This window comes from Euphorbia lathyris, chromosome 8 (genome assembly GCF_963576675.1).
Source record: "Euphorbia lathyris chromosome 8, ddEupLath1.1, whole genome shotgun sequence".
Taxonomy (NCBI): Eukaryota; Viridiplantae; Streptophyta; class Magnoliopsida; order Malpighiales; family Euphorbiaceae; genus Euphorbia; species Euphorbia lathyris.
The window spans coordinates 11,998,906-12,070,994 of NC_088917.1; the positions used below are offsets into that span (position 1 = coordinate 11,998,906).

At 35.5% G+C, this 72,089-nt stretch overlaps 3 protein-coding genes across 3 annotated transcripts; 1 reads left to right on the top strand and 2 right to left on the bottom strand.

The window, feature by feature from the left end:
• Window positions 1-14,335: 14,335 nt before the first annotated feature.
• On the top strand, window positions 14,336-22,643 carry LOC136202643 (two-component response regulator ARR12-like). Its single transcript, XM_065993392.1, has 6 exons — window positions 14,336-14,660; window positions 16,658-16,810; window positions 17,952-18,320; window positions 19,489-19,565; window positions 20,095-21,123; window positions 22,327-22,643. Exons 1-6 carry the CDS (start codon window positions 14,531-14,533, stop codon window positions 22,378-22,380), a joined length of 1,812 nt encoding a protein of 603 aa, XP_065849464.1. The 5' UTR covers window positions 14,336-14,530; the 3' UTR covers window positions 22,381-22,643.
• A 2,782-nt stretch (window positions 22,644-25,425) lies between these two features.
• On the bottom strand, window positions 25,426-47,805 carry LOC136202120 (CHD3-type chromatin-remodeling factor PICKLE-like). Its single transcript, XM_065992604.1, has 31 exons — window positions 47,620-47,805; window positions 46,312-46,458; window positions 41,255-41,392; window positions 40,999-41,153; window positions 40,570-40,731; window positions 39,715-39,953; window positions 39,525-39,620; window positions 39,279-39,415; window positions 38,991-39,203; window positions 38,807-38,914; window positions 37,906-37,956; window positions 37,707-37,806; window positions 36,584-36,726; window positions 36,401-36,504; window positions 35,783-35,921; window positions 35,509-35,678; window positions 34,970-35,036; window positions 34,765-34,887; window positions 34,128-34,237; window positions 33,961-34,042; window positions 32,102-32,299; window positions 31,682-31,832; window positions 31,494-31,599; window positions 31,276-31,350; window positions 30,305-30,366; window positions 30,134-30,210; window positions 29,031-29,161; window positions 27,462-27,837; window positions 26,750-26,918; window positions 26,312-26,385; window positions 25,426-26,207 (listed from the first exon to the last, which is right to left on the bottom strand). Exons 2-31 carry the CDS (start codon window positions 46,453-46,455, stop codon window positions 25,752-25,754), a joined length of 4,356 nt encoding a protein of 1,451 aa, XP_065848676.1. The 5' UTR covers window positions 46,456-46,458; window positions 47,620-47,805; the 3' UTR covers window positions 25,426-25,751.
• Window positions 47,806-63,448: 15,643 nt separating this feature from the next.
• Window positions 63,449-66,662, bottom strand: LOC136202615 (cytochrome b561, DM13 and DOMON domain-containing protein At5g54830). The gene has a single exon (XM_065993344.1). The coding sequence runs from the start codon at window positions 66,388-66,390 to the stop codon at window positions 63,640-63,642; it is 2,751 nt and encodes a 916-aa protein (XP_065849416.1). The 5' UTR covers window positions 66,391-66,662; the 3' UTR covers window positions 63,449-63,639.
• Between the last annotated feature and the right edge of the window lie 5,427 nt (window positions 66,663-72,089).

The following is a 72,089-nucleotide window of genomic DNA, read 5'->3' on the forward strand; positions in this document are numbered from 1 at the left end:
TAATTTTTTATTTTGAAACCGTCAACAATCGTTTTGAGGCGTTGAGTGACCACCGATATTAAAAAGTGTAAAATTCAGTAGCCATACCAATAAAATTGAAATTCATTATCCATAATATTAAAATGAGTAAAGTTCAGTAGTCATAAGTGTAATTTACCCAAACAAAACGAAGTTCAGTAACCTTTTCGAAACTAACTCAAAACTTAAGTGACCATCGATGCAATTAACCCATTGTTTCCTTTATTCTTCAATTTCAACCATAAAAGACAATACTTTGTCACTACTCATAACAAATTTGTGGAATAATTTCCAACCAAACAAACAAGAAAAAGAAAAAATAGGACCACACTCCTACCTGAAATGTAACCTAGAATTTCCACATGTGGGGAAAATCAGGACATTATCTTCTAATAGGAAAAAAGATAAATATAAAGTAAAAAAGTTTTTTCTTTTTTTTCAATAGAACAATAATTACATCTTTTACCCCTTTGTGCCACTCACTCTTGAATATTAGTAATTTAATAATGGGATATTTTTATATTTTAGGTCCTAAAAAGAAATTTGCTTTTTAGGCCTCAAAAGGGTAACCCTGGGAAGAAAGAAAATAAAATTAATTAATTAATTAATAGAAAAATTATAAAGTTGACCACGCATGTTAATTAAGCTATTGACAGTTGGGTTTTAATATTTTAAAGAAAAAAGACAGTTGGGTTTTAGAGATTAATTCATGTGGATTAAGATTACATTATAATTAATTATTATTATTAGAAGCTAAGCATGGTCATCTAATTGCTTTTAATGCCGGTTTAGTGGTATATATGGTAGTTATTTTGGAAAGAAAATCAGCTAGCTACGGCTGTAAATAAGCAGAACCACTCCTGAGCAGTTCGATATCGATTCGATTTAGAAATGATCCGAGCTTAGCACGGTGAAACTCGGTTCGAAAGCTCGTGAGCAGACTCAGTTATAGATGCATGAATAAGCTCATAAATAATGTTCATGAACACGCTTGTGAGCAAGTTTGGTTCGACTATTTTTATAATAATAATATTTTTATAAAGAGAGAAATGTAAAAAAAAACGTAATTTTGTGTAAAATTTAGTTTTGTAGATTTCTGATAAGGGCATCGCTTTAGAGAAGGGGGGATCACTGAAACAGGCCCACACGGTGTGTCAGACAGCAACACATCGTGTGGATACGAGAGCAGCCACGAAAGAACAGGAGAAAGACAATCATACGACGACCAGAAAAGGAAGGTTCAGCTTTTTTCCCCTTAATTCACACAATGTGTCACTATTCCAACACGTCATGTCAATTATCAGAATTTCATCCCACACGACGTGCGAGCTGATTAACCAACTAGCTCTTCTGTTTCTATTTTTATCCTAATTACGACTCTACCACCACTTATATACAATTTCTGTCATTAATCTATTTACTAATTTTCCGTTTAATAGTTTAGGCTATGTTAATTGTGCGTTAGAGACTTTTATATCTTTTCTAACCTAGGATTTGGAAGGTATGTAAACCTTTCTTTTTGTAATAAAGGTATCTTTTATCAACTGAAATCAAAATTACTCCTTTGAAAGTTAGGGTTCTACCGGTTTGCGATTATTTCCTTCAAATTTATCTTGGGAAGAGTTTGATTCTTTATTAGTTTAAAATTAAAACTATCATTTTGTATTCGATCCATATCAGTTTCAAAACAATTGAGAAAATTTTAAATTAATATAATTAATGAACATAATTAACGAGTTATTCATGAGCGAAGTTCATGAACAGAATTAACAAAGCTGCTCATGAACAAATTTTGTGAATAAACCTGTGAACAAACTCACGAGCGGCTCACAAACATGATATTAAGTTCGAACTCATCAAATTCCTGAGAACCCGAGCATGAGCAGGTCAAATCTCGACTCGATTCGATTACAACCCGACAATTATAGTGATCTATAATAAACAACTCACAACAATAATAAAAACAATAACAGCTAAACATTAAATACCCTTAATTTATATGTTTTTTTAGAGAGATTTATATGATTAAATTTTAACAATATTTTTTTGAAACTATTACTGGCTTCTAGTTAAAGTCTTGTAGAATTTAAATTTAAAATTTGTAAATTAAACGACTTAACCATATTTAACTACATTTAAGCTAATCTTAAATCTTAAATTAGTAAATAATTCTGTTGTTTTGGTTCTTTTTATGAATTGTTTGATTTCTTTTTCCTTTTATGGAAGCATGCTAAACAGGCAATATCTCACTAATCAAGGTTAAAAAAAATATTCTCATTCTTTATTTGTTTTCTTTTTTTACTAAATTTTATTTGTTAAATTATGTTTTTGAATGAATGTATATTATTTTGACATTAAAAAGAAGACTAATGCATAAATGTAAGTCCTAATACACAAATAACCCCTTGAACTTGTCCAACTGTTGCAACTGCCCAACATCCCCTATTCATAGATCTGCACCTGCCTTTGTACAGTTAGATATAAAATTATCTATTTTTGAAACAGGAATTAAAGTAGTAGATCTCGATTAGCAAAGGTCTGGAGAAATTTTCTAGTTATGCCCAACTTTTAATTGTAACAACTTACCCCTCAAACTTGTCCAATTGTAAAATATAACTCCTCAAACTTGTCCAACAGTAAAACATAACCCCAAATTGGAATTTTTTTTATCCCGTAGTTGAAGCAACCGTAAAAACGTTTCTCCGGATTCGTATCACGCCATGAAATCTTCAATGGGGCTATTTCTCCACATAAACATGTTTTCACCCCCGTAATATCTCAAAACTTTGAATTAAGAAATCACTAAAAAAGCCAATAGGAATAACAAAAAGAAGAAGTTGAAGAATTGAGGATTTGGTTACTTAAATACTAATTTTTTTGGGTCCAAAGATTTGATTATCACATTCCACGAGCGTTGCAGCTTTTGTATTTCATGTGTTTCTTCAATTGCAGTTCATGTCAGCAATTTGAGGTTCTGCTTTACAATTGGACAAGTTTGAGGGGTAAGTTCTTACAATTGAAAGTTAGGGAGGACAGTTGCAACATTTGGACAAGTTCAGGGGTTATTTGTGTATTGGACCCAAATGTAACTCATCTTTTAAAGCCCATAATGTTTTTATTATTTGTTAAGTAAACCCTTAGCTAAACTTTCCATTTGACACACCACCCCCTCAATCAATTATAATCAGGGAAAGCACTAACTTTCGTCTTAACGTTTTAGCGATTTCACCCTAATATATGAAATCGTACATATTTGCCTTAATGTTTCTAAGTAAAATCAATTTTAATTTTATATTATCGAAAATTTGAAAATGCTGGTTTGACTGTTATTTAGCTGCCACATTACACATTCCAAACATTAATTATGTTTAAGATCTTATTATGTTGTTAACACAATTGAAAAAATATATGTTAAAACACTAAAAACTAAGCATGTCATATATAAGTTAACCACAATATTTTTTTTTAATGTGTCTAAAATCTTTTCTGTAAAATGTACGAACCTGATTTAATTTACTAACAAACATATTTCGAATGTTTGATATGACATTTAAATAACACTCAAACCAATATTTTCAAATTTATGACAATGTAGAACTATAATTGATCTTACTTGTAAAATCTAGGATTAAATTTGTACTATTTTATATGTTAGGATCAAATATAAACTTCTCTAAAAATGTTAGGATAAAATTTTACAATTATCCACTTAATAGTTATACATATTAAGACTTTATAGAAAAATTAATTAAGAAAATCAAATTCGGCTCTTTCAATATGTGTCGGGAATTATATTATTTACAATTCAATTTTTTTTTCTATAACTACTGATTTCTAACGGTTAAAAAACAAAATTTGAATTACAGATGAAATAAATACAGATTTTTTAACTGAGTATTATATTCATAATTTTTTAACGGTTACATGGTAGGAGAGACAGGGATTATGTTGCTCAATTTTTCTTTGCCAAGAGAAAACTTAATGAGGTGTTGGAAGCTGAGGAGAGGTTCTACAAGCAGAGAGTTAAGGTATTCTGGCTGACTGAGGGGGACAGAAATACTAAGTTCTTCCATGCTAGTGTAAAGGCCAGAAGACAATAGAATCAAATTGTAACTCTAAAAGACGATTCAGGTGGGGAGACTGATAACCAGGAAACTATGTTGGATATGTCACAGAGGTATTTCCAATCAGTGTACTTTTCAAATGGTCAAACTGAGTCAGAAACAGTCAATGTTATTGACGTTGTGATTGACACACCCACAAATGAGAGGCTCGCGGCCCAATTCGAGGTAATTGATTTTAAGAACGCTCTATTCTCTATGAGTTTGAACAAATCCCCTAGACCTGATGGGCTTAATCCAGGATTTTATCAAGCCTTTTGGATACAATTGGAAGTGAGGCGGGAGCAGCTTGTGGGCATTGGTTGGATCAAGGTGAGTTCCCTCCGGATCTAAATGATACCGCAATTATTTTGATTCCGAAAATTGACAAGTCATCCTTACTTAAGGATTTTCGCCCTATCTCCCTTGCAATGTTTTGTACAATATAATTGCAAAGGCCTTAGCTAACCGACTAAAAAGTGTACTCCCTGATATTATTGGAGAAACATAATCTACTTTTGTCCCTGGAAGATTTATAATTGATAACTAGTTTTTGACCCGTGCGATGCACGGATTCATCTTAATATATAAATATTAACAAAAATACAATTAATAATTACAATTAATGATATAAAAAAGGAGGAAGTGACACCTCAGCTCCATCGTTACTGTTTTATATTATATATAGATGTGCAGAGAATTAGAGAGATTTTAGGGACTAATTTAAATTATGTAGAACTTTTAGATATAGATATGCAGAGAATTAGAGAGATTTTAGGGATTAATTTAAATTATGTAGAACTCTTAGATATAATACGGATAAAATAATCTTTTTATAAATAAATATAATAATATAACTAAAGTTAATATATTATATTTTTTATCAGTAAAAAAGGAGGAAGTGACACCTCAGCTCCATCGTTATTGTTTTATATTATATATAGAATATAGATATGCAGAGAATTAGAGGGATTTTAGGGATTAATATAAAATTATGTAGAACTCTTAGACATAGTACGGATAAAATAATCTTTTTATAAATAAATATAATAATATAACTAAAGTTAATATATTATATTTTATATTATATTTTTTATCAGTAAAAAAGGAGGAAGTGACACCTCAGCTCCATCGTTACTGTTTTATATTATATATAGATTAGAGGGATTTTAGGGATTAATTTAAATTATGTAGAACTCTTAGATATAGTACGGATAAAATAATCTTTTTATAAATAAATATAATAATATAACTAAAGTTAATATCTTATATTTTATATTATATTTTTTATCAGTAAAAAAGGAGGAAGTGACACCTCAGCTCTATCGTTACTGTTTTATATTATATATAGATGTGCAGGTGGCTTTTGAGTCAATACACTTTATGAAAAGGTAGAATAGAGACAACTCTGGACATGTTGTCCTGAAGATTGATATTAGCAAGGCCTGTGATAGGATGGATTGGAATTTCTTGAAACTGGTCATGATTCGCATGAGATTTAGTGATAAATGGGTTAAGTGGATTATGCTCTGCATCACAACTGTGAAATATAGGGTGGCAATGAATGGAGAATATTCTGATCTGATTAAACCGGAAAGGGGATTAAGACAGGGAGACCTACTTTCCACGTACCTATTTATACTGTGCGTCAAAGTCTTATCTAAACTAACAAGAAGGGCTGAGAGTCAGAATTTGATTTCAGAGTGTAGAATCTGCAGACAAGCACCTGCAGTAACGCATTTATTTTTTTTCCAGTGACAGTTTCTTGTTCTTTGGAGCTTCGTCTAGGGAGGCTAGTGAAGTTATGCGGATTTTGACAGAATATGAAGTGGCCTCGGGGTAGGCAGTGAACTTGCAAAAATCTGGGATTTTCTTTAGTTCGAATGCCAATATGGAACTGAAGGATGAGATAAAGGAAATGTTAAGGATCCAAACCCCACTTGATACAGGTCGATATTTGGGTTTGTCGTCACTTATTGGTAGGTCAAAGAGGCATATTTTTGCATTTTTTGTTGACAGGCTGAGGAAAAAGTTCGGATGTTGGGGTTTTCGGTTCTTATCGCAAGCTGGGAGAGAGGTGTTGCTGAAGTCAGTGGCCCAGGCGCTACCTACGTTCTGTATGAGTACATTCCTTATTCCTCTTTCTACATGTGATGAATTGCAAAAATTAATGAATTCCTTTTGGTGGGGCATGAAACCTAATGGGAAAAGGGGATCCATTGGTTTGACTGGGCTAAATTATGTAATGCAAAAGATTTGGGAGGGATAGGTTTTAAGAACCTACATGTGTTCAGTTTAGCCTTATTAGGGAAACAATGGTGGAAGTTAATTAATACTCCACATATTTTAGTGAGTCGAATGTTTAAAGCTAAATATTTTCCAAGGGAGGACCTACTACTCTCCAAATTAGGCAATAATCCTAGTATGGTTTGGAGAGGTATTTAAAGTGACATGAGTATCCTTAAACAAGGAATGAAATGGAGGGTGGGAAATGGTGAAACTATTAAAGTATGAGATGACACATGGGTTCCAAATTTAGATGATTTTTCGTGTCAATTCATTTATTCTCACTGGACTATCTGATTTGAGGGTGGCAAACTTGATGGATGAAAGTGGGAGGGGCTGGGATATGAATAAGTTGCATAAATATTTCAGTGAATCTGAAGTTTCTACTATCTGTGATATTATATTGTCAATTACCCCCAAGGAATATGTCAGGATGTGGCACTGGTCCCAAAACGGATTCTATAATGTTAGATCTGAGTATGTCACAGGAATGAATATGGCGAATAATGAAGTGGGTCATGAGGGATGGAATAAATTATGGAATCTGAAAATCCCGCCAAAATTAAAAATATTTATTTGGAGGATATGTTCTAATTATTTTCCACTCAGACTAGGCTAGTCCAACGAAGAGTCCCGATATCACTTGAGTGTCCGGTTTTTATGGGGGGTGATGAGTCTTACCGACATTTATTTATAGTTTGTTCTTTTGCAGGTGATCTATGGCGAGTTGCTGGTTTAATGGTCTCTAATATTGGAAGTTTTTCGTTCTCACAATGGTTATTACAGGAGCTAGAAGATGCAATATCGGAAAGATTAGTGAGAATCTGTTGGTGTTTAAAAGTGATATGGGAACACCGGAATAGAGTGATTTGGCGAGAAGAATGGTGGCCAATGGATATCATTTGGCGTACTGTACTTAACGACACTAGGAACTGGAAAGCATTCTCATCTATGTGTAAGCGCACTGGGCCACCTAGAGCTGCTTCTGCAGTTTCTACAACTTTAGGAGCTGATTCGGTAGGTTTGGGAAGGACCAACGCTGGAAGAGCGGCCATAAGGCGTTCTACTACTGCTGCGGCGCTGGACGAATCGAGATATGGGGCAAATCATGAGAGACTTGCTGGTACTGCGCTGTCTATTCGTGAGGGAGCTGTGAGGCCCTGTAGAGGCCACTATGCATCGCCTGCGGAACATGATCGCCACGCCTTCGACCTGGAGTCCGCCATCGGCTGGTTCAGTAAAATGCAACACAGATGAGGCGAGCTTTGTGGGAGTCAGAAGCTATGGATTGGGAGCGGTTGTTAGGGATGAGACGAGCCGTTTTCTGTTTGGGAGCAGTTGCTTAATTAAAGCTGTAAAGGAACCAAAGATCATCGAACCACTTGCGGTTCGTATGAGTTTGAGTTGGCTTGCTAACCAACATTTCATAAATGTTGGCTTTGAATCAGACACCAAACTAGTTGTTGATGAGGTTAGTTATGACAGACAAGATAATTCGGAGTTCGGTTTGATTGTTCAAGACTGCAGTGATATCATCAACTCGCATTCTGATTTTAAATTGTTTTTTATTCATCGTTTAGCGAATAGATCCACCCATGTTATGGCTAGGCAGACTTATTCCAATGCTGGTGATAGTGTTTTCAGTGTATTACCTATATGACTAGGAAATGTTATTCGTGAGGACGCTAATCCTACTATCTAATAAAGTTGCAATTCTGGTTAAAAAAGAAAAAGAAAACTCAAGATTAGAGATTGTTAGAGCATAAAATTATATTTGAAAAAAAAGTCATTTTGCATAAATAAAGCTTGAAATGTAGTTTCAGGAAAAAAAATGTTGAAATTGTACAATCTAGTAAATGTTAAATTTAAGATTATATTATTTTATACGTAGAGTTATAATCGAGCCGAGCTTTGATGTGCTCATGTTTGGCTCGTTACAAAAATTGACAAGTTCGAGCTTAATATTTTATTTGCAAGTTACTCATTTATTTGTTTACGAGCTTTGGTTGCAAGCATCTCATTAACATTGTTCATGAATTTTACTGACGAACAACTCATTAATTATATTAATTTAATTTTTTTTAACACAAAACCCGATAGTTTTAAAACTTACAAAACTAAAATTTCATACAATGCTGTCTAATTTCACATTTCATCCTATATATAAATACTATTATTAGAAAAATAATCAAATTAAACTTGCTTACGAACATGTTCATAAACATTATAATTAAGTTTGTTTATGAATCTACATCTGAAATTGCGATCGCTCGCAACTTTTTGAGTCGAGTTTCACCATGTTTAAACTCGACTCATTTATAAATCGAGTCGAATATAGTCAATTTTTTATTGAATCGAACACTGAACCACTTATAAACCCCTCCATCCCTTCGTGGAGACTAAATTCAATATCCCCAATTTAGTTTTGAGTTTTTCAATTACTGATAAATCCTATTTAAAATAATTTTGAAGAGATTGATAAACAACATTTTAAAAATAATATTTGGTAACTGTGGGAACCAAATACAGGTCAAATCTGAAATTTATCCATTTCTATTCTCTAACTTCTTTCTCTCTCTACACTAGAATCCATATTAATAGAAATTAATAATTTTAAATCTAACTTTGGTAAATGGTACAATTTCAACATTCTTTAATACAAGACTTATTTTTTTATTAATAGAAATTATTAATTTTAAATTTTATTAAATGATCAGAAAACTCAAGATTACCGGGTAAATTCGGTCATAAAGGGTCATTCTGATCATCTCCCGATTGTGTTTGCTCTAGAGTATGTAGAGAAAAAGGAGGAGGGCAAGGAAGTTTTACTTTGAAGATAGTTGGCTGAATGAGAGGGAATTTAGTGAATTGGTAAAAGGAAATTGGAGAAGTCAGGGGAGAAGGCATGTGCCTGACAAATTGAGAGCATGTATAAGATCAACGGAAGAATGGGGAAAAAAGTTCAATGTCCGTTTTAAAAGCCAAATTCGGAAATGCAAAGGCAAATGGAGCGGTTACATGGTAGGAGAGACAAGGATTTTGTTGCTCAATTTTTCTTTGCCAAGAGAAAACTTAATAAGGTGCTGGAAGCCGGGGAGAGGTTCTGGAAGCAAAGGGCTAAGGTGTTCTAGCTGAGGGGGACAAAAATACTAAGTTTTTCCATGCTAGTGTAAAGACCAGAAGACAACAGAATCGGATTGTAACTCTAAAAGACGATTCAGGTGGGGAGACGGATAACCAGGAAGCTATGTTGGATATGTAATAGAGGTATTTCCAATCAGTGTACTCTTCAAATGGTCAGACTGAGTCAGAAATGGTCAGTGTTATTGAAGTTGTGATTGACACACCTACAAATGAGAGCCTCACAGCCCCATTCGAGGTAATTGATTTTAAGAACGCTCTGTTCTCTATGAGTCTGAACAAATTCCCTAGACCTGATGGGCTTAATCCAGGATTTTATCAAGCTTTGGGATACAATTGGAAGTGAGGTGGGAGCAGCTTGTGGGCATTGGTTGGATCAGGGTGAGTTCCCTCCGGATCTGAATGATACTATAATTGTTTTGATTCCGAAAATTGACAAGCCATCCTTACTTAAGGATTTTCGCCTTATCTCCCGGTGCAATGTTTTATACAAAATAATTGCAAAGGCCTTAGTTATCCGGCTAAAGAGTGTACTCCCTAATATTATTGGAGAAACACAATTTGCCTTTGTCCCTGGAATGTCTATAATTGATAATGTGCAGGTGGCTTTTGAGTCAATACACTTTATGAAAAGGCAGAATAGAGGCAACTCTGGACATGTTGCCCTGAAGATTGATATTAGTAAGGCCTATGATAGGATTGATTGGAATTTCTTGAAACTAGTCATGATTCGCATGGGATTTAGTGACAAATGGGTTAAGTGGATTATGCTCTCCATCACAACTGTGAAATATAGAGTGGCAGTGAATGGAGAATATTCTGATCCGATTAAGCCAGGGAGGGGATTAAGACAGGGAGGCCTGCTTTTCTCGTACCTATTTATACTGTGCGCCGAAGTCTTATTTAAAATAATAAGAAGGGCTGAGAGTCAGAATTTGATTTCAAGGTGTAGAATCTGCAGACAAGCACATGTAGTAACACATTTATTTTTTTGCTGGTGCCAGTTTCTTATTCTTTGGAGCTTCGTGTAGGGAGGCTAGTGAAATTATTCGGATTTTGACGGAATATGAAGTGGCCTCGGGGTAGGCAGTGAACTTGCAAAAATCTAGGATTTTCTTTAGTTCGAATGTCAATATGGAACTGAAGGAGGAGATAAAGGAAATATTAAGGGTCAAAACCCCACTTGATACGGGTCGATATTTGGGTTTGCCGTCACTTATTGGTAGGTCAAAGAGGCGTATTTTTGCATTTCTTATTGACAGGCTGAGGAAAAAGCTTGGATGTTGGGGTTTCTGGTTCTTATCGCAAGCTGGGAAAGAAGTGTTACTGAAGTGAGTGGTCCAGGCGCTACCTACATTCTGTATGAGTATGTTCCTTATTCCTTTTTCTACCTGTGATGAATTGCAAAAATTAATGAATTCCTTTTGGTGGGGCATGAAACCTAGTGGGAAAAGGGGATCCATTGGTTTGACTGGGCTAAATTATGTAATTCAAAAGATATAGGAGGGATAAGTTTTAAGAACCTACATGTGTTCAATTTAGCCTTACTAGGGAAAGAATGATGGAAGTTAATTAATGCTCCAAATATTTTAGTGAGTCGAATGTTTAAAGCTAAATATTTTCCAAGGGAGGATTTGCTACTCTCCAAATTAGGAAATAATCCTAGTATGGTTTGGAGATGTATTTGGAGTGGCCTGAATATCCTTAAACAAGGAATGAGATGGAGGGTGGGAAATGGTGAAAGTATTAAAGTATGGGATGACCCATGGGTTCCAAATTTAGATGATTTTTCGTGTTAATTCATTTATTCTCCCTGGACTGTCTGATTTGAGGGTGGCAGACTTGATGGATGAAAGTGGGAGGGGGCTGGGATATGAATAAGTCGCATGAGTATTTCAGTGAATCTAAAGTTTCTGCTATCTGTGATATTATATTGTCAATTACCCCCAAAAAAGATGCCAGGATGTGGCATTGGTCCCAGAACGGGTTCTATAATGTTAGATCTGGGTATGTCACAGGAGTGAATATGGCGAATAATGAAGTGGGTCATGAGGGATGGAAGAAATTGTGGAATCTGGAAATCTCGCCAAAATTAAAAATGTTTATCTAGAGGGTATGTTCTAATTGTTTGCCCACTCGGACTAGGCTAGTCCAACGAAGAGTCCCGGTATCACTTGAGTGCCCGGTTTGTGTGGAGGATGACGAGTCTGACCGATATTTATTTACAGTTTGTTCTTTTGCAGGTGATCTATGGCAAGTTGCTGGTTTAATGGTCCCTAATGTTGGAAGTTTATCGTTCTCACAATGGTTATTGCAGGAGCTAGAAGATGCACCATCGGAAAGATTGGTCAGAATTTGTTGCGGTTTAAAAGCGATATGAGAACACCGGAACATAGTGCTTTAGCGAGAAGAATGGTGGCCAATGGATATCAGCTGGCATATTGTACTTCACGACACTAGGGACTGGAAAGCATTCTCATCTATGTGTAAGCGCACTGGGCCACCTGGAGCTGCTTCTGCGGTTTCTGCAACTCTAGGAGCTGATTCGGTGGGTTTGGGATGGACCGACGCTGGAAGAACGACCGTGAGGCATTCTACTACTGATACGGTGCTGGACGAATCGAGATATGGGGCGGATCATGAGGGAGCTGCGAGACCTGCAGCGGCCACTATGCATCGCCTGCGGAATGTGATCGCAACGCCTTCGACTTGGAGTCCGCCATCGGCTGGTTTAGTAAAATGCAACACAGACGGGGCGAGCTTTGCGGGAGTCAGAAGCTGTGGATTGGGAGCGGTTGTTATGGACGAGACGTGTCGTTTTCTGTTTGGGAGCAGTTGCTTAATTAAAGATGTAAAGAAACCAAAGATCATCGAAGCACTTGCGGTTCGTACGAGTTTGAGCTGGCTTGCTAGCCAACATTTCATAAATATTGTCTTTGAATCGGACGCCAAATTAGTTGTTGATGCGGGTAATTTTGATAGACAAGATAATTCGGAGTTCGGTTTGATTGTTCAAGACTGCAGAGATATCATCAACTTGCATTCTGGTTTTAAATTGTGTTTTATTCATCATTTAGCGAATAGGACCGCTCATGTTATGGCTAGGCGGGCTTATTCCAATGCTAACAATAGTTTTTCAGTGTATTGCCTATATGGCTAGCAGATGTTATTCGTGAGGACGTTGGTCCTACTATATAATAAAGTTGCAATTCTGGTTAAGAAAAGCTTAACATTAGAGATTGTTAGAGCATAAAATTATATTTGAAAAAAAAGTCATTTTTCATAAATAAAGCTTGAAATTGTAGTTTCAGGAAAAAAATGTTAGAAATTGTACAATATAGTAAATGTTAAATTTAAGATTATATTGTTTTATACGTAGAGTTATAAACGAGCCGAGCTTTGATATGCTCATGCTTGGCTCGTTAAAAAATTTTGACAAGTTCGAGTTCGAGCTCAATATTTTATTTGCAAGTTTCTCATTTATTTGTTTACGAGCTTTGCTTGCAAGCATCTCATTAAGACCCTGTTCTTTTTTACTTAATTTTAGCATAAGTAAGTTCAGTTCAGTTCAGTTCAGCAGCATTTAGTTAAGTTAAGTTAGGTTAAGTTAAATTAAGTTAAGTTCAATTAATCTAATTTTAATAATAATTATTTATTATAATTATAATTATTTATATATAATTTATAATTTAATATTATTTATATATAATTCGTCATTATTTATTATAATTATAACTATTTATATATAATTTATTATTATTTATTATAATTTATAATTTGATATTATTTATATTCTTCATTATTTATTATAATTATAATTATTTATATATAATATATAATTTATAATTTAGTGCATTATTATTTATTATAATTATTTATATATAATGTATTATTCTTTATATATAATTTATAATTTAGTATTATTTATATATAATTAATCATTATTTATTATAATTGTAATTATTTATATATAGTGTATTATTATTTATTATCATTTATATATAATTCATAATTATTTATTATAATTATAATTACTTATATATAATTTATTATATATAATTTATCATTTTTTATTATAATTATAATTATTTATATATAAAATATATCATTATATATATAATTTACTATAATTATAATTATTTGGTGTAGTTAAGTTAAGTTCAGTTCAATTCAGTAGCATTCAGTTCAGTTCAATTCAGTAACATTCAGTTCAGTTCAGTGCAATTCAGTTAAGTTAATTTAATTTCAGTAAAAAAGAACAGGGCCTAACACTGTTCATGAATTTTACTAACGAACAACCCATTAATTATATTAATTTAATTTTTTTAACACAAAACCCGATAGTTTTAAAACTTATGAAACTAAGTTTCATACAATACTATCTAATTTAACAGCTCATCCCATATATAAATACTATTATTAGAAAAATAATCAAATTAAACTTGCTTACGAGCATGTTTATAAACATTCTAATCAAGTTTATTTATGAATCTATAACCGAAATTACTAGTAAGCTTCCAAGCCGAGTTTCACTGTACTGAAACTCGACTCATTTATAAATCAAGTAGAATATAATCAAACTTTTATCGAGTGCAATACCAAACTGCTTACGAGGCTAAATTCAATGTACCCAACTTAGTTTTGAGTTTGTTAGTTACAGATAAATCTTATTTGAAATAATTTTAAAGAGATTGATAAACAACATTTTAAAAATAATATTTGATAACTGTGGGACCCGAAAACAGGTCAAATCTGAAATTTATCCATTTTTATTCTCTAACTTCTTTCTCTCTCTACACTAGAATCCATATTCCAGCTCCACCAATCACACTTCTTCTCACTTTTTCTCTCCTCTCCAATTCCTATGGCTTCTGGGTTTTGTTGAAATCTGTGGTTCAACCTCTAATAGTACACTAAAAATTCAACCTTTATCCCCCTTTCATTCCCTTTTTTTTCCCCCAAATTTCATCCAACCAGAGACAGAAATGACTGTGGAGCAACAAAATGGAGCAGCACGTGACCAATTTCCGATTGGCATGCGGGTTTTGGCCGTCGACGATGACCCCACGTGCCTTTTGCTTCTGGAGACTCTGCTCCGCCGGTGCCAATATCATGGTTTGGTCCTTTCTGGTTTTTGTTCTGTTTCATTGACTTTTTTTGTGAGAGTTTTTGGATTTTGGGAGATTTTTTTGTTCTTCATTTGGGGATTTTTCTGGATGTAACAGTCTCTGGAAATTGTTCATTTTGGTTCAAATCTCAGTTTTTGAAAAACCTCCTTTTTCTAATAGAATTTAGTTGATTTCTGCTTCATCCCCGTCCCTTGAAATTGTGTGAGTAGAAGGTCAATCCCTAAAGAATTTCTTTATGTAGGGTGGATTTGAAATTATTTCCCTTTTGTGGTGTTTTTAGTTCAATCCATCAGTCATAATTGTGTGCAAATCATTTTCTACATACATTCAGAACTATCTGACAAGCAGAAATGAAACAAATTCCGCCTCGAAAACGGAGATAGAGTTAGTATTACTCACTCTATCTCCATATTCGAGATGGAATTTAGTTCATTTCGGTTTGCCGGACAGTTTTGAATGTACTTAGAAAATGATTTGCGCACAATTATGACCCATGGATTGAACTAAAAACACCGCAAAACCGGAAATAATTTCAAATCCACCATACATAGAGAAATTGTTTAGGGGTTGACACTCTACTCGAGTGTCACCCACTCCGGACTGGTTCCTTACACTGTAGCTAGCTACTGTCTTAATTGATTGAAGTCTCTACTTGTTATGTTTTTTCTTTCTTTTTTTTGAGATGGGCCCTTAGATATGGATCTACTTTTATAAAGATTTTGTTCTCCATTATTGTGATTTGATTTGTGTAATTTTAGTTTCCCTAAATTTTTAATGATTGAAGTTCTTGGATCTATTGTCTCAGCCCTTGTTTTCATGTTTCGTTGGCAAGAAAATTGCTCAGTTTGAGGGATATTGACACATTTGTGGTCAATTCCTAAACTATTTCTCCATTTATAGTGAATTTGAAACTATTTTTCGGTTTTGTGGTGTTTTTAGTTCACTCTATCAGTCATAATGGTGTGCCGAAGATTTTTTTTTACAGACAATCAAAGCAGTCCACTTTTAGTGTCCGGTGGCGAGATTCGTCTGCTGTTTGAGCAACTCTTGCCACCAGTCTTCCCGTCTGATAGGCGAACTATCAGAGAAAGCAGCCCGACTGTCTGACAGGCAGAATTGTGCCCAATAGCAAGATTCTCATTTCTCCTACGCTTTTCTGACAAGCAGAGGAGAAATGAGAATCTCGCTATAGGGTATTACTCTGCCTACCGATAAATAGACTGCTTTCTCCGAAAGTTTGCTTGTCAGACAGGTAGACTGGTGGCAAGAGTTGCTCAAAGAGCAGTAGAATCTCGCCACCAGGCATTACACAAGTGGACTGTTTTGAATGTCTGCAGAAAATGTTGGACACGCCATTATGATTGGCGGATTGAACTAAAAACATCACAAAACCGGAAATAGTTGCTTGTGAGACTGGTGGCAAGAGTTGCTCAAAGAGCAGCAGAATCTCGCCACCGGGCACTACACAAGTGGAGACCTTGAGCAGGTCAAACTCGGCTCGGCTCGAGCTCGTTTATTTTCTAATGAGCTGAGCCGAGCTTGAGCAAGCCAAAGCTCGGCTCAGGCTCGTTAATTTTATAGCGAGCAGAGCTTGATCAGGTCAAAACTCGGCTCGATTACAGCCCTAATTGGACTGTTTTGAATGTCTGGTAGAAAATGTTGGACACGCGATTGTGATTGGCGGATTGAACTAAAAACATCACAAAACCGGAAATAATTGCTTGTTAGACTGGTGGCAAGAGTTGCTCAAAGAGCAGTAGAATCTCGCCACCGGGCACTACACAAGTGAACTGTTTCGAATGTCTACAGAAAATGTTGGGCACACCATTGTGATTGGCGGATTGAACTAAAAACATCACAAAACCGGAAATAGTTTCGAATCCACAATACAATTTACGTATTGAGCACAAATGTGTCAATATCCCGGTAAATGTGTATTTTTAACTAATTGAATTTATCTAATTCGGAATCTGGATTTTGCAGTTACGACAACAAGTCAAGCAATTGCAGCATTGAAGATGTTGAGAGAACACAAGAACAGGTTTGACCTGGTTATCAGTGATGTTCATATGCCAGACATGGATGGTTTCAAATTGCTGGAGCTCGTAGGGCTCGAAATGGACCTACCCGTCATAAGTAAGTCAAAAACATTAGACATGGTTTATTCGGGTAAAATTTATCATAATCTGGTTGCATTCGTGGTAACTTAAGTTTGGAGTCAGTTTCATAAAGATCACTGAACTTCATTAAGTCATTCCGACTAATTCAGACAGAAAGTCACTGGAATAGTGACATGACATTCACGTTGTAAAGAACTTACTTTACATTACAGTCACGTGGCAACCATGTCGTTATTCCAGTGATTTTTTTTTTGGGTAAATTACACCCATGACCACTGAACTTTACCCATTTTACATTGTGGCCACTGAACTTCAATTCTTAACAATATGGCCACTGAACTTTACACTTTTTTAACACCAGTGGCCACTCAACGCCTCAAAATGACCGTTAATGGCCTCAAAATAAAAAATTTGGAAAGGTAATGATATTCTAAGGAAATCTAATTCTTGAAAATTTTCGTTTTGAGGTCATTTAGGTGTTGTATGATTAGGAGAGAGAAAGCTCCAAAAAAGGTGATTTTGGAAAATAAAAAATGTGATTTCGTGGTAAATGTTCTGAACAACTTTAGTTCTTGAATATTTTCGTTTTGAGGTCGTGAAAGGTCATTTTGAGGAGTTAGTTAAAGTTGAGTGGTCACCGATGTTAAAAAGTGTAAAGTTCAGTAGCCATACCGTTAAGAATTGAAGTTCAGTGGCCACAATGTTAAAATGGATAAAGTTCAGTGGCCATGGGTGTAATTTACCCCTTTTTTTGGTATGAAATGACCGGAATGACTTTATTGATTTAAAAAGGAAAGTTTAATGACTTTATTGAAAGAAAATGAAGTCCGGTGACCTTGATGAAACCGACCTAAAATTTCAGTGACCATCACACACTTAAACTTATAATTTTTTACCTTTTCGCATTCTGCATATGTCAATTTTGGCCAATGAGACCCGAAATTTGGCAAATTTCAAATAAAATCGACGTTCCATAATCAGATTTGAAGCGTGCCAAATCAGAAAATGAAGGCGTCGTAGGCCCAAAATTGGATCTCAAACAGTAACAAGTTACAAGTTTAAGTGCGTGATAGATCCGAATATAAATACAATCTCAAACGACAAAAAGTTACGAGTTTAGATGTGTAATTACGTTTTAAAATGTGGAAATTTTGCAGTGTTATCAGCAAATAGTGATCCGAAGCTTGTGATGAAGGGAATTAGTCATGGAGCTTGTGATTATTTGCTGAAGCCTATTCGAATTGAGGAGCTTAAGAACATTTGGCAACACGTAATTAGGCGAAAAAAATTCGATAATAAGGATCGGAATAACTCTGAAACTGCAGAGAAGCTTCCTACTGGAAGTAGTGAAGCCACAGCTGATCAGAAGCTTAATAAGAAGAGGAAAGATCAGAATGAAGATGAAGATGAAGACGAGAATGGACACGAAAATGAAGATCCAACGGCTCAAAAGAAACCTCGGGTTGTTTGGTCGGTTGATTTGCATCGCAAGTTTGTTGCAGCTGTTAATCAGTTAGGCATTGATAGTAAGTTTTCAAACTCTTCAATCTTGTGTTAGAAACACCAATGGTTTTAAGTCGTTTTTGAGACGATAAAGTCACTAAAATAGCAAATTTGTGTCAATGAGATCGCTATAAACGGATCTGGTGGCTTGCTCCACCGGAAAGTTGACGTGGTGTCCACTTTAGCGACACATCAGAATCCAACTTGAAGGGCGTACACGTGGAAAAATAAAAATTAAAAGCTGTGTAAGCTTTTAATTTTATTTTGCCACGTGAACAATGACACCCCTTAAATTTGGATTCTGCATGTTGCTGAGGTGAGCGCCACGTCAGCTTTTTGGTGGAGCAAATCGGCGGATCCGGTTATAGTGACAGTATTGTCTCAAAAACAACTTTAGTGACCACTGATGTAAATACTCACTAAAGTCGTCTTTGAGACAATAAAGTCACTAAAATAGCATAATTTTGTCAGCAAAGTCACTATAACCGGATCTGGTGGCTTGCTCCACCGGAAAGTTGACGTGGTGTCCACTTTAGCGACACATCAGAATCCAACTTGAAGGGCGTACACGCAGAAAAATAAAAATTAAAAGCTGTGTAAGCTTTTAATTTTACTTTGCCACATGGACAATAACAGCCCTTAAATTTGGATTCTGACACGTCGCTGAGGTGATTGCCACGTCAACTTCCCGGTGGAGCAAGTCCTTGGATCCGCCTATAGTGAATTTATTCTATATTAGTGACTTTATTGTCTCAAGAACGGCTTTAGACAATAAAGTCACTAATATAGTACATCTGTATAAATAAATTCACTATAGCCGGATCTGGCGACTTGTTCCACCGGAAAGTTGATGTGGCGGCCACCTCAGGGACACATCAGAATCCAACTTGAAGGGTGTCCACATGGACAAATAAAAATTAAAAGCTGTGTAAGCTTTTAATTTTATTTTGCCGTGGATGACGACGCCCCTTAAATTTGGATTCTAACTTGTCGCTGAGGTGGTCGCCACGTCAGCTTTCCAGTGGAACAAATCAACAGATCCGGCTACAGTGACTTTATTGATACAAATGTGCTATTTTAGTGAATTTATTATCTCAAAAACGACTTTAGTGACAACCGGTGTAAATACCTCTTACTTTAGTGATCGCGGGTGCTTTCAAATTCACACTTTTTTTATTGTTTATGATGCAGAAGCTGTGCCTAAAAAGATCCTTGACATGATGAATGTCGAAAAGCTTACAAGAGAAAACGTTGCGAGCCATCTCCAGGTATATACTTGCTTTCACTACCTAATGAAATCGGTCAAAAGCACTCACAATCACTAAAATAGACGGTGTTTACACCGCTTGTCACTAAAGTCGTTTTTGCGACAATAAAATCACTGAAGTAGCAAATTTATGTAAATAAAGTGATTATGGCCGCATCCGGTAACTTGCTCCACCATATTGCTGACAACATCAACATGTCAAAAACCAACTTGAAGGGGCAGCCACGTGTCATACACGCGAAAAGGATGCCACGTGGACGACACATGGATGCCACGTGGACGCCCCCCATGGATGCCATGTGGATGCCCCTTTAAGTTGGTTTTTAACGTGTCGCTGATGTTAACATTTCGGTGGAACAATTGACCGCATTGGGTTTAATGACTTTATTGACATACATGTACTATTTTCGTGACTTATTCTCTCAAAAACGACTTCAGTAACGACCGGTGCAAATACCTCTACTTTAGTGACCGCAGGTGCTCAGCATTGGTCCCGGTAACTAATTACACGGTTATTTTTGTCGATGCAGAAGTATCGGCTTTACCTTAGAAGGATCAGCACAGTGGCAAATCAGCAAGCTAATATGGCTGCTGCTTTAGGCAGCACAGATGCTTCTTCCTATTTACAAATGAGTTCAGTTACGGGACTCGGATATCACAATTTGGCCGGAACAGGGCAGTTTCACAATGCAGCTATCCGATCTCTCCCACCGAGTGGAATTCTTAGTCGGCTGAATTCTCCAGCTGGCCTCGGTATCCGTGGCCTTCCATCTCCGGGACTAATTCAATTAGGCCATATGCAAAACACAAGCCATTTATCAAATCCTCGGAGCCATTTCGAGCAAGTTATGCATCACGATAGAAATGTACTTCAAGGGATGCCAACATCGTTAGATCTCGATCAGATTCAAGCTAACAAAACCGCAGTTCCTTACGTTCGAGTCCAAGAACTCGCTCCTACCGTTATTAACGATTCAACTTCTTTCTCTACTTGTGGTCCCAAAACAATGGCTAGCGCTTCAAACAATCATTTTCTTGCTGCCCCGGGGATACAAGACAGTCGAAATTTCCAAAAGCAATCTCCGCTTTCCGATTCAGGATTCAAGGACTGCTGGTCGACTGATCCTGCTCACGTCGAATCCTACAATGATTGCTTCAAACAATCTACATTGCACGTTAGTGATGTAAGAAACGGTATGTCGGAAATGGCGTTACAAAGTGCGGATCCTCATTCTAATGTCACACAAGGGTGGAATGATCAGAGGCTAGATGCTATCTACCAGTCGAATTCTGTATGCGGTTCGATAAACCCGGGAATTCGCGGTCGGATGGGCCCGAGTTTGGACTCGAATAATGCGGTTTTTCATCGAACAAGGAGCTTTGATTCGGCTAGACAACCACAGTTTGTTGATTCATCTTTGATGAAGGGTAATGACATTGAAAATTTTGCTATGGAAGCATTGATGAGATCAAATGAAAGGTATCAGAAGACTCAGGGAAGTTATATTTCTAATAACTTTGGTTCCTTGGAAGATTTAGCAGGCGTTATAGTGAAACAGGTATGTATTTCATCGGCAAAACGCGTATTTAAGCCCCTGGTTTTTTAAATGGATACATTAAGTTCTTACTTGACGACCTAGTTATGTGTGTGACTAAACTTCAATTAGTGCGTATAGAACTGCCCGAATGTCACTGTTCCCTAAAGTAAAACGATTAAACTTAATAAGTTTGATCGTTTTACTTCGGGGTTGATGTGGTAAGGTTATTTTAGGGGTTGACATGACGATCTGTGTTAACATGTTGGTCTTTCTACATGTGCTAAACGTAGTTTGTCACACATAATTAGGCCATCCAAAAGGGACTTAATGTGTCCGAAAAATAATTGATAAGAGACTTAATGCATACCTTTAAAAGATAAGGGGCTTAATTTGTTCAAAAATAATTTTTTAAGTGTAAAAGATTAGGGGCTTAATCAGTAAAAATCTTATGTTCAACTTTTTACTCCTGTGTCATAAAAAGTTGAGATTTGGCATCCACAGTTTTGGTAAATTACACTTATGGTCCCTCAATTTTGACTTTACTTTCTTTATGGTCCTAAACTTCAAAATTGTACTTAAAAGTTCCTAAACTTTACCCTTTGATATAAAATTCCCTTCTGAAAGCAAACAACCTCAAAATGACGTCCTCAAAATAGAAAGTTCCAATAATTAAAGTTGTTTAGAACCATGTTTTCGTAATCCCAAATCACCATTTTTTTAGCTTTCTCTTCTTTCTAAACAGTTACTTTCTGTCTCCTAACCAAACAACACCCTGCATAAAGGATTAGCTGCGATTAGAGTGGGCAAAGGTTAAAGGCACTTTTATGTTAGTAAAGAGTAAAGTTCAGAGACTTTATGTCCGATTTGAAAATTTAGGGGCCATAAAGAAAATAAGACCAAAGTTGAAGAGCCATATGTGTAATTAACACCCGAAATTTTTTTCAGGTTAGAAAATAACCCTCAAAACTATCCTACCTAGTTTTTCAAGCTGTTCCTGTAAGTTCTTTCAATGAAAATTTGGGGATAAATGTTTTCTTTCCAAAAAAGTATATGTTAGGTTTGATCTAGGAGTGGCAATTCGGATTGATATCTTATAATCGTGTCAAACCAGTCTTATCTGTCGGGTTACCTTTGTAAATCGTGATACCGTGTCAGAAATTGTTACCTCTACTTTGATCTCCTCATCAGCTTGGATATCTGCTAACGAATAATTTGGTGGTGCAGGAGCCGGATAAAGTGACGGTAACAGATGATTTCGATTGCGGATTATTCTCTTAGGAAATGCAGCTTGTACAAGTTTTAGCTGCAAAGTCTGCAACAGAGAAATGATCTGAAAATGTAATTGTTACCTCAGGATTTTCTCTCCTCTTTTTTAGATAATTGTATGTTGGTAGAAGTTGTTTTCTTTCTCAGTTTTAGCAAATTTTCTAGTTGATTGAGCAGTTTGAAAGATTTCTTGGACCACTTTGTTTATGAACCGTAGAAAATTCATGTTATCGATCTTTATTTCAGAAGTTGAATAAGGTTTTTTTCGAGGAAAATTTGGTTTCCAATGATTAGAATTCGGTAATTGTATCATTATGTTCAGTGAGATGTCTGATATGAACATCTAACACGCTTGACATTTAATACCGGTGTCAATTCATTAAACAACGGATGCAACTTTTTTCAGTTGCAGATTTCTTGGAGCACATGAACAATAGAAAATTCATGTTATCGATCATTATTTCAGAAGTTGAATAAGGTTTTTTTCGAGGAAAATTTGGTTTCCAATGATAAGAATTCGGTAATTGTATCATCATGTTCAGTGAGATGTCTGATATGAGCATCTAACAAGCTTGACATTTAGTACCGGTGTCAGTTCAGTAAACAAGGGATGTAACTTTTTTCGGTTGGAGCACTTTGTTTATGAACCATAGAAAATTCATGTTATCGATGTTTATTTCGGAAGTTGAATAAGGTTGTTTTCAAGGAAAATTTGGTTTCCAATGATAAGAATTCGGTAATTGTATTGTTATGTTCAGTGAGATGTCTGATATGAGACTCCAACACGCTTGACATTTAATACCGGTGTTAGTTCATTAAACAACGGATGCAACTTTTTTCGGTTGCAGATTTCTTGGAGCACTTTGTTTATGAACAATAGAAAATTCATGCTCTCGATCTTTATTTCAGAAGTCGAATAAGGTTGTTTTCGAGGAAAATTTGGGGTCCAATGATAAGAATTCGGTAATTGTATCATCATGTTCAGTGAGATGTTTGATATGAGCGTCTGACACTCTTGACATTTAATACCAGTGTCAGTTCATTAAACAAAGGATGCAACTTTTTTCGGTTGTAGATTTCTTGGAACACTTTGTTTATGAAAATTCATGTTATCGATCTTTATTTTAGAAGTTGAATTAGGTTGTTTTCGAGGAAAATTTGGTTTCCAATAAGAATTCGGTAATTGTATCATCATGTTCAGTGAGATGTCTGATATGAGCATCTAACACGCTTGACAATTAATACCGGTGTCAGTTCATTAAACAATGGATGCAACTTTTTTCGGTTGCAGATTTCTTGGAGCACTTTGTTTATGAACAATAGAAAATTCATGTTATCGATATTTATTTCAGAAGTTGAATAAGGTTATTTTCGAGAAAAATTTGGTTTCCAATATAAGAATTCTGTAATTGTATCATCATGTTCAGTGAGATGTCTGATATGAGCATCTAACACGCTTGGCATTTAATACCGGTGTCAGTTCATTAAACAACGGATGTAACTTTTTTCGGTTGCAGATTTCTTGGAGCACTTTGTTTATGAACAATAGAAAATTCATGTCATCAATCTTTATTTTAGAAGTTGAATAAGGTTGTTTTCGAGGAAAATTTGGTTTCCAATGATAAGAATTCGGTAATTTCATCATGTTCAGTGAGATGTCTGATATGAGCTTCTACCACGCTTGACATTTAATACCGATGTCAATTCATTAAACAACGGATGGAACTTTTTTCGGTTGTAGATTTCTTGGAGCACTTCGTTTATGAACAATAGAAAATTCATGTTATCGATCTTTATTTCAGAAGTTGAATAAGGTTGTTTTCGAGGAAAATTTGGTTTCCAGTGATAAGAATTCGGTAATTGTATCATCATGTCCAGTGAGATGTCAGATATGAGCATCTAACACGCTTGACATTTAATACCAGTGTCAGTTCATTAAACAACAGATGCAACTTTTGTTCGGTTGCAGATTTCTTGGAGCACTTTGTTTATGAACAATAGGAAATTCATGTTATCGATTTTTATTTTATTTCAGAAGTTGAATAAGGTTGTTTTCGAGGGAAATTTGGTTTCCAATGATAAGAATTCGGTAATTTCATCATGTTCAGTGAGATGTCTGATATGAGCATCTAACACGCTTGACATTTAATACCGGTGTCAGTTCATTAAACAACGGATGCAACTGTAGATTTCTTATATCATGTTTGTTTTAGAAATAGGGAAGGGAGATAAGGGGAAGATAATGGTTTTATCCCTCAAACTTATACTCAAGAGGGGGTGGTACAAGGAGGTGAGATAAGTTACTACAATTTTAATATCATGGAAAAGTTCATCATATCCCGTAGTTTAAGTAAAGTTAAAACAGTAAAATGTATTATTTTATCCATATCTTTATCCAACGTACCAAACATGGAATAATAATTCTCAACATTTATTCATATTCCAATCTTTATCCTTATCCCTATTCCAATAGAATATCAAACGCCCCCTAATGGTAATGGATTGGGGATCCCTATTACCGTTTCCGATCCATCCTTGAGAATGAGGATCATTTTCTTTCTCATCCCCAACCTTATGGAAATGGGTATAGGGATTCCCCGATCCTAATGAGGCGAGACTCAATATGTATGGGTATTACTCGCTCCATTGACAAGCCCAAACTTGAGATTCAATCACTGGACTCTTTGCTTTGGAATCGAACATTGGTTTCGTATGTCCTCCGACAATTCAAACATGAGCATTAGAAATCTGATAATTGTATCACCATGTTTGGTAACAAATGTCTCATATGAGCATCTAACACCAATGTTATCAAACAGGACATCAAACCGGATCGATAATTGGATCACGAGTCAATTGGTCGGACTGGATGACGTAATAAATAAATAATATTTATATATATATATATATTAAATATATATAATTATTTTAAAATTATTTTTATAAATTATATATATCCAAAACAAATTATAAACAACTTTTAATTTGTTATTTTTTTGTTAACTTGGAGCTTAAATATATAACTTGAGGCTCTTCGCAATTTAACGATATGGAAGATAACATAACAATATTGTTAAATTTTTATCAGAAAATAGCCTTTAAAGAAAACAGATATGGACACAAAACGGACACAGACATAAAATCCAGAAGCGCTACTAAAGAGGAGTTCTCGTACAACATAAGTAAGATATAATCCACATGTATATCAGCATTCCTTTTACCCCATAATATATGCTAATTAATTTAATATGAAAAAAGAGACTTTCATAAAACTATTCAAAAGTTTGCAGAAAATTGACATGTCATTTTCTGAGATTGTAGTCTAGATGATGCTATAGGAAAGAAATTATGAAAGATGTAATGATGTTATAACCTAGATATATTCAATCATCTAAATCAATGAATCCAGCATTCGCTTTATCCACCATCACATTCTCATCTACTCCGGCATCGATCTCCATTTCTTCCGCCCCGACTTTGTTTCCCGTGGGTGAACGAGGAGCATCATTTTGAACTCCTTCCGCCATTCCTGCAGAAGATTTCTTAAGCTCCTCTTCAACCAGCCTCTGATCTATCAAATTATCATCTCCGGCTTGAAGTTTGGCCTGCGCTGTTACATCCTTCATCTCAGTATCTCCAGACGCAGAAAGATTGGCATTATTCTGTTGGACGGAAGACGGTTCTGGCAGCTTCTGCGGCGGAGGGGAAAGGATATGATTTACTTGTTCACAGATGGTTCCCAATGGAAGAAGGTCCTGCCTCAACTTAAGACTTGCTGGTTGGTTCAATAGGGACGTCTCTATCGATTCACGAGCATTTTTCTCCACTACTTCGCACATCTGCAAAAATATTAGAAACGATGACGTGTTAAACTCGCATGCATTTCTTGAACATTCTACTCTTTTCCGATAACTTGTACTTTTCTCTTAAATTCCATCCTAACCTTGTTATAGAGTTTTGGCAGTTCCAACCGATCTGGATCATCATTGCAAGCAGCTGCCTTGATTTCTTCCAATGCTGCAAAGAAAGAAATCTAGCCATCAACTAGGATTTCTATGCAATAAGTGATATTAACCAAATGTGTGAACCATATTTTCTAAAGTGGGGTTATGCAAAACGCACAGTATTCAGTCTAGGGTTGACAGTTTATGAAACAACACGATTTACAGACAACCGAATAGACACGACATAATTGACCCAGATTATTATTTTAGTATATAACTAATAACACAATTATGACACAATAACCTGAATTGTCACTCTTACAGTATAGTTTGATATATTCTCCCACCCAACAAAAAGTAAAATGAAAGACGAAAAAAGAATTTAAAAAGAACATCTATGCCATGAAGCTTCGGCTAATAAACAAAAATGAACTTACTAATTGGTTCTATTTGTGGCAACTGTTCAATCATTTGAGCATCAACCTCTGTGGAGCTTGAATTATATCCATATGCAGCTTTCATTTGTGCATCAATCTCTGTGGAGCTTGAATTATATCCATATGCAGCTTTTGTGTCGCCTTCAGATTCTTCATTTGCTTCATTTGCCTGCAAGCAAGGAGAAAAAGGAAGTCCATGAAGTCGAAAGAATCATTAACGAATACTGGACAGGAAAATCCCTGCTTAGCACAACCAATCATCATTCGATAATATTGGCAGGTGGCAATTTCTGACTGAGATGACAATCAATTATTTTATTTTATTTTTGCATTTATATGATTACATATATTCATATAGAAAACATAATACGATTTTGACAAGATAACCCAAATTACGGCCCAACATTGTATTGTATCTAACACAGGATCGATACCGTATTAAATAAAGTCTCTCAACTCTACCAAGTTCTCTCCAAGCAAGCACTACCATGCCCCGTCTTCATCACTTCAACACATGCTCTTAATAAAATATGGATATTCTAACCTTTGATTTTCCTTTCAAAAACAATAAACAAAATCCCAAAGCTTACTAGCTTAACAAAGCTAGTAATTTATGTTCTAATCAGAATTTGATATGATGTCCATATAAAATCACAAGGATCGTAGTAAATAGCACAAGTGAGCATGTGACAGGAAACAAAAGCGCACTTACGAAGTATTCTTTTTGATATTCTGCATTGAGCCCTTTCTCCAAAAGAAGAACTCTTTTCTTGATGAATTCGACCTGCCTCCTCTGCATATCTCTAAAATGATATAGTACAGAAGAATCTTGATACAGCTGTGGTTGGTTAGGAACATCAGTTGCCCCTGGTGCAACATCAGCACCTAAATCATTGCCAGTGCCATTTCCCTGCACCTGGGCTGTAGGAGCTTCCACAGAAGACGATTTAACACCATTTTGTGCTTGAGGATTGCCTAGTCCCGGGACAGGTAGATTTATGAAGGGAAGATTCAACTCATGACATATGAGCTCCTGTATCCTCAAGTCTTTGTCATCCACGATAGCTTGCCATCTTCCATATCCATGCCTAGAGTTTGAAAAAGAGATTTTTAGCAATGAAATAAGATCTCCAATAAAACAGCTCGATTAAGAAAAGTTGAACATCATTGACGCAAATTAAGAAGCAAACACCCTTCAGGCATAATATTAAGAGGAAAGACCTAAAAACTGTCTAAGACCTCTAGCCCTCTCACCCAGTATCAAACTTCAGCATAATTCATTTTTCCTACCATTCCCACTGAGAATACAACCCAAATAGTGCCCAAGATCTCAATTCAATCAGCATTATCACCACAAAAAGACTCAAATGCAAAAAGTTCAAACTCACGGCCCAGTCAGCTTGACCATTTGGATGATGAGCCAGAGGCATATAGGAAACAGTAAAAGGCTATAATGCACACTAGGGGAGGGCGACATCAGTTCGGTTAAATCCATGCATTTGAAAATCTCCAGAATTGTACCTAGAAAGTCAACTGTACAATTTGGTTCGAACCTAAAGAAAAAACCAACAGTTCAATCCAATTCTAGATCTTTTTATTTAGGTATTCGGCCAGGTTCAAGAATCTAGAAGAACCATGCTCAGGCCTAAGCTATAAAGAGAAATCTCCAGAACTGTACCTAGTGAAAGTCAATGGTACGATGAATAGTTCAATCCAATTTCGGATTCGAGCATTGAGTACGGTTCAAGAATTTCCAAGATTCAAGCTCAGCGATAATGCCACACATGCGAATACACACAAAAAGACAAAGCGATGCTACAAATCCACATGTTATTCATGTAGAAAATATAGGACCTCCAAATTGACATAGTCCACTCCCCATTAGATGAAATTTGAGTTTAAACATGTTCTTTATGTAATTTATGTTCATTAAGCCTTCTCTATTCAAGATCAAAGTTCAAACTGGGAAATAGTTCGTCTATGTTAGCACCGGGCTAACTTCATTTACGAAACTTCGAACACTACCAAATTATTTGAGCCTTCTCCACCCCCCACCACTTCTGGAAGAGCAAAAAACTCTACAAACATAACTTTGAGGATGCTTCTCAAGTTTACTCATACCAAATTTGAACTCCTGAATTTACATTCTAGATGCCTTTTTTCTATATATATATATCAATCACACTACTAAGGGGCCAGCCATGATAAACCAAAAAACAATTGCAAAACCAAGTTAGAACCCAATGCACATTAAGTAGATAAAATACGAAGGAAAGCGTACTTCAATACTGCCTGGAGTAACAGTCTATCATGTTCTTCTTTCCAAAATTTTCCACTCCTAAGTCCAGGGTACCGCAGTACAATGTCATCTGCAAATAGAGGAGTACGAGGATTCGCCAATGCAAACTTCACCTATCATCCCAAATACATAAAAAACAAATTTGCTTTTAAGACATGACATCAAAAGGTATCTCTTAAATAGAATTGAAAGCCAAAGCTTTATGTGTAATGATTTTCATGTTTAAAATGTTAAGCTGATTATCCAAGAAAAATAGGGATTAGCTCTGTCATGGAACCAAATGAACTAAAAGCTTAAGCTAATAGTTAAAGGCCCAATTCATATTAATATCTGACACACCCTCACTCACAAATGTCAACTGGGCTTGAAGTGTGAACAACACACCCTGTCGTGGAACCAATTGAACTAAAAGCTTAAGCTAATAGTTGAAGGCCCAATTCATATTCATATACAAGCTTATATTAATATTACTTATCATTTCAATAAACTAAGAAAGCACATAAACATATATATGCATCTAATATGAAGACAGCATTTCATGCCCTATTGACACGTTGACGATGAAAGCCAGGATCATGCATCACTTTTACCACAAGCAAATTATATTGGCACTAATGATTAAGATAATAGACTTTATCACTAAATGCTAGAAGCAATATGCTCTCAACATAAGCATGTTAAAAGAGTTTAAGAAATGACAAGGAAATATACTAACTAAAGGGAATTTTGTTAAATTAAAGGTAAAGGACAGTAGATGATAATGTAACTTTTTCTTCTTATTTGAAGAGAGAGATAACAGAAAAGGAAGAACTACAAAGGTAAGACCAAAAAAATGGACAATTTTTGAAATTTCATTAGAAAGGGAGTAATATAATTGGTAAAACAAATCATTCTCTCTTCAAACTCTCCAGTTAAGTAGATAAGTACTTTGAACATGTTAGATATACCCCTTAATGTTCTTTGTCTGAACTGTAATAATCACAATTTACCAAAAAGGGTAACCAAAATACTGTTCCTTCCACATAAAGCACCAATAATTGCATAAAAAGTTTTTAAAAACTCAGAAAACCTGTTTGGACACTCACCTTGTCCCGGACCAGTAGCAAGACAGCAATCCTAACAAGCACATCCGGAATTCTAAGTCCTTCCTTAGGAACGCCATCTAGAACCAAATATAATTGATTTTAAGTTCTTAACAGTGTATTAGCAGTAAATAAAAAACGAAAAAAAAAACATAAGCCAAGAGGATCAACCACCTTTAAAATTTGGTGAGTCGTTTATATCTTCAACAATGTGCTTCAAGAAAAGAGCCCCATAACTGCAATTGAAGTGGAAAAAACATCAAAGATCAGTATAATAAATAGTAGCATGATTAATGAGTATGAAAACAAACAACTTATCCGTGAAATACTTGAATAGGCAAATAAGAAGGAACAGCAAAAGCGCCAGCACCCTTTGCTAAAATGATGAGAGGAAATAAATATTACATCAAACAAACCATGGATCCTATTAGGGCAGTTAGATATCTGGTGAAAACAATGTTTATTGGCGAATGAGAAGATTATGGATCCATCTCAAGCCCTATGGATATAAGCTCCCAAGAGTAACATTAAAATTGAAAATACACCTCAATTAGTAACTAATGCAGTAGTGAGTGCCTGAAAACCAGGCACTATATCTTCTAGCAATTATAAGCATAGACATGGAAATATTCTCCTCCCAGAACTTAATGAAATTGTCGCTACATGACCCAAGATTTAAAAAAAAAAAAAAAACAGAATATAATAGTGTGACAAAAATAAGAAGATTTCCGTTTAATCTGCAAGAAGGTATATGTAAGAAAATTAGTGCACATTTAATATTATTGTAACCATAGTAAAGCCTAATGCCAAAAAAGGCAGTAGATAACAAAAGTTCATTTCATCAAGTTAGCTAGAGTATCCAAAAACAAGCATGTGTTTTGGTGTACATCAGAACTGTCATAAATTGGGTCTATGCAGATGGTACAGAGATGAATGTTAATGCAGAAAGAGATTCACATCATGGAGAAAAAAATAAAGAAATGTGATAAGTTATTCCTTTTGCTATCTACATGTCATTTAAGCATATAGATATCAAAGGTAAACCACAACCACAAGAACAAGTCGTCAATATTTCTTTTTCTTTTATGACATGATCATTCACTATTGTAATTTAGCAACGAAAAAGTCAATGTCCAGTTTAATACTCTTTTATTTCTTCGTGTGTCTTCTGTTTCATGCGAAGTGTAAACTCCTTCCAGTCATATTCCCCCACCCCAAACCTGCAAACATATTCTTCAATAAGATATTGCTGATAACAGATGAACAAAGTACATAACAGAGAAATAAGCAAGCATAGAGGTTGAAACTCATAAGATATAACTGTAGGACTACGATTACTGTATTCAATCATAGAAGATCTAACCTCATTAAAACTTGTACAAAAGCAGCCCGCTGATTTTGATTAAAACCCAATACCCTAAAAGACCTTCCCTCACCTTCCATCAAAGGCAATGGTTCCATGTTATCAACTGCAAAATTTGTTTGTGAAATTAGAATCACAATCTACTTTCCTGTTAATATTTCAAACAAGAAAGGGTAAGGAAGAAGTACCCCGAGATTTCTTTCTGTAAGGCTTTCTTCCAGATTGGGTTCCAGAAGAAGCTGTTTCACTGTCAGTCATGTCCGCTTCATAGTTATCATCCTCTCCCTCAGAGCTTACATCTTCCAAACCAGCAAGATCATCATCTTCAACAGAAACCATCTGAATGAATTGCATGTTCAAAAGTCAAACCCATTTCCAGATTAATTTAAATTTAGCATAATCCGATGCTGGCCTGGAACCCATGTTTAAGCCTAGAATCTGTTCTATAGAATTGGATACATGTTCATAGAAAAAAAACATACCACTAACACATCACTCACCATTTAAAAGCATATACCAGATATAACAATGAATTTATCCTCTCGCATCCTCATATATACTAAATTCTTTTAAGAGTATATAAGAGGTACATTGGTACAGAGCAATACCTGTTTACGGCTTCTCTTTCCTTTGCCCAAGGAGTTCAATTCCTCAACCTTGTGCTCCTCGTACTTGTCTTTTAACAACTCTTCCCAGAAATTTGGTTTTTCAGAATTGTTCACCCTAGATCTTGCCTCTGCAGCTTCCTTTTGAGCCGCCTCCTCTGCTGCAGCCTCTGCTTCATCAATATACTCAAAATTTGCGACCTAAAACACAACTCTGAGAAAATGAAAATCACATAGCAGAGCACAAAGCAAACCAACACAGAGATCTAAGAAAAAAAATTAACAGCCCACGAGAATATTGAATTTACAGTCCATGCATCAAAAGGGAAGAAAATTTACTAACATACAGTGTCTGAATTAAAAGGAATTTGTAATTTTTCTTTATATGGTTCATGCTGAGTTTTGAACAGCAATGAATAAAGGAACTGTACCCAGGCAAAATCAATGCTTAAGATGCTCTAGCCTGTGCGGAAGTAATTCAAAACTTCAAGATAAACAAATGTCTTAAACTCAATTGATGAGTCTATAACACAGGCATACAATACCACATAATCAGAAAGGCTAGTAAACATGCCAGGAATATAAAAACCATGGTAGGCAACTTGCAAAAGATAACAAGGTTGTCATGGAACCAATTGAACTAAAAGTTCAAGCTGATAGTTAAAGGTCCACTTCATATTAATAGTTGACACACCGCCACACGTGAATGGCCACTGGGCTTGAAGCGTGCACAACACAGGCCCATATTACCATGTCCGGCAGTTAAATCAACAAATGGGGCTGCCAAGAATCGAACCCTAGACCACTTGGTCACACTGGCTCTGATACCATGTCATGGAACCAATTGAACTAAAAGCTCAAGCTGATAGTTAAAGGTCCACTTCATATTAATAGCTGACAAAGGTCAATCTATTACTGAATAGCAAACTGTCAAAACCAAACAGTAACAGTTATAAAAAAAAATCGCATGAAACTATGCAACAATAAATAATCATGATTAACAATTTGCAAGTGCAAGTGAATGCCAATAAGTAAAAAATCACAGCCAAGTGGAAGACAATTGGCAACTCAATGGTTCAAGCACCAAGGAATATAAAGTAGTTAGCACAATGCAAGGAATAAGGAGGGAAAAAGCATTAAGGATGACTTTCTATTTCAGGAGAGCTGAATAGGCTTTACAATGAAGAAAGTAGAGGCTAAGCCAATCCCTTGGGCAAGTGCAGAGTTTTGTTGACATATTCTCAAATTCTTCTCATTTTTTCCAAAGAAATATTAGGACCTCCCAGAACTTTTTATACTTTATTTTAACCCTTAATTTGAACTTAAATTTCACTTCAATCTTATTTATCATTGAATTTTTCCTCTTGAAATTTTATCATATTTATGCATAATATTTTAACCTTGATATTTAATCAATAATTCTTTAACATCCTTCTTCAAACCTTCTTCAAATTGAACTTTGCCACTTCTGTTGAAGATCAAATTTCGCCCCGCAAAGAAAAGAAAAGGTGGAATTTGTGTAATGCAAAAATTTTTGAAATGAGTACTAAATACTAGCCAAGTCGACACATTAGAGAAAAGGATCCCTCTAGGCAAGACAAAGTACACTCGTTCAAGATTATCAATAAACATTATCGATAATTTTGTGAAAAAAATAATCTAAAGCATATTCTGATTACTCAAACCTCTTCCAAATAAAGACTTTTGGAAAGAAATTTTACTTTATTATGAGCAAACTATAGATAACCATTTTTTCTCTTTCCTTGTGGAGTATGTAAAGCAAAGAGATCAAGTCTAAAATAATCACTATAGGCACAAACATAATAATGTGGATGCAGCTCATAATATAAAGACAACAAAACCTTGAAAGCCTTCAAAAATCCATTCTCCTCTTCGTCATCCAATGAAGCCTCTTCAACTCCGACTTGTTCACGGTCAAGTAATCTATTGAAAGAACATTAAATCAGAAGTTAATCGAGGAATTCTAAAAAACATTTAACTACATCATACATGCAGTCTATGTATTTACCGGTCAATAGCAGTATCATCATAATGTATTTGACGTGATTTTCCTGCTTCATCGTTCTCATCAGCAAATAACTCCTTCGAACCATAACGGATAATGTCATCGAGCTCTTCCTACAGTCAAATAAAGATCATCTAAATATTTCATTTATATTTTCAGCACATTGTTAATCAGAGTATTAACTGAGTTCAACTCAATTGGTACCACCTACCAACATAGGGGAGTCATGGTACAATCTCATAACACCACCAATGAAACATATGATATGTAACTGAACTAATGAAAAAATTTAACCCATTATAAGAACGCTAGCAAAGAACCACTCATAACTTCCAAGAAAATGAATACACTTCACTTCTAGTTTTGGTTGCTAAAGATAATCTTCCAAATAGTTCAATCCTTATTGATGACTGAGGCAAAGTGGTGTAGAACTACTCCCATCTCTCACATCTTTACACAATTTATTTGCTATAGCCCAAAAGACACATAAAATTGCAACTAAAGTCATTGATTCACAAATCAAAAGTTGAAAATGCCAATGATGATACTTCTATGAAACTTGGAAGCCCAGCTGGAACATGTAAAACAGGCTTCAGTACATTATGCCCAAATGCCTTGATCACAGAACAAGACCGTTCACCTGATTAATATTTTGTGCCTTCAACCTCCCAACAACGAGATGTTCTAGAACCATTTTCTTCTTAGTCAACTGCATCATCCTTTCCTCAATACTTCCACGTGTGACTAGCCTAAAAATCATTACCTACAAACTCAAAAAATATTTCACATTTATACAACCAATGCTAGCAAACTTATATAATATCATCAACAAATAAAAAATTAACCTTGTTGGTTTGGCCAAGTCGATGAGCTCTAGCCATTGCTTGAAGATCTGCATGAGGATTCCAATCACTAAAAGGCCAAGAACAAGATGTTCAGACATGGGGAAATCACAAAAAACAAAACAAATACCAAATAGAACAGCCTCAGAAAGGTGTAAGTTGGCATTCAAAACAAAACCATTAAGATGTCAACATGTTGGAATAAATAGTGACAGTTATTACATAGTCAACAAACCATTAAGATGTTAACATGTTGGAAGACCATTTTCTCTTAATGAACTCAGATTTAAAATGTTTATAACTTCATCACATAGCTACTAATTTGCACTGATTATTGATGTATCCCCTATATCAGAATTTATCCTTGCGCCCACAGATATATGGACTATCCTGTAAACTGCTTACTGTTTTTCCAGTTTTAAGTTCACTCAAATCATATACAAAATATTTCCATCATTTCCTTAAGACCTGTTTTATAATTATTAATCAGAAAAAGAATCATAATGGAACAGATAAGAAATTTTGGAATGTAAACATTTCACCTATCATATATAATAACTGTGTCGGCAGTTGCAAGGTTTATTCCCAGTCCTCCAGCTCTAGTAGAAAGTAGAAAACAAAATCTTGAAGAGTTTTTGGCATTAAATCGATCTATGCGTATTTGTCTGTCAGCTCCACCAACTTTACCATCAATCCGTTCATACTGCCATTGCTGACATGATACATATCCACGTAAATCATCCACCTCGTCTCTGCCTAACAGACAAATGACAGGCTAACACTGAATAATGCAACTGAATAGCAACATATTTGTACCTTATATGTACAGTAATCTTCCAGCAAATCTAGCATGTGCTGAAATTGTGTATAAATGAGAACTCTATGACCCTGCTCTTTAAGCTTTACCATCATTTTGTCCAACAGTTGCAGTTTTCCAGAAGCCTCCACAAGTTGCCTGTAAGAGAAATGCGAACTCATGACTAAATAATGCAAAGTATGGATAATATCAGCAAATTTTAAAATATCTTCTAACATAATTTTTTTTATAGTTATGGAACCCAGAAGATTCCAGGTGCTATCTTCCAAAATAGACGATGAAGTGAAAACAGAAAAACAGCCAATAAATGAATAAACGATGTAAACTATCATAGATCTGAAATGGCAGTGTGTATAACCTAAATCACAAACTAGAGATTCTTTCCAAGCTCTGAAAGTGTAAGAAGTTCCACAATTGTAATAAAACAAGTAAATTCCTATACGAGTAAATAGCCATGCTACCAAGTACAGAAATAAGTCATAATGTAGAATTTAAAACAGCATATTCCTATCAAAATCACAATGAAAATAAACACATATAAGTAATGCACACACATCCAAACCATCATATACATGCACAAACAAACTAATGCAAATATGAAGGATCAAATGAAGTACTTATAAGCTTCTTTAGCATCTTGTATGTCCGGTTCAACTCCTTCCAGCATATAAGGATGACAGCACAACTTGCGCAATTCCATAACTACGTTTATAAGGGAAATCTGGTCCAGGAAGATCAAAAAACAACATGACGTTAGGTCAGATAAAAATTGTATTCTTTAACTGAAATATGAAGCACACCTGAGCACCGCCACGTCGTGTCAATATTTGATAGTTACGAGTCAAAATGGCTTTGTAGTATTCTTTTTGCTTACTACTTAAATCAACACGTAGAATAAGTTCCTTTTTAGGAGGTAGCTCTGTCATGACATCCTTCTTCACCCCTAAAGAGCATCAAAATTTCCAAGTACAACAACAACAAATTTTTAATAGAACAAAATTGGCAAATAAATGAGATGAACAATACAATTCAAATACATAAGATGATCAATAAAATATCGGATATATGAGATGAAGTTCAACAGAGACGAAGGCCAGCCCACCAGCAAATCCCCTCCCACACCCCCCCCCCCCCCCCGCCACCCCATCCCCAAGAAAGAAATAAAAAAAAAAAAACAAACAAACAAAACAAAAGAGAGAAAGAAAACCAAATATTCCAAGGAAACAAAACTAGTGGAACAAATTCCATATTATTTCTCCACCTGGAAGCTTAATTTTTTGCCTAAGTAAAGCTGCAACCTCCGGAAGTTGATATATTTCATTGGAATAAGCAAAGGGCAAGATCCCTTTATGAACATCAAACATATGTTACTTCTTTCTTGCATCAGATTTTCATTTCTTGATGGATTGATCAGTATGGAGCAGTAAATACTATATATAAGTGGCAACATAAATCTATCATAACTTTATTGCATAAGCAACCAAGATGTCAAAATTCAGTCCTCCAAAGAATAAAATATAAAAATCTTACAACCTTAATTATCTTTACCTCTAGAAAAAAAAAAAAGTTAACCAAATTCAGAGAACAAAAATAGCATTGCCAACAATAGAGATAGTTATGCTGCAAATACAGAGGACACAGTTCTCCATGAGAAACAAAGGCTTGCATGAATCGCTAAAGAACAACATTGATACAGTCCCCAAGAGAACATCCTAGCAATTAAGTTTTTGGATTTCTATTATAAGATCAAAATCCTGAACCTCATTGTAACAGGGTAATGCAGTCACAGAAGACTGAGCAGTGAGACTATATCATGCACAGCCATTAGAAAGCCAAAAATAAACTATATTCTTAGAAGAAGCAGCAATACAAGCAATCAAATCAAGCACAACTACACCAGATAGAGAAGTTTGAAATTTTTACTTCTAAGGAGATGGGGAGCCAACATTTTATGAAGTCTTGATATTTGCTCCTCTTGATTTATATCCCTGAATTCCTCTTGAAACTCCTCCAAACTAGAAAACTGCAAATACCAAACCAAAAGCTCTTCTAATTTACTATCAAGCTGATTTAAATATTCCCCTCTAACTATAATCATTCATATAACCACCATAACACTAACCTTCCCGGCGTCGAGGAAGTGCATGAGCATGAAAAGTTCGTCCAGATTGTTCTGATGAATTTCAAAAGAAGTACCACTAAGTTAATTAAATAAATAATAGAATACATAAATGAGTTGAATTACTGAAATTCAGCTAGCATAAGGTTTCATGATAACCACCAAGCATGTAACATTAGACCCATTGATTGTAAGTCTACTTGAAACATTAACATGTCAATTATCAAACAATGAGAAGCAAGGTGTCAAAGATGAAAAAAGGTGACATTGAAAATGCAAATGTTGTAGACATCAAATCTTCAGCAGAGAGCTTCAGCCTCCACATAAGATTAAAAGACAGGAACTTCCAAGTGAGAATGCTTTATCCTACAAAAATGCTCAGAAATATTGGTGAATGGGTTCAGTGGAGATTTTTGAAGGTTAAGAGACGGGAATTGTTGATTATCTCTACAATATAGGTAGATCAAATGAATCCAGACCGCAGCATCACCACAACAACTCTAATTCTTCCAAATAAAAATAAATCCGCACTTCAAATATGTGTAGATAACTCATCAAAAATTCATGTATAAACTCCACACTACAATCACAAGCTTCAATAGTTTGAAGCTTTAAAACTATGGCACAGCAATCTGCAATATCTAAATGTGGATGTCATTGTCAGAAGTTTCAACAGCTGGAGGACATCCATTACACCATGAAAAGCATCAGCAGGAAAACAAACTTTAGATTAAGAATTTGATGCTGAGATTTTGCAATGTCTCAATATAATAACATACACATTGCAACGGTGCACTTCAATTTTTAACTTCATTCTACTAAGTGGTACAATTTGGTAGTATTATCCAGAAAGTAAAGCAATCTTTTTAATACTATATCTAATAGCAAAACATTTTTTACAGACCTGAAGAGGAGTTCCAGTCAAAAGCACACGGTGATTACTAGAATACTGCGTCAATGAAGAAAACAACTTTGAATCCTTGTTTTTGAGACGATGGCCTTCATCAACAATCTACAGCCAGATTTCAGTTTTAGCAGCAATAATTTGTTGGAGACAAGGAAAGTACTCATTGAAGACAGAAAGTTACCATGGATTCCCACTTTATTGGTTTCAATGAGGCTGTGTCCAAGTTAATCATCTCATAAGAAGTTAAGAGCACGTCAAACTTTATCCTGTCTTGTTTGCTTTCACCTACAGTTTGACCAAATTTCTTTTTCTTCATCTTCTTGGGGTTTCTTGGGCGATAAAATTCATACTCCCTTATAACAGTACGAGCTTGTGAAGAGCCAACGTACATAACCTACAGAACAGATACTTCAACTCGAGAAGCATTTTACTTAACTACCATAAAGTTCAATTGTGAAGGGCTACATACCACATTCAATTGAGGAGCCCATAGTGCGAATTCACGTTCCCAGTTTCTCAATGTTGAAAGTGGAGCTACTACCAAATGCGGTGAGATCCTTTCCTCAAAAAGAGAAGCTAGAAATGCTATACTCTGAATAGTTTTCCCTATGATCCAATAAAAGATTAAGGAATTGAGTGGAAAACGATGATTAAGAAGCATCACATAAAGGCATCTCCATTCAACAGTTTAAATAAATAAAATAACAAGACTCACCAAGGCCCATCTCATCAGCAAGTATCACATGTGTTTGTTTTGACCATGAAAAACGTAAGAAATTCAGCCCTTCTAGTTGATAAGGATGTAAAGAACCTTCGCAATGATAACAATGCACTCAGGGATATAAAACTGAAGCAACAAGTGCACAACAAGGAAAGATAGCAAAAGAGAAGATAGACTGATATACCTCCAGTCAAAAATTCAGGACTCTGCTCAAACTGTTGAAATTCTTTTGATGTCTTCTTGGAATCAACAATATCTTCAAGACTGGTCTTCTGCTTGCTTCGTTTGCGCCTTCTCTGAATTCTATGGAATTTTTCTATTTCAGGCTGAAATGCGGAAATGTCAGATTCAAACTCCCAATAGCACTCATCATAAGGAAGTTCTTTGTACTTCACAAAATATTCTTTTTCGTCATCCTCACCCCTGCAGCATTTAACAGTAGTGTTTCATTAATAACCTTGAAACATAAATTAAATTATAGAAAACTAAATATCGGATATTTTTTAACACAACTACTAAAACTTCCATACAGATACTCCTGTGTTATTTTTTAGAAAGTAAAACTTAATAATTTAGAAAAAGCCGATGTAGGAGAACTGTATGAAAGAGAACCTACAACAGGAAGAATATGTGAAATCAGATAGGAACCAAAACATCCCTCTTCTTTAGAAACTCCAAATATTACGCTCAATGATTATGTTAAAGGGAGGTGCATTAACCATAATAAGTACTCTAAATCTTAGATACAAAGGATACAAGTGCGTGAAATTTATGCATCGTGCTTTCCAAGGCGATCTAAAATTATTTCAAACAATAGAACAACACTTTACTATAAGCATCAAACGACCAGGCAAGACACTTCCTTGTAAATACCCCAAGCTACAAATAAAGAATATATGTAGGGAATTCACACATCACAAATAGTTGAGTCTCAATCTCCAGTTACACAATATGTAACAGCAACTGCATAGTTTTCCATAGCATGTTCACACATTTATATATGCATACATATTACTCGAGAAGTTTCAGATAGCTCAACCTGCAAGCAATAATCCGGTCAACAGTAGTCCATTCAGGTCGGATGGCTACGAACTCATCCTCAGAATTATTGTTTGATCCCATTTGACGATGGAAGTTGTTCACTTTAGTCCTAAGACGAGGACTTGACTTGAATGCTTTCAAAAATTCTTTCTCAGGTACCCTATGGAGGGGGAGGGAGGAAAAAAGAAAACTAGCCAATGAATAAACATCCTCAAATAAATATTGAGATGAAAGAATATTGACAATGATCCAGATGAGAATCAAGAGTGAAGCTCATTTTTGTTTGCACAACACCAAATGATATTTGAAAAGTTAGAACAAAGCACAAATTCTAACTTAGTACAAATGGTTTGGCAACAACTACCCTGTATAGAACAAGTTATTGTTTTTATGAGACAATTAGTAATCATAAATGTTTTCACATTACCAAGTGCAGTGCAGATAAGATAATCCTTTCCATTTCACAAGATACTGTTTCACAAAAATTTGCTTTGAGCCCAGCTTAGAAACATCACTATCACCAGCTACAGTAGGTCGCATTTCACAATCCAATATCTTATCAATATCATTTAGAGGACTAACCTGCATATGTGCTAATTGTTAGCTATAGGAAAGCTTAATGAGTAACAACAATTTAAATAACTATAGCCACCCTTAATTCTAGTGTGTGAAATTAACCATACACATTCGGGACATTTCCAGTTACTAGGAAGAGATGCTTTTAGAGGAGGAAGTAGACATTTTGGATGGTAACAATAACTGCAACTTTCACAGCTTCGAAGATCCCCACCCTCACCACAAGATTGACAGCAGCCATCTTTCTGGAAGGAGAAAATGGAGAAACAACAGACATAATATAAGAACCGCATAGCACCTAAAATTGCTAAAATTAAGAACAATATGAGGACTAATTCAGTGCAATAATGCTGTATGAAAGAAATACTTGAAAGGCTAAGATAAGAGAATCTAAAGCAGAAATCAAATATTGATCAGGAATTACTTTGATACATTTTTCTAAATGAAGCAGACACAATTACCATGTGTAGGTTCAAATCTGATAAAATAATGTTGATTCTAAATAGAGGCAAATGAAAAAAATAAAGGTTATGGAAAAAAACACAGACAATTTTATCAAAAGAAGTGATGACAAATGCAACTCCGCCTGTGAGGGTCACTTGGTGGCCTTTACAGCCGGTCCCAAGCCCGGACAAAGGAGGAGGGTTGCGGTAGGTTTGTGGCGGCCAGCGTAAAACTTAGCCACATCTTATGACATGAACCATAATATAAATACCGTTGGGGCGTTCCCTACTCAGCGACGCGCTGCACTTCCTAGACCCGGGTGTAGTGATAAATGTGCAAGGGTTGCTAGGTCGTCGCCCCGAAGCGGCGCGCCACCCCAGGACCCGGGGGTGGTGTCAAATATGCAAGGGTTGCGGGTAAATAAGCTAGTCCACGGTAATGGTAGGGGTAGGGGTAAGGGTAGTAGGTTACGCTTTGGGACATGGAACATAGGTTCTTTGACAGGAAGATTAGCTGAAATTGTAGATGTTATGAAGAGGAGGAGAATAAATATATTATGCCTACAAGAAACCAAGTGGGTTGGAGCCAAGGCTAGAGAGATAGCTCCTTGGGGTTATAAGCTTTGGTACTCAGGAAAGGATAAGGGTAGAAATGGAGTAGGTATTCTTATTGATAGGGAGTATATTGATGAGGTAGTAGCGGTGTCTAGGAAGAGCGATAGAATTATGAGTGTTAAGCTAGTGATAGGGGATGAGGTTGTGAATGTCATTAGTGCATATGCGCCACAAATAGGATTAGATGCGTCTATAAGACAAGCTTTTTGGGATGACTTAGAGGAAGTGGTGCAACAGGTTCCTAGGGATGAAAAAATGGTACTAGGGGGTGATCTCAATGGACACGTGGGTTCTAGGCGAGATGGGTTTGAGAGTGTTCATGGAGGGTATGGTTTTGGAGATAAGAATGAAGCAGGAAATTCGCATCAGCCTATGACTTGAGTATCATGAACACATGGTTTATGAAGAGAACATCCCACTTAGTGACTTATCGGAGTGGCGGTAATGCGAGCCAAATTGACTTCTTCTTAGTAAGGAGTGCTTGGAGAAAGAGTTATATTGATTGTAAGGTGATCCCTGGTGAGAGTACGACAACCCAACATAGAGTAGTGGTGCTAGATTTTCGAAGTAGGAAATGTATAAGAAAACAAACACCTCAAGTAGAGACTAAGATTAAGTGGTGGAAATTGCAAGGGGAGAATCAACAAAAATTTGTGGATGAGATGACCAAAAAAGATATTTGGACTTGCAATATGGATTCAGATATAGATTCAATATGGAATAAGATGGAGCATAGTATAAGGGAAGTAGCGAAGGAAGTTCTAGGGGAATCTAAAGGTAGCATGCCACCGGGTAAGGACACATCTTGGTGGACAGAAGAAGTACGACAAGCAGTAAAGAGTAAGAGAGAATCCTATAAACTATTGGGGAAATGTAGGAGTGACGAGAACTACGAAAAATACAAAGAGGCTAAAAGGGAAGTAAAGAAGGTCATACGAGATGCTAGAGCAAAGGTGAATCGGGATCTGTATACAAGATTGGATACGAAAGAAGGGGAAAGAGACATATATAGAATTGCTCGGATGAGAGATAGGAAGACGCGAGATCTCGGAAAAGTTAAATGTGTGAAGGATGTGGACCAGAAAGTCCTAGTTGGAGATAAGGATATCAAGGAACGATGGAGGTCCTATTTTGATGACTTATTTAATGGAGATCGCCAACAAGATGTTGGAGATATAAGTATCCATCACGATATGATAAATCATGAATGCCTGCGGAGAATTCAAAAGGGTGAAGTCAAAATGGCATTAAGTAAGATGAAGTTGAAGAAAGCAGTAGGACCTGATGGCATCCCTATTGAGATTTGGAGATGTTTGGGAGAAAGAGGAATCGAATGGTTGACGACGTTCTTCAACAAAATTTGGAGAAACAATAAGATGCCATCAGAATGGAGGAAAAGTACCTTAATCCCTTTGTATAAGAACAAAGGCGATGTCCAAGATTGTGCCAACTATCGGGGAATCAAATTAATGAGTCACACTATGAAACTTTGGGAGCGAGTGATTGAACAAAGGCTAAGGAGGACGGTGAAGATCTCGGAAAACCAGTTTGGCTTTATGCCGGGAAGATCAACTATGGAAGCCATCCATCTAATGAGACAATTAATGGAGCACTATCGAAATAAGAAGAAAGACTTGCATATGGTTTTCATTGACTTGGAGAAAGCATATGATAAGGTACCAAGGGAAGTACTTTGGTGGGCCTTGATAAGGAAAGGCATTTCGCGGAAATATATTGACATCATAAAGGACATGTATGAGGGAGTATGCACGAGTGTACGTACTAGTGTTGGGAAAACTGAAGAGTTTCCTATTACGATTGGAGTGCATCAAGGTTCCGCACTAAGCCCATTTCTTTTTGCCATCGTTATGGATGAACTAACAAGTTCACTTCAAGATGGTATACCATGGTGCATGCTGTTTGCAGATGATATTGTGTTGGTTGATGAGACGAAAGAAGGAGTGGAGATGAAGTTGGAACTATGGAGGCAAACTCTAGAATCTAGAGGCTTTAAGTTGAGTCGAAGTAAGACAGAATATTTGGAGTGTAAGTTTAGCGGCCGTAGGAGTAGGGAGGCAGGGACAATCACCCTAGATGGGAGAGTTGTTCAGGCCTCGGATTGCTTCCGGTATTTAGGATCTATTATCCAAACGGATGGAGAAGTAGATGGAGATGTTGCCCATAGGATTAAAGCTGGTTGGTCGAAGTGGAAGAGTGCTACGGGTTTCCTTTGTGATCCCGGCATGCCTAATAGATTGAAGGGAAAATTCTACCGGACGGCAATTAGACCAGCATTGTTATATGGTACGGAGTATTGGGCAGTGAAACACTGCCACATCCATAAGATGTCGGTGGCGGAGATGCGTATGTTGAGATGGATGTGTGGTCACACGAGAAAGGACCGGGTGCGTAATGAAATAATTAGGACAAAAGTAGGGGTTACATCTATTGAGAATAAAATGAGAGAAAACCGACTAAGGTGGTTTGGCCATGTGAGACGTAGAGCGCTTGATGCGCCGGTTAGGAGAACCGAAGAGTGGCAAAGGGATGTAGTGGTGAGGGGTAGGGGAAGACCTAAGCAAACTTGGAGGAGGGTGATCGAGAGTGATATGAGTTTATTGGGAATTGAGGAAAATATGGTAGTGGATAGGACGGAGTGGAGGGAGCGAATCTGTGTCGCTGACACGACTTGATTTTCACAGTTTTATATGATGGTTCATGTTAGCCGACCCCGAATCATTTCGGGACTAAGGCTTTGTTGTTGTTGTTGTTGTTGTTGAAGTGATGACAAATGCTCGGAAATGCCAGATAAAAGCTCTTGCTCTTTAACCCAATGAGAAGCAGGGAAAATGATAGATTAATAGATAGATAAATTGATAGACGTAATGAGAGAGAAAGAGAAGTTAAACAGAGGAACAAACATAACCATCCAAAGCAGTAGTGAAGATACAAATCTTCCAAAGTATAGACACATTTTCAGTTCTAAGTTCATATAAGTTCCACAGCATGGAAAAGAAAATCCCCAAGACATCTGCTCCAGCCTGAAACAAACCACCCCAATTGTGGATCATATAGCAATGACCAATTCATGAGAAAGGGCAACCCAAAAGATGATGCTCCAACAGAATGCATCCATTAAAGAGAGAATTGACCAAGAAATAACTCATGTCCAAATTATAGAAGATCCCCTTTAAGATCAAACAATTCCATCCAATTGAATTTATACTTTAGAATCAATATCAATCATCCCCATGATTGCCCTAGCTTTCAGCCTTTCACTTATAATTAAGAGTGTTTATCAAGAAGCCCATCTCTTTTCATTCTCCATGAGAAGGATAAACATGTAATGCTTCTCAAAACAACTAGTAAAGCCCCATTAGAATAGGATACTTGTAAGGAATGACCTGCCTCAATGGATTCTAGCAACTTGTGACGAACAAGACATCATTTCCATCTAAGTTACAATTATCAAAGCAGGGAAAAATACCGAACCCATAAAGTCCAAGAGTGCCAATAAGATGATGCCTCAGTAGACACAAAACTCTACTCTTCCTCTAGTAGAGCCTCATCTGAATAGACCTTCTTGATGTGAGAGACTACCAATGAATACCAAATCTCCATTAATCTGCTCCACATTGATAGAAACTGAGAAAATCTAATGGCCTAGAAGCAGGGGCACATCTTTTCCATTTAAGGAAAAGAAAGGGGAAAACACTATAAGACCTAATAGGTTTAGAGCGGAAAATACCTCGTGGGCATACAAATGACAGCACACACAACACCTTCAGACCAACTCAATAATTAACCTCAATATTGGGATTCAAAAAACAATTTACTCAGAAATACAACCCAGGTACAAAGTTATTATCAATAACTAGCATTGCTTCAAATAATTAACTCTGATTGGAAAATTTTCTTTCATTTTATTAAGAAAAATGAGATACAAGCTGGGACTACATTTTTCTTTGCAATAATCAAACATCAACAAATAAGTCAATATAATACTACTAGAAATAAGCATACACATGAAGACATAAAAAAATAAAAATACTAATAAAAAACATAAGAGGGAAAATAGAAAGGAGATGAATAAGTCAAAGACTAACCACATCATCCCTAACTATCTTTTCAATTATTTCTTGAGATTGCCCATGTTTTCTTAATACAAAATCATCATCATCTGATTCATCCAAGTTATAAATTGGCCTTCGCTCTGATCTAACGCGAAGCCTCTCCACCAAGCTGCTCATGTTCTGCAAAACAAAGAACACATTCCATGTTTAGTACTTAATTACCAACAACCTATAGAATGGTTAAAACGTATAAGAAAAGGACTTGGATACTTCAAATAATGAAAAAGGAAGGTAGTAAACCTATAAACCACAAAATGGTAGGGAAAATCAATTGTGTGCCAACTACTAAGTATGAACTTGGATTCAAATTCTCACAGATTATAGCATCATATTTCCCCTACTTTGGCTCATCAACATAATATACGATTTAAAAGAACAAATTCATGTAGTGAAATACTGATAACATTTGACAATTATGTTTCATATCTTATAAGCATATGACCCTATCTCAGAATTACTTCAACAAATTTGGTTGCCAGATCAAAACTGGCACGCTCTAGGGATCCTAATGTATTACATAAACACCAGCTGTCTACTTACTTTCACACTAAGGAGAGCGAATTAGAAGGGGGAAATTATATGTCCTAGTGAAACAACAACAAAGCAAAGTTTGGTCAGCAGCATAGAAACAGCGCGAAACAACCTCCTCAGAAACTAAATTCTTCAAAACAATCACTGAATATATTCTGTTAACTACACATTTAGGAAAAAAAAAAGATGATGAAGAGAAATAACCAAGGGTTAGGAGGTGTTGTTAATTCTGCAATCCCTCTCCTAGTTAGCAAGGTTCCAAAACTCCCATTCTGTATTACTTCAGAATTGAACTCCACTTAACCAATTCTACTCTCTATCTCTCTAAAAGAACCCTAAGAACCGAACAAATGCAGGCCCCACACCCATACATCTGACTAACAAACAAAATTCTGAACTAACATCTCTTTTTTCCATAGCAATTAAAAAGGAAAAGAAGCCGTGAGAGCTCAAAGTCGAACAGCAAAAGAAGCGGAGAAAACCGAGACGACAAGCACACAATGAAATTGAAACGAGACGCAAAAACGGGAGAAAACTATAAATTCGCGCTAAAATTCCAAATTCTTGCGGAAACCGAAAAGGAGAAAGAAAATCTCATTTCCAAGTTTAATTACGAAGAAGAAACACAATTTCCCACTACTCCCACGATTCTCCAAACAGAAAAAAAAAAAAAAATTATCGTGTTAGTAGCTGGCTAAGTAGAGTTTAGGAGAGTTCTTTGAGCAATGATGCTTGATAGAATCATCTTACCTAAGTAAACCGACCAGCTTAGACAGGGAAGATAGAAACGCCAGAGTTAGCCGGATCTGATACGCCTGGCGAAGTTCCAACCGTCGCCGGAATCGGATTTTGAAGCTGGGTAAAAGAGGCGGTCTTAAAGGTAAGCGTTATAAGTTATTTTTTTCTTTAATTTGTTTATTTCTACTTTTTGTTTGAAAAATAAAGACCAAACTACTGTTTTATATAACCGTACTCAAGCTTCTTGATATCAAAAAAGAGCAATTGGATTTACGAAATGACCAAACTATCCCTCAAGTACATGACTAGAGCATGCAATTTCGAGGGTAATATGGTATTTTCATTGCTTCTAAATATTAATGAAATTGTCAAGTTGTGAGATATTGTTGAGATTTTGGGGAAAAAAAATTAGGTTGAGAGTTAGGGTCGGTTTGGTTACCTCCTGTTTGCTGATTTATTGTTAGACGCCTTAGTCTTTGTTTGAGAGTTTAGAGGTTAACGCGGTGAGAGTTAAAGCAGGTAATTGAAAGGAAAGGAAAGTGATAAAAAATGAAAGTTAAAAGTTTATAGTTAAATTTAATTTGGAGATTATGTTACTCCTATTAACCCCCAATTTAGATTTCGTGCATAACATTGGTAGAGGCAATTCCCTTGAGGCGAAGCTCTAAGGGATCTTTTCGGGGTTGGAAGTAGCCTTAAGGTCGAATCTGAAACGACTTGAAGTGGAATCTGACTGTGTTGAGATTGTTTCGTTGATCCAGAGCCATTGCCCCCCACACCATCCTGCTAGAGCGTTAATTCGTAACATCCAAGCGTTGCTGGTACAATTCGAGCAAGTTTCAGTCTCTCATATCTATAAAGAGAGGAACCAATGCGCGGACTTCATGGCGAACAAGGCTTTTGAATACCCCATCGGCCTCAAGATTATTCACCAAGCTCCGAGGGATATCGGTCAGCTTCTGAGAGAAGATTATTTGGGAGTAATATTTCCCCGATTGATTGCCATCTAGTGTGGTCGTGTGGTTTTAGTTTCGTTTTTTTGTTTTGCTTTCGTTCGTTCTGTGTTTAGTTTCCTTACTTTACCAAAAAAAAATTAACCCCCAATTTAGAGGTTAGAGTTTGGAGGTCAAAGGAAGTAAACATTTAACTCCCATTAACCTTTATTTACTCTCCAAAAACAACTTCCAAACAAGGTTAATATGATACTTATCCTTCCATTACTCTCATTTACCTCCATTAACCTCATCTCAAACAAAGGCTTAAGCGACTTGAGACCATTAACCATTCAAATCAACTTTAATTGGTATAAATTTTTTAAAACATATAATATAATGATACGAAATATCTAATCATGTGATTTTGTAACAGAACTTGTAATGAAAGTGGTAATTGAATTTTCAAATAACGGTTAACTAACGGTTGCTATATATGTAATTATAACTGAATTTTCAATTAAGAGATGAGCAACGGTTTCTAGATATGCAGTTCTAGTTTTTTTTTTAAAAAAATAGAACTTCACTAAACAGAACAAACCTCCTTAGAGATTACATCAAAAAGCCAACTAGGAGTTGAAAAAGAAATAAAATCATTAAGCATTGTAATGAACATGTCTAGCCACAAAATGGGATGCTTTAATTGCTAATCCAGGGACAAAAAAGACTGAAAAGCCTTGATTAACATTAAGAAGAGTCTTCCAATCTTGAATGAGGCTACCAAACTCAGAAATATTATGATGAAAATAACGAATGCTATCAACAACAGCTTTAACATCCGTCTCAAATTCTACTTGAGAAAAATTGAGAGAATTAGTCCAAAGTGAACTCTTTCGAAGGGCTAGAGCTTCCATAATCTTCGGATCATGAATGTCCTTAACCACCCAACTTTCACAAACCCGAAAACGTTCATCCTCATTTCTGAACAGAACCCCTAAACCACAAGCATTCGCATGGCAAAAAATGGCATCGTTAGTGTTACACTTGATAAAGCCCTCATTTTGGACGCTGCCAACAAATAGACACATTAGAGAGAATGCACTGAGTATTAGGTCCCCACGCTCAACAACTTTTTCAATCCGATAATATAAACCAGAAGCACGAAAACCTTCAAATGGCGAAAAGGAATTGTTATTCCACAACAAGTTGTTACGTTGCTACCATATGATGTAGAGAACCAGCAATATTTCAATAACCATATCCACATAAGCTGACAAGCAGAAAGCTAATAACTAACATGTCAAATCATCAAACTCACTATTAGGCAGACTCACTACATTCCAACAACCCACCACGTAGGAACAAACCATAAATAGGTGTCAAATGTGCTCATCGTCTAACTCATATAAAATACAGCTAGTTGGGACGAGAACATGACGAGCTTGAAGCATAAAACAGAAAGGGAGACCATGTGAGGCAAGTTTCCAAACTAAATACTTGATTTTCGGAGGAAGGTTTAGGCCACATAACACCAACCACTCGTCAATAGGATTCCTATTATGAAGAAACCGCCTAAAGCTCTATAACCCGACTTTGAAGAATAGATGCCATCATTAGTAAAATTCCAAACAAAGCTATCTGGGATATCTCAAATAGAGTTAACAATGTTACAAACAAAAGAAGCATCTCTATCGTTAAGAATGGAATAAATTCAACCTCCTAGACCTTAGAGTCGGGAATCAACAAGTTTGTCACCTTTAAGTTTTCCAAGTCAGGGGCACAAACTGAGGTAGCACGAAAATTATTCGCTTGAGAGTTCCACATGTTTTGCCACACATTAATAAATTGTCCATCATTAGCTTTCCATCTCATCCTAAGCCGCAGAAAATTAATACTATTCCACACACTCATCCAAATAAGACTAGGATTAGTGTTTAATTTGGAAAAAAAGAAAGTATTATTGCAAAGAAAGTATTTAGCCTTGAAGAGCTTACGGACCAAAGTATGAGTATTAAAGATGAATTTTCATCATTGCTTACCAAAAAGGGAAAGATTAAAAAGGTGCAGATCACAAACCCCAATGTCTCATTGATCTTTGCGTCTATATAATTTAGACCAATCAAACTAATAGATATTCATTCGGTCATCAGCCTTCAAACCCCACCAAAAAAAATTCATCATTTTTATAGCTCATTACAAATAGCGCGAGGCATGTGAAAGGTGCTTATACAGAAAGTGGGGAGAGCTTGAGCCACAGATTTAAGAAGAACATCCTTCCCATCATTAGATAAAAAAAAGCAAAATCCCCAACTACCAAACCGCTTCCCAAACCTATCAAAAAGAAAGATAAAAATATTTATCTTCGATCTTCTAATAAAGAAGGAAAACTCAAATACTGGCCTATGTCAATAGGAGAATGGACCTGCAGTAGATTACAAATAGCTAAACAGAGATCGGTTGACATCTAAGCTAAAGAAGGGAAAATTTTAGGATACTCTTGGAGTAATACTCCCGACCAATGAATTCAGGACACATGTATTTATATTTTTTTCTTTCCACCAATCATGTCCATGTAGTGGTATTTAAAATGATTTTCATTGGTCGGAAGTATTACTCCCGGAGTACTGTAAAATTTCTCCTAAAGAAGATGCTAGATTTGATCAATTTGATGGATTGACCAAATTTAACAAATCTAACTTAATAATGATATTTCAAGGCTAATATGGTCTTTTCCCCGCTTCTAAATATTAATGAAATTGATCAGGTTATGAGATATTGTTAAGACTTCGTAAAAAAAGATTTAGGTCGAGGGTTAGGAATGTCTCTTTTAAGTGTTTTTAATAATTGAAAAATTACATAATTATGTCAATATTTAGTTCTTCTATCTTTTCAAGCCCGTATAAGTAAAATAATTTTTTAAAACATAAAATATAATGACTCGAAATATCTAAAAAAGTAATTCTGTAATAGAACTTGTAATGAACCCGGTAATTAAATTTTTGAATAACGGTTGAGTAACGGTTGCTATATACATAATTTCTAACTGATTTTTCAACTAACGGATAAGCAACGGTTTCTATATATGTAGTTCTAGTTTTATTATATACTTTTAACAAAATTTTCAAATTACACTTAAATAGCGATTTCTATAAATGTGGCTCTGATTTTATTTTGCAACACGACCAACGTTTATAATGAAAACAAAAGAAAATATTTAACAAATCTAACTTAATAATGATAACCATCTTATATATAGTCAATAATTTAAACAATGAAGACATATTAAACAATGAATTTTACACTCCATCATCCAATTGTGAAAAAACAAAGTAAGCATAGAAGACACTCCATATATACATATAGTCCTAAAAACGTTGTTGGGCCCCCTCCAGCCCTGGGTCTTAGGCCGACGCACTCCCGACCTAGGCCCATGACCGATCCTGTAAATAATCATACACTAAAGGAAAGTTCAATTTACAAAACCCCTCAAAATATGAATCACAAGATTACGAACATGTATAGTTTGCTCTTAATTGCAAAAGCCATAATAAGATATTAATTGTCACGTCCGGGTCTAAATTTCTAGAATTTATATCTAGATATTAATATATATTATAATTATTGGGTATGTGATTTTTATTTGGTGTTATAGGAAAAGTTTGGAGTTAATTTGATGAATTTATATGTAAATTAAAAGATTAGAGTAATTTTTAAAAGATTATATAAAGATGGAGGACCAAACTGGCTATTCGCCAGATTTGGATATCTACATTTGCGAAGAGGTGGAGATTGGATCAGGTTATCTTTCTATTTCACGCCCGATGCCGATTGAGGTCATTTAGGGTCGGGTGTGACAGTTTGGTATCAGAGCTCTAGTTTAAATTCTTCGGACCTAAGGTTGATAGTAATTGAGGAATATCGATATTTGATGATAGCTAAGAAATAATCGATGGTAATTGAGGAATATGGATATTTGGTGATAGTTAAGAAATAATTTGAATTTTTTTTTGAGGATTGAGTACTAGCTAATGAGGTGTAAAAATGAGATTTGATGGTTAGCAATATCTAGGTATATGAAAAATAGTAAATTATTTGATATTTGGTGATAGGGGTTATGAGTAAGTCATAACTTTGAGCTAGAGATATAGAGAATTATCTATATAGGTGCTGCTGGAAAATCAAATTCGTATCTGAATCTTATGATGCATTTTTCGACCAGATATAGGCTGAATCTGTCATGGAGTCCTAAATGAAAGTTCTTTATTATTATCTTACGTTTCCAAGAGTTTTTGAATCGCCTTAATCGGACTCCGTGTGAAAAAGTTATGCTGAAAACGACATATGTGAGATACCGATGGTAGTGATCAATGAGAAGTAAAGTGAGAGAATATATTAGATGTTTGAGGAAATAATTAAGATATGAATTTTGAGGATAAAATTTTGCTGATTTTAAGCACAGTTGGAGGTAGGAAAATTAAGAGATGAATATGATATAAGAGGAGGAAATTGAAATTTTGTAGTACATATATATATATAGAAGTTATTTTTAGTTGAAGTTTGTGTGATTATGGTTTAAGTTTATATAAGAATCAAATTGAGTGTTTATAGGTCAAATAAGAAAATCGAATGATATTATAGATTTATTGACTTTTATGGGTGTAAAGATATTATTCGGAGTTTGGAGGGGAAAAAAAACATTGATTATCATAATTTAGGTACTCTATCTTCCTTGGGTATATGGTTTTATGGTTTGGAGAAGAGATTGAAGTTGCGAGGATTATAATCTAAATTAACATAAAGATCAAATTGAGTAGGTATAGATCAAATAAAGAAATTGAATGACATTATAAATTTTTAGGCTTTTATAGTGTTTGAGGATATTGCTTGGAGATTTAAAAAAAAAAACTTTCACATTGCGATTTAAGTAAATCGTATTTGTTATCCATATAGTTTGATGAGAAACTTAAATTGATTTTTTTTATTGTAAGGATTTGATTATCGAGGTTTTACGAAAATAAATAAGTCAATGTGATATTAATAGAGGAAATATGTTATCGATATAAAGTTTATATTTGATTGATGATGATGACTTTGAGTTCATATTCATCATGATTGGAGTAAAAATTATAGATATAAGTATTATTATTATGATGAAGTAAGATTATATGCTGATGCAAATCATTGATTCGAATTATTTGAAGTTTAAGAAAAATATAATATCGTACATATTAGCGGTTCAAAAGTGATATTTTTGAAGTCTGTAGAACTTGGAGATAGGTGAAATATATTTGATATATATGCAATTGATGGAATCAATTGTGATTAGTGGGATTTGGTGTATGTTAGGAAAATACGAATATAAAATATATCATATTATATAAAGTTGAATATATGATATTTGAAGTTTTATTGTGGATTATGGTGATGGAATAGTTACTAAGAGTTATGTATAAATAATTGTTACAGTGATGTGGATATGGATAAATGATGAAGTTAATGGAAGGAAACATTAGAATTTGTGGTCTTATGATGATTATGAGGAATCTTGATAATGTGAAATAATTTTGTGATCTTGGAAATTATTTGAGGAAGAAAATGTAGATTAGAGAATGTGAATTTCGAAGACGAAATTTCTTAAGGTGGGGAGAATTGTCACGTCCGGGTCTAAATTTCTAGAATTTATATCTAGATATTAATATATATTATAATTATTGGGTATGTGATTTTTATTTGGTGTTATAGGAAAAGTTTGGAGTTAATTTGATGAATTTATATGTAAATTAAAAGATTAGAGTAATTTTTAAAAGATTATATAAAGATGGAGGACCAAATTGGCTATTCGCCAGATTTGGATATCTACATTTGCGAAGAGGTGGAGATTGGATCAGGTTATCTTTCTATTTCACGCCCGATGCCGATTGAGGTCATTTAGGGTCGGGTGTGACAGTAATGGAAAACACATATATCATCAACAGTATCAAATTATTTGGTGGAATAGGGTGAGATTTTATCTCTTCCCTACACGTAACCGGAAAATGAATTCAAATCTCTTTGCAGCTCATCCTTACAAAAATAAAATAAAAACACAGAGTCAATCTAAGGCGACCAACCACATCCATACACATACTAGCAGTTATGATTGTGGTGACTCGAAACAATAAAAGAGATCTGGAAAAAGTCAACGAGCACACTCTGCGCCCCGCGGGTGACATGGTGCGACACTTTTATTCTACTTAAACCCTTGATTGACTTGAGTTTCGAAGTATCTACCTTGTTTTGCAGATCAGCCTTCTCCGATAAAAGATATCCAAATATTAGCTAAATAGATTTGGTGTTAGACGTTCAGGATTTGTATCAAGCATACTTGGCCCTAGACACTCGGTTCTTAATTAGGGGCTCATACGTTCTCTTATGAGGCATCTGGTCGTCGTTCATAGGACTACTTGATAGAATTTTCGACCCTACTACCATAAGCAAATCATCTGCTCAATTCAGCTCCATTATTTATGTTGCGGCTCGACAGTCTTTCTGTCAAATTTTAAGAGTCCAGGAATGCAACAATTTTAATAGTTATCTAGGATGACCTAGCACAGTTGGTCGTATTTGATTGAGGGAACATGTAGGTGCACCAGTTCAAAACCTAATCAAACTAAAAAATCGAATACCAAAATTTCCAAAATAATTGATATCGATATCAAACTAAATAATATGTAAAACCGAAATATAACCGAACCCAAATATTCGATTCGGTTTTGTTTAAACCGAACAAGCAAAATTTAGTTAAAAAAACAAATAAGAATCGTTATATTTCTTCATTAAATTTATCTCAACAACAAAAGAAACTTGAAATATTTTAAAAATATATCCATATTGGCTTATTATCTCAACAACAATAAAATAATGAGGAATATATGTAATTCGGTATTGTTTGGGTTTTTTATATTTTTATCAAACCAAACCGAACCGAACACAGAAATGCACCTAAAAATAAAACCAATGCCAAACTGAAATATAAAAAAAATGAACCAAAAAACAGAATTCAATCTGTTTGATTCAGTATAGATTTTAAACTGAACCGATGTGGACCTTTGTAGTGTGGCAATTTCGATCACATGGACCTAAATGACCATATAGCATTTGGTCATTCACCGTTAGATTTGAATTTATTATAATATTAGGATGGAGAGTCAAAACATTTTAAGGCATAAATCTAAGAGCAACTCTAGTGGAGGGGGTTTGGACCAATTTGTAATTAGGTGGGTACTTCTAACCAGTAGAGAAGAAAATTTCGGGGTCGCTTGGATTGGACGAGTCGCCCAATCCAGCGAGTCTCTAGGAAGAAATTGTTTAAAAGAAAAGATGACGCGCAAAGGGAGAACTGATTGTACACCGCCAAATCCAAAGCAATTTCCCATTCACGCAATATAGTTGGCGCGTCAATGTCTGCTTTTTTTTATTTCATATGTTTTGAGTGGTGGACCCCTACTTTTCCTATGCCTGCAACTTGGTGTCTCAACCTTTTATTTTTAAAATATAATATACAATGAAAGTGATGTATCTAAATTGTGAATTGAGTATTTAATATAATTTTTTGTTTTGGATTTCAAAATAAACATGACAAGCAACAGTAATATTTATATGTATAGTCTTTTCATTGTTTGATTTTATTAACGGTACAATTAAAACGATAAAATTTTTTTTTATATACTATAAAACATCTCATTTAACCCATAAAAATCACATTCAATTTAAACCTTCTTCTACTCTTAACACATTTATTTGAGATGGACTCTAATGATGAATACAGTCAGTATTACTGTTACGTTCCAGATTCTCAAAACGCATCGAATCCAAATTCCCAAAACCTGACCCCAAATACTTATAATTCTCAAAGTTCTCCAATCCGACCAATTCCACGTAATTTTCAATATGATCCTAATATGTCATATGCTTCGAGTCCTCCCATTCACTATAATCACGACGGTTACTTCCCTCATGTGAATGCAGTAGGTAATCGGCCAATGATGTCGGGATACTTTCCTCGTACCTCGTATCCTCAAGAACCATATATGATTCCTGAAAATATGAGAAAAGACAGCTTTGGATCGTCCATCATGCCAGACGAATCTCCGAACACCGGTTCTGTTGCCGAGTCTGAAGTTCCAATAGTTCAGGAACCAAATGCAAACAATCAAAAATCAATGAAAATGAAGTGGACCAATGTACGTGATGTACATTTTATGCCAGAGCTGGTTGATAATAACCACAGATCCAATTGTGGGCACAGATCAAGCGAGAAGGGATTATTGGAAGAAAATTACAGGTTACTATAATCAATGGAAGAAGGAAGGTCCTGATGTGAATGACCAAATAGCTTCCTGTCATTGGTACAAAATTAGTAAGGATGTATCTGGTTTCCATGGAGCATACAATACCATTAGGGATAGCCATCCAAGCGGTCACGATGAAGCACATGTAATTAGTAAGGCCAATGAGCTATTTACTCAGAGATGTAATAAAAAAATTTTACTTATATGCATTGTTGGGAAATCCTCAAAGGACAGCCTAAGTGGCATGAGTTTTCAGATAAAAACAAAGCACAAGGTTCTTAAAAAAGAACAAAAAATTCTGCTTTAGGTGCCTACACTTCTTCAGGCTCAGCTCAGAAGGCAACTGAGAGTGGAACATAAAAAGCGGTCGAACAACGGCCAATTGGTCAAAATGCAGCAAAAAAAGCCGCTAAAGCTAAAACCACTGCCAATATACCTGATGGCTTAGGTTGGGATGAGTTAAAAGTGGATAGAGAGAAACGACAATCATCTCTTGATATTATTGCTCGTGCAGTTCAACAGCGGGAAGTAAACCGTCTTCAGGAAATTCGTGTACAAGATTTCGCAATCCTCGGTAAAGATACCTCGACTATGGATGATGAAGCTCTAGCATATCACCGTAAAATGTGCCACTATATTAGGACTAAGTATGAATTTTAATGTTATGTTATGTTTTTATTTTTATTGTGTTATGTTTTTATTTTTATTATGTTATGTGTATTTATTTTTTTTTTTTTTGGTAAGAATGTTATGTGTATTTATTTAATGAAATTTAATTTTTATTATGTTATGTGTATTTATTTAATGAACTTTATAAATAAATAAGTACTTCATTAACAATACTGAAAATACATTGAAAATATTAAAAATAATAACATTGAAAATACTGAAATAACAACATTAAAAATACTAAAAATACATGGCTTGAAAATACTAAAAATAACAACATTAAAAATAATAACATTAAAAATATAAAAATAACAACATTAAAAATACTAAAAATATATGGCTTGAAAATACTAAAAATAATATTGAAATTACCAATCCCTCCTATTGATGGGTTAATGGCTTGGCGACAAATTCATAAATTCATAATCGATATCGTCGTCATCATCTTCATAATACTCCATTTTTTCTGAATTAGCATAAACCCGAACAGACTCCTCTGCAAGATATATCTCTTTATATTCCTCTATTGTGGAGGAATAGTCGTTTGAAAGATTTCACCAAGGACCATCATTCCAATTTTGACCAATGAGGTAGTTGTTTTTCTGTGCACAAACTTCTTCCAGTCGTCTAGATACGGAACGATGTTCATCCCATTATTCACAAACAGAGAATGGATAAGCTTCATAAATCTCATGAAATGAATTAGATTTTGACAACTTTAGAAAGAATATGGCATGAATTTTCCTTTCCGTCGGGCGCAATGCACGGTATTACCTTATTTTCACACCCATCAAATTGGTGAACATATCTTTCCATGCATCAATAGGCATAAACCATTTTAGGAATGTCTCAACATTCGCAGGAATATTACCTCCGATGAAAGCGTTACACCATTCTAGCATGCAAAATTCAAACGGAATGTAATGCATATAACATAAGAACCACACATGTGAAGAGATCAGACTGGAAATTGGTCATCGACCGGAAGCTTAAAACAAAACATATATGGGAATAAAGGATGAAACATGCCTGGAGTAACAAAAGTATTTCCATGAAAACGAACAACATCATATTGATAAGATAACATGTGTTCAGTGCAAGCTGGTCGGTCGATGGTTTCGACAATACTCTGTTCAGGTGGAAAATTAGGGAAATTTTCATCTGTATTAGTATTAGGGTGAGATGCAGCCATTTAGGAATTTTTCAGTTGAACCTTCTTTGAATGTAGAAGTAATTGTTCCGAGTGAGTTATAATTTATAGATGTAGGATAAATTATTATTCCTTTCCATGATTTCAATGTTTGCATCATTATTCTTTGACTTCAAACTCCCCATAATTATTCGTATGACTTCAAACTCCCCATGATTGAAAATTTGACTTCAAACTCCCCATGATTCATAATTTGACTTCAAACTCCCCAGTTGCATGGAAGGGGCAATATACCCGAGGAGATTATGGATATCCAACAATCATGCTTAAAGCAGTCGCTTCAGTTGATCTTTGGATTTGGCATGTATATTTCGGTGTTGTTGGGTCCAATAATGACCTTAATGTTTTGAGCAGATCCAATTTGTTCCAAGATAATTTAAAAGGAACAGCACCAACGGTTCAGTTTACTGTTAACAACAAATCATATAATATGGACTATTGTCTAACTGATGGTATCTATATAGAATGGGCTGCTTTTGTGAAAAGCTTTCCACATGCTAATGACCCGAAACGAATATGTTACAAACAAAGGTATGAGAGCGCACAGAAAGATGTTGAACGAGCATTCGGGGTACTTCAAGCCCGATTTGCAATAGTACGTGGACCAGCACGTACTTGGCATAAAAAAACTCCACGACACTATGGATGCTTGTGTAATATTGTTGAAACACCTTTTCCACAAGATTTTGATTTGACAAAATCATCCATGATTAAGAGGCAATTAAATTTAGATGCTTTGATTTAATTGTACTAATATGTTTGTTCAATATTGAGTGCAAAAATATATAAAGTAAAGACAGGACAAAAGTCAGCATAAGCAAAGCTGAGTGGAAAGCAACTCAGCATGACAGAATGGAAGCTGAGTGGAGTGAAACTCAGAAGCAAAACGAAGCTGACTAAAGTTGAGGATTTCTTCAGAAGCGGTTACACAGAACGGAGCTGACCAAGTATGCACTCAGCTTAGAAGTCGAACATCCGAAGATTACGAAGAAAGCTGAATGTTAGTCAGGACAGCATGAAGAATCCGTTCACTAAAGGACAAAGTCTGCCAATCTTTTGCACCAATAATTGGAACCTCGAAGACACCTAAAAAACTAATTCCAAGAGTCATGGGACGTTGGATTATTGGAAACAGACAACTGGCACAAAAAGACAAGCCAGACGCAAGAAGACAAAATTGTCGCCTGAAGAAAACAGTGAAAGGGAATGGCGGAGCAGTCTGAAGACTAACCAGAAATTGTTCCCCTAAAGAGCCGTTTTGGTGTTAACGGTAACAACAATTCAAAAGATCCAAATCTGCAATTTCCTTCTATAAAAGGACAATGAAGAACCTTGGATCTGCATCGAAACATCAAAGAAAAATACAAAGAGAGAAAATTCTGAAAGCACTCAAATACAAAAAGATATTACACCCACTTTTCTATTCTCTGTGTAAATGCTAGATTGATTGTTGTATAATCATCTAAAGTGTTCCTTAGTATAAAGAGAACAAGTCTGTGATTAATAGGAATATTGAGAGTGTTAAGCTGAGTGATTGGTTGTAAGCATTCAGTGGTAGAGAAATCTAGGTGCTGGGTTGTAGCACTTAGTAGGAGTTGAGTAGACGAATAGAGGAAGGTACTCTTGCATATTCATCTGCCTTGTAATTGGTTTGTACTCTACCATTAAAGAGCTCAGTATTGGATTCAAAAAGCCCGGAGGACTCTGGGGACTGGACGTAGGCAGAGATGCCGAACCAGGATAAGTGATACTGAGTAATCTCTGAACTCTCTTTTATATTGTATGTGTTGTTTACTATATTTACTCAGCATATAAATTGCCTAAGCTGACCTTGAGTAAATAAGTGGTGCTGAGTTAAGAAGCTGACCTCCAAGAGTGTCAATTCTCAACTCACAAGAAAACAATTTTAGTCAACATCTGACTAAAGCTGTCTTCAAACATATCTCACCAAGCTGACTAAAAAGCTGAGTTAATAAACTCTCAAAATAACTTCCAGTCAGCTTAATTAAAACGCGAAAAAGTTATATTAGTTCCTAACCCCCCCTTGGAACTAATTACCAGGGACCAACAAATATTACATAACATGATTGTTGAAAATGAGAGGCACGCTTACTCAAGAAACTTTCCAACTGAGGAATTTTCTGAGCCCATAGTTTCTGATGACATTCAACATGACCCTGTTCCGGATTTTGCTGATTATCTCGTAAGGGATTTACAAATCTGCGATAGAAACATGCACGGTCAACTAAAATTGGATCTAGTTGAGCACATTTGGGAATGTTTCGAAATCACCGACATTACTACTTGAACGTCGGAAAATTTTACTCTTTCAATCATGTTTTTCTTTTAATTTAATGCATTTACCTTGTTCGTTTTTTTTCAAATGTATGTTTCCTTAATGTATTGCACTTTTGTTAATTACTAAAATCGATTAAAATTCGAAGAAAATAAATTATATTTACCTATTAATTTTTTAAATCCAATTAAATAAATTATTCAAATTAAATAAATTTATTCGATTAATATTAAATGTTGGTAGATTTTATTTAATTAATATTAATTCATTAATGAATTTTATTATTATTATAAAATAAGTTAATTGATTAAAAGTAATGAAAATTAAATATTATATGACGTGTGGGATCCATGATTGTGACTAACCATTAGAGATGATTTTTTTTGGAGTTGTTTTGTTAAGAGGGTTATTTAGAAATTGGTGAGGTGGAGTGGTTGGAGGATGTGCAACCCTCCAACCACTAGAGTTGCTTTAATAAATCTAGATCTAACAGTGGATATGATTAAATTTAATCATTAAAGTTAACGTGGACATCGAAGTTGACAACTAATTGCCTCACATTGGTTTTTTGCTTGCATCATCTTGGAATCTTTCTTTGGCTCGGCCAGTTACTACCGATGGTAAAAAGCCCATTAAGAAGCCCATTAAGAAGCTTTGTAGTGTTGAAGTTGCGTTTGTCAAGAGAATAAATAATGAAATTGATGATGCCAAAGTTGCAATTTCAAAATGTGTTGTAGAATATTTTGCTCCTTCTTCTCTTTTCTATGTTTGTAATAGAAGTTTTGGATCTATTTTCACAAGTCATTAAACTTCATTAAAAAAAAAAAAAAATTAAGGTGCAAAAATACTCTTAACGTTTTGGATCAGGAGCAATTTTACCTCTAATGTTTGTAGCCAAGAGCAACTTTACTCCTAATGTTGATAATTTGGGACAATTTCAAACATTATTATAAAACACAAATATTTTTGTTCCTTATTTTACACAAATTTCATATCAATTCGTTCTAAAAAAAGGATTTCATGCTTTTGTAATTTAATAGTAGAATTGAAGATTAATATTTATAAATTCGGTGAATTTTTTGAATTTTTTTTTTTGTCTAATTCGTACAAAAGACAGTATTTTTTTTTATTTTTTTCACATCCCAACATATATTTGTGATTTGTTAGTGTTAAAATGACGCACGTGTGAAGTGTAGATGGTAAGATTCATGACCAAGCAGACAGTATGATGAATTATTTCTGAAATTGACCCAAATTATCAACATTAGGGGTAAAATTGCTCTTGGCTACAAACATTAGGGGTAAAATTGCATCATTTTAAACGTTAGGGATAAAATTGCTCCTGACCCAAAACGTTAGGGGCATTTTTACACCTTAACTTCATTTTCTTTAAACTTTTCTTTTATTTCTTCATTTTGTTTGAACTTTTATTTTATTTCTATAAAGTTATTCCTATCAAAATAGTGATGCGGCAGATATATTAAAAATTACTGATTTTTTATTTACTCAATTCAATTAGTTTTACACACCATCTATGAATATAATCTTTTATTTTCTATAACTGACATGTGATATGTGATTGTCATGTCGTACATAAAAATAAATCTCTCCCAACGTGAATACCACATTACTATTCCCACTATTTTTTTCCATCTGAATTGACCAGAATGATTTTATTAAAATAAAAAAGAAAGTTCAAGAAAATAAAATTTAACGAACTCTGTGAAACAAACCACAAACTTAATGAAACCTTTGTGAAAAAACCCTCAAACTTAAGTAACCATAGGTGCAATGGAATTTACACACCATTTGACATCTTAATAATTTTTTGTTGTTGCATTTATTTACATAATAAATTACACAACACGATTATGACACGATAACTAGTTTCGACACCCAATTAACCTAAGAAACAGAGTCATAAACAGGGAAAAACTAAGCCATAGAAAATGCAGAAAACCAAGTATTGACTTAAACTTAGCATAGATCACTTCTTTCTACTGCAAGCAGGCATACATGTCTGTAAAAAGCCAGTGTTTCAAGAGCAAAATCAGTAAGCTTGGTATCCAAAAACAATAAACATAACAGTAAGGGTCAAGCAACAGATCAGTTTAGCCAAAATCGAAATTTAGGTAAGCAGACAGTTCAATTTAGCCCAAATCAAAATTTATGTATATCAACTCAGTCCCGAAGTCGCCAAAATTGACAAATTAGCCCAAAAGCAATCAGTTTTAATACCTAAAAGTTTGTCAAATTTGGGTTAATCTATCAAGTTTTAACAATTTCGGGACTGAGTTCATACCGAAACTTCAATTTGGGTTAAACTGACCAACTTCAGGGGGCCATTTTGACCCTTAATTCAAAATAACAGAGAGCAAAACATACTTGCAGCACAAATATATGGTAGGCAAAAACTGATATGATCTTCACTGTGTAAAAAAAATGTATTAAGTATACAAAACTACACCGTTTCGGGTGATTACTCTTCGAGTTGAGGAGCAAGAAGACCACATTATGCCTGAAAACAGAAAAATTCCAAGCATCCAATACAAACAAACAAGCCCCCCAATTGTGAAGAGTGGTTAGCTTATATATCTATCTATTAAGAGGTTCTAATTGAACTTCCATTCTTAGAGAGTGTTGTTGCAGATCTTTTTGTACAGCAGCCCCTGTTGGACTTAAGAGATCAATTGAATCCTCTTCTTCAAGGTTACCCAACACCCAATTGCTTCTACCGAATACCCTCTCCCTTCTCCGCGCCTTTTCTCGATATTCGAGATAGATTACAATCAAAACACCCATCAAGAACCAACCAATCAATGCCCAACTATATCCATGGAAGTTTTCGCTTCCATATCGGTCTTTCAAATGCTTAATTCCACTGAAAAGTGCTGCGATTCCAGCAATCGCAGCACATCGGCCGGTGATCATGTGACTATACTCCCAAAGGAGCCTCTTTGAGGATACTTCCTCTCCGTTTGGAGGTCTTTTAGGCCTTATGGAAGCATTTATAGGTTGTGCACATGCCAAAAATATTGCAGTAAGACCAAATTTAACATGTAATGAACTTAGATAGAAGCCACCGAGTTCCGCTACTGCGAAAAGAAGGCCAAGGAAGACTATTGCTAAACCTGAGTATTGCAGATAAACGTGGATTTGGTACCAGCCGTCTCCTTTCACGTGTTTGAGGTATCTAGCGGATAGAATTCCACCAGGAAGCAAAATGCCCCAGGCGAGGAACATCATGAACCCGTGAACAGCTAACACAGGTCGTAAATCTTGCTCAGCTTCCGTAGAACCACGCATAAGTAACACGCGAACAGGCCTACGACTAGTGACAGAATGCATATTGCTCTCGCTTAGTCGCCCGTCTGTCCATTTACTACCCATTGCCCATATGACCTTTAAAGGACTCGAAGGATCGATGATGTTTTTACAGTCCGGGTCATCACTATGACTACATGATGGTTTCAAGGACCGTGTGAACTCGAATGTAATGATGCCATCTTCGGATTTGCATCTTACGTCAGTCAAATTCTCATTAGTTGGGTGAATACCTGAGGCGTCCATTCCGGTAATCCAATACGAGTATACATGGCCAATGCCATTCTCATCAACCCAGCCAACATATGCATAACTCTTTACCATTCGAGTTCCGAATCCTATTGCAATATAACCGCTCTTTTTCTCGCCTCGAGCTGCAATAGATATCCTATCTTTTGCCAATGTCCAGAAGAAAGTTACTTGCTGATCATCCAAAACAACACTATTATTATACATATCAGATAAACCTCCATCGACAACCTGAATTTTCCACCCCATTTTCGGCTGATACACCGAATGATAATACACTAAATCTGGAGTATTCCTATCTGGTTCCCAGACCAAATCAGTCGGACTAGCCAACACGCCCTCAGCTTCAGGCCCTCCGGCATAAATAGTCTCTGTCTTATTCCTCAACGTGGAGTTCCCACCGATAAAATCAGATGTTATGTACAATGCAACATCATGTCCAGCCTGCACAGAGAATGTCACTGGCACCCCTCTTTCAACTCTCAAAACCGGAGCCTCCTTTTTATTTATGTACAAAACCTTTGTAGGATTAGGCGGATTCGGATAATGCATTGCTAAACCGGAAGTAACAACAAGAGGAACCTTTGCATCAGCAACAATCAAGTCTTGATCTTCCTTGTTATTTGCATCCAAAGGTCCAAAACAATCGTTTACCTTCTCCGATACATTAAGTCCGAGATAACCATAAGCGGAAGATTGCTGAGCTCCATGAAACTGTGGGAGATAGTAAGGGCGAAGAATATCCGGTGGCCTCATTAACCCCAATGCCCAAATCACAGTCATATTAGCAGTAGCATTCACAGGCACATCATACTTCTTATCCTTCGTGGCCAATGGTCTCCGGTATCTAATAAACGAAACTCCATCCCTCCTATGACCATAAATAAACTCTGTATTATTGGTTAATCCAACAGGGTCAAGCCCTTCATATATGGTATCAGGGCAAACACCGTGGGCTGAACCATCCTTGTCGATCGTACACTCACTGTATTTGTTGATGAAAAAATCATCAGCAAATGGAATTCCCACCTCCGTGAAACCAGTCACCGCCACATCAGCACCGATCATAATCTCCGTGCTTGAGTTCGGATTCGCCCACCCAAATGCCATGTAATTCTGAAACCCAGTAATGGCCTCTAATCCTATATCAATAAAACCCTTATCTACACTCAAATTCCATCTAACCCTATATCTCTCAGACAATACCTTGCAGTTATCAAGCATCGTCGGCGCCGCAGAAAGACTCCAATTTTTGCTTCCCTGACTAGCAGTATCATTATTGGACGGCGATGGGGCCAAACCGGGGATCAATGCAGATTCATTCGTGAGAATTACGTGGCCGAAATCGGAGGCCGTCGGAATATCCCAAACAGAGATAACTCGGATCCGATCCCAAGTAATATTATTGCTTAATTGAACTACAAAAGAAGCATTTCTATATGTACCGTTAAGCAATCGATCAGAAATAATAAAGCCATTAGTAAGGTTACCAAAATCAAGTCCGATCGCGCCCCACCACCGGACTTCACTTCCTGAAATCATATCAAAATGTGAAACCCTAAAAGAGCAATCGTCGATTATAGTCATAACTCCCCGGAGCTGATTTTGGACCATGGTGAATCCGGATTCAAACCCGACGTGTGAACTCGTATTCGTACATGATTTTTCTCCCGGATCCGCATGGCAAAGGTAGAAGAAGATAAACCCTAACAGAAGAAATAATCGCCTGTCGTGGTACATGAAGGAAATGAAAAAGGATCCAGATCGGATCATAAAATGGTGGGAATAAACAATTGGAATTTCCAATTAGGGCAAAATTGGGGAATTAGAAAGGAAGAAGAAGAAGAAAGCGAGGTGACTCAGTGATAGCAGCGAGTCGGAGAAAGATTTAGACTTTCCTTTCCTGTTTGAAGAGGGAAGAAGATGGTTGTGGTTTCACACTCCTTTGGTTACACCTACGCTAACGACTCTTTTTCGTTAAAATCAAATCAACAAATGTAAGTTTTGTTCTATGTTTTGTTTCCTATGCAAGAAGAAAACATGGTTAGTGGAGATAACAATAAGATAAAAATAGTTATTAACTTTTTGAAATAAAGCCTCTCGTGTTAAAGTACAAACATGTTCTTATTATTGTCATTAGGATTGGCAACGGGTACGGATTTTTCAATATTCGATTGATATCACACTATTAATCATATTATATATATGCCAATAAGATATTTCCGTTCTTAATACTAACAGCTGAAATCACATGAATCAGTTAAAAGATACCCCTCCATTCTTTTTTATATGTCGTTTAAGGTTTTTCATCAAGACCAATGCAATATTAATGAGACTATTAAAATGACTAATGTACTCTTAATACTTTTCTCCTGGATCTCTACTTTCTATGCAAAATTTCTCTCTCTTATTAATTTTTATGACTTAATTAAGATAATTTGCATTAATAACTATATCTCTCTCTTACAATAAATAGGGGCAAATTAGAGAAAGTATTGTAAAAAGTGCATTGATAATACAAAACAACATATAAAAATGAACAAATTCAAAAGTCCAAAACGTCATATAATAAAAAACGGAGGGAGTATCTAATATTATACACATTCCTACCTAAGTCTAACATCTTGATTTATGGAACCACAAATGCAGTCATTACGATCATTTTAGGTTGATCTCTATATCATTTGAGCTTTCAACAAAATCGGTTCCCAAGAGTTTTATCGATAGACATCCTTTGTGAATACTATTTGTTCTTGTGATATTTCCATTCGGCCATGCTATTGTTAACGATGTCATTCGACAAACCTCAAGTAATGTATTTTCCTTAAATTCTATCATTAGCCGTCGATCGCCTATTTAATTCAACGGAGAGTGGGGGGGGGATTCTCCTTTCTAGGGCCCTCATCAGCATTCTCGTGGTCTTCGAAGGGAATAACTCAACCCACAACTAGAAGTAGGCATCTAAATGCTTCTCCCTAAGCTTCCGTAAGAAAAGTGTTTGATAATGATTCATCCTCTAGTGTTGTAATTAGTGAGTTGTCTCCACATCCACATTCAGCTGCTCTACATTATTCTGAAAGGTGGAAGATCTTTCTCTATCTTTGTTGATATCTCTTATAAGGGTAGTCATGTGACCTTTCTCCATCTCCAATACTTGCTCAAAGCGTTCATCTCTCTCTTTGAGAGCATAAGTCTCATTTTTAAAGAGGTTGCACGCCTTTCGGAAGTTCTCAGACTCAGACTTAGTGCGATGGAGGTCATACTTTAAAATCTTCACATTGGCAATATGGGTCCGGATGATTTGGTAACATTAGGAAATGATACTCCCCACCTCGTCTATATGGGAGGCTTTTTGTAGGTCAATCTTCCCATTATTCATGGCTTCGACTTTCGATGTCCACGAATCCTCAGCTGCCTTATTAGCAGCAGTTAAGTCTTGCTCCAATACTTTCACTAAAGGAATGGTCTCTTTGGTAATCTTAGTTGCTGCTCCAACTCAGTTTGCTTCTTCAAGTAAACTTCAGCAAAGTTAGAGAGCTCTTGACAAACTTCAGAAGTGATGTATAAGTTATGTATCTACAAAAGTATAAGAAAAGCCCAGACCCGAGAAAAAAAAATAGCAAATCTGAGGGAATCGCCTTTGTAGCACGAGATAGGATTAAGTCAAGCAAGTCGCAAAAATATTTGCTCTAAAAATTCTCATTCTCTTGAGGAACCAACGCCAAGCAGCCCAAGTCCTTCTTCATAGTAGGATTGTTCAAGGTGGTGTGTTCCCTATACAAACGATCCCACAACTGAAATTCAAAAATATAATTGGGTCAACAATTCTATAAATGAATCTTATTCAAAGTTTCAATCGAGGTTGAAGGGAAAACATACCATAATATGATCCTAATTGTGGTACATCGTCTCCTCCTCCTTAATCAGAGGCTCTAGGACAAACTTCAATCTCCCCTTCTCTGCCTCCGCAACCTTCATCTTTTTAAACACAAGCTTAGATGAATTAGAATATCTACTATAGCCTTTTTCTCTGTTCTCTTACCAAAGGGAGTAATGAATATTTCGGAAAACGAATTTGGCTTTATGCCGGGAAGCTCAACTATGGAGCCCATCCATCTAATGAGACAATTAAAATGGAGCACAATCGAAATAAGAAGAAAGATTTGCATATGATTTTCATTGACTTGGAAAAGGCATGTGATAAGGTATGAAGGGAAGTACTTTGTGGGCCTTAATAAGGAAAGACATTTCGTGGAAATATATTGACATCATAAAGGACATGTATGAGGGAGCGTGTACGAGTGTACGTACCAGTGTTGGAAAGACTGAAGAGTTCCCTATTATGATTGGAGTGCCTCAAGGTTCCGCACTTAGTTCATTTCTTGTTGTCGTCATTATGGATGAATTAACGAGTTCATTTCAAGATGATATACCATGGTGCATATTGTTTGCAGATGATATTGTGTTGGTTGATGAGACGAAAGAAAGTGTGGAGAGAAATTGGAACTATGGAGACAAACTTTAGATTTTAGAGGCTTTAAGTTGAGCCGAAGCACAACAGAATATTTGGAGTGTAAGTTTAGCGATGACAGAAGGAGGGAGGCAGGGACAATCACCCTGGATGGGAGGGTAGTCTAGGGCTCAGATTGCTTCTGTTATTTAGGGTATATTATTCAAACAGATGGAGAAATGGATGGAGATGTTGCTCATAGGATTAAATGTGGTTGGTCGAAGTGGAAGAGTGCTATGAGTTTCCTTTGCAACCCGACATGCCTAATAGATTGAAGGGAAAATTCTACCGCACGACAATTAGACCTGCATTGTTATATGGTACAGAGTGTTGGACAATGAAACACTGTCACATTCATAAGATGTCGGTGGTGGAGAGGCATATGTTGCGATGGATGTATGGTCATACGAGAAAGGATTGGGTGAGTAATTAAATAATTCGGACAAAAGTAGGTGTTACATCTACTGAGAGGGAAAACCGACTAAGGTGGTTTGACCATGTAAGACGAAGAGCGTTTGATGCATTGGTTAGAAGGATTGAAGAGCGGTAAAAGGATGCAATGGTGAGGGGGTAGGGGAAGGCCTAAGCAAACTTAGAAGAGGGTGATATTGAGAGTGATATGAGTTTATTGGAGATTGAGGAAAATATGGTTGTGGATAGAACGGAGTGGAGGGAAAGAATTTATGTCGCTAACATGACTTGATTTCACGGTTCTGTGGAAATGTGTTATCTTGCATTTTTATATAGTTTTTAATATATTTTAATTCTATTAATCATGCATTTTAAGATAGTTTTTAATATTTTATAATTATTTTATGTTTAGTTTTATGTTTTAAGAACTAATGCTTGTTATATGTGTTTTTAGGTATTATTTAGGGCAAAAATGCATTTATGGAATCATTACTCAAGTAAATAAAGTTGTCCGGTCAGAACTCCCTCTAGTTGGTGACCTCCTAGCAGTTCAAGAATGAAGAATCTATTACTCTTTAAATAAGTCTTTACTGTTATAAATTCCTCAATAACCAACCAATGAATGTTATGACTATTTGAAAAGTCTTTGAATGCTTAAGGGGGAGTTGCACTACTTAATGCTCCTTTAATGCTCTCTTTAATTGCATTAAAGTTAAGAAGTTGCAAAAAAAAATTCAACTCTCCATTAATCTTTTCCTTAATGGTATTAAAGTTGGAGGTTATAAGGAATGCATGAAGGCATATAAATACCTACATTGGGAAGTATGAGAGTAGACCTGGAACACACGTGGAACATGGCTCACCACACTCCCTTTATCTTTCTCTTTTAAAATTTTTGTAGTTTTCTTTTTGTTCATTTCTTTTCTACCTTTGAAGTCGATATAGTTTTTATTTCAAAGTTTATTCTTTGTTTATCTTTTCTTCTCTTTTAGTTTAACAAATTAATTATGTTTTTTAGTTTGTTTTTTATTAACTTTCTTGTTTTCCTTCCCTCTACCATGAACTAACTCCTCCATAGCTAGAGTTGTGGCGGAACTTAAACAATAAAGAATTTCACCTCATTCCTTTCGCGAATGGAGGTTTAGGAAAATCCTACCGATAACAGTGGAGCCCGAGAATTGATGTGTATTCGGATCATATGGGTAATATAAAAGTGTGTAAACTATAAAAACGAGTCAAAGTGAATTGTCCTACACTAGCAGTTCCCCGTAATAACTCGTATGATGGTTCATGTTAGCCGTCCCTGAATCATTTCGGGACTAAGGCTTTGTTGTTATTGTTGTTTGTTGTTGGTATGTCCACTGTTCACTAGTAACGATTTGAGCTAAAATCTAAAAAAATTTAGTCCAATTTGACATTTATAATATCTAATTAGACAGTTAAATAACAGTCAAACCAATATTTTTAAAATTTTGGAATGACTAATATGACAATTAAATAACAGTCAACCCAACCTTTGAAATGTCTCATATGACAGTTAAAAAATTCAACCCAATTTGACGTTCGGAATGTCTTATATTTTAGTTAAATAACTATCAAACCAACATTTTCAAAATTTTGGTAACACGGGGTAAATTGATCATTAGGGACGGTCTTGACATTTTATTGGCTTAGGCGAAATAAGAGATAAGGGATTCATAATAATAAAAATTGTACTTAAAAATTTAAAATAGAAACCAGATCCATTGTAGACCTAAAATATCATATTATTTGGTCTCATTTTAGGCCTAAATGGATATTGTAACTACATTTATAATAATACTATATACAGTCTCTGAGTCTGTTCGTGGAGAGTGGGCATGTCCACCTCCGTTCCTTAATGACATTCTTTTAGCCGATTCGGCTTTCTAATAAAAGCAGTATTCTTTAAAAAAAATACTATATACGGTAAAAAAAAAAGACTCCTTTTGACCATGAGTCATGGCGAGCCGCACTCCCAGCCAATGTCCAGGATCGGCCCTGTTAACGTAGATGGATGATTCCATTTTTGGTTAAAAATTGGTAATGTATAGTTAACTATGATTGATCGGTCATTTTTACATGTCGTATGTTTTAATGGATGGTTACCATAAGGTTGTGTAGTTTTATGTATATAATTGGCTTAATACATCATTTGCCTCCTGAATTTGTCCAAAAAGCTTGATTGGCCCCTGAACTTTCAAAGTATCCCGATAGCCTCATCAACTTACATAAAATATTCAGTTAGCCCCCTGAACTTGCATAAAATGTAACCAATTGATCACTCGATTGTAAAAAAGTGTGTTAAATGTGGAATATGTATCCCACACATTTTAGAATGTTATTACATAATTCAAAAATAGATTAAAAACGAAGTTATTACTTGCTAAACTATAAAACCTGTATTTTCTAATATTAAAACTGTATACCCTGATTTTGGTCGTTTTATTTTTTTTAAGACACGTGCAATAATTCTTCCGTATTTAACGCATTTTTTTACAATCGAGTGACCAATTGGTTACATTTTACGCAA

What these genes read in the sequence shown, in the direction of transcription:
- LOC136202643 (XM_065993392.1), top strand. Translation starts at nt 14,531, where the DNA reads ATGACTGTGGAGCAACAAAATGGAGCAGCACGTGACCAATTTCCGATT. An exon ending in CCGCCGGTGCCAATATCATG is followed by an intron (nt 14,661 to 16,657) that starts GTTTGGTCCTTT and finishes TGGATTTTGCAG; the next exon opens with TTACGACAACAAGTCAAGCA. An exon ending in ACGTTGCGAGCCATCTCCAG is followed by an intron (nt 19,566 to 20,094) that starts GTATATACTTGC and finishes TTGTCGATGCAG; the next exon opens with AAGTATCGGCTTTACCTTAG.
- LOC136202120 (XM_065992604.1), bottom strand. Translation starts at nt 46,455, where the DNA reads ATGAGCAGCTTGGTGGAGAGGCTTCGCGTTAGATCAGAGCGAAGGCCA. An exon ending in GATGCTAAAGAAGCTTATAA is followed by an intron (nt 35,922 to 36,400) that starts GTACTTCATTTG and finishes TTTCTCTTACAG; the next exon opens with GCAACTTGTGGAGGCTTCTG. An exon ending in TGCTACTGGTCCGGGACAAG is followed by an intron (nt 29,162 to 30,133) that starts GTGAGTGTCCAA and finishes TTGGGATGATAG; the next exon opens with GTGAAGTTTGCATTGGCGAA.
- LOC136202615 (XM_065993344.1), bottom strand. Translation starts at nt 66,390, where the DNA reads ATGATCCGATCTGGATCCTTTTTCATTTCCTTCATGTACCACGACAGG.